Here is a 72089-nt window from a genome sequence, read left to right as displayed (position 1 = left end):
ATAAATTCCCTCATCTTTTCTGTATCTGTGAATGTTTTTATTTCTCCTTCGTATTTGAAGGATAGCTTTGATGGGTATAGTATTCGTGGCTGAAAGTTCCTCTCTTTCAGGACTTTAAATATTGGGGTCCACTCTCTTCTAGCTTGTAGAGTTTCTGCTGAGAAATCTGATGATAATCTAATGGGCCTTCCTTTATATGTTGTATTCTTCTTTTCCCTGGCTGCCTTGAGAATTTTTTTCTTTGCTGTTGGTTTGTGTCAATTTCATTATGATATGCCTTGGAGTAGGTTTGTTGGGGTTAAGAAAACTCGGAGTTCTGTTTGCTTCTTGAACTTGAGGCTTTAGTTCTTTCCACAGGCTTGGGAAGTTCTCATCTATTATTTGTTTGAGTATGTTCTCCATTCCATTTTCTCTCTCTTCTCCCTCTGATATACCTATTATTCTTATGTTATTCTTTTTGATGGAGTCAGATAATTCTTGTAGGGCTATCTCATTTTTTTAATTTTTGAGTCTCTTTCTTCTTCTCTCTGTTGTGCCTCAAGTTGCTTGTCTTCTATTTCACTAATCCTCTCTTCTATCTGACCTGTTCTATTAGCTAAGCTTGTTACTTCGTTTTTCAGCTCGTGAATTGAGTTTTTCATCTCTGTTTGATTTGTTTTTATAGTTTCAATTTCCTTGGACATATATTCTTTGTGTTCATGGAGTTGTTTTCTGAGCTCCCTATATTGCCTTTCTGTGTTTTCTTGTATATCTCGGAGGATTTTTAGGATTTCTATCTTGAATTCTCTGTCATTTAGCTCCAAGGTTTCCAATATATTAAATTTTTTCTCCATAGATTTTTCCTCATCTAGCTGTGTTACCTCTCTTTCTTTTGTGTCCATGATATTCGATTTTCTCTTCCTTAATGGCATCTGAGGGTGGTTTTGTTGATAGTATTAATGAGATTTAATAAAGAATAAAAAGTTAAAAAAAATAAAAAAATAACAAATCGAAAAGAGTTGTTTTTTTTAAAAAAAAATTAATAATGAAATAAAGAAAAATAAAATAAAATAAAATTTTTTTTAAAAAAGGAAATTATTCCCCCCCTCTTTTTTTCCTCTCCTCTCCTCTCCCCTCTTTCTTGAGAAAATCTTGTGGTGGACTGTGAGTTATAACAAACAATGCCTGTGATGGAGGGCCTGAATTGGGGAAAAGTAATAAAGGGGCAAAAAAGAGAGAAAGAAAAAAAAAAAAGAGCGTATGGACCCATAAAAAGCAAATAAGGAAAAAATTTGGGTCAAGAATAAAATGATTTGCTTTTAGGTGTTGGTTTTCTAAGAGTTATGATGAGAGGAATAAGAGGAAAATGGAAAAATGGGGGGACAAATTAAAAACTTACTATTGTATTTAGTGGAACAAGAACTAGATAATATGGAGAGCCAGGGATGGGAGCACTGCTAGTGTGTTAAAAAGGTGAAGTAAAAACCCCCCAAAATGCCACAAACATAGGTTTGAGTCCCAGATAAGATAATTTGTTTGTTATTGAGGTTTGAATGAGAGGAGATGTAAAGGAGAAAGGAAGAAACTAATATAGAGGGAGAAAAGAAAGAGAGAGAGAGAAAAAAAGAGGGAACCACTAAAAGAAGAAAAAAGAAAGGAGAGAGAGAGAGAGAGTTAAGGGTTTTGGAGTGCAACCCTCATAGAGAGAAAGGAAGAGAAGAGAAATTATAATGGGAGATGTAACACTTATGGGTAGTGTAGTTCAGGGAGAGGAGAGAGTAAGACTGGTAGAGAGTTAATCGGCCAAATTGGAGGAGGAAAAAAAAGTCTCAAGAATGAAGATAATAGAAACAAACGAACAAATATAATAAAATGGGATAGGTTATAAAGTCTGCATATTATTCTTGATTTTGAGAGGTTATCTTCTTGCTTTTTCTTTTCTCTCCCTCTTCCTGGTCAGTGACTCTGTACCCCGGGTTCTGCCCCTTTGGCACGCTCAGGTAGAGGTTTGCAGTTGATAAGTCTCTATGGCAATGTCATGTATTGTGCTTTATTCTCGTTGGGAGTCGAGGCTCATTAGCATTTATAGGCTCCGACAGTGAGAGAGTCCGTGTTCCTGGAGCCTTTCTCCTAGTCTTTCCTTCCTCAATTAGTAGCCTGATAGTCCAGGTATGGGGTTGCTGCTTCCTCTGCCTGGATAGTAAGAGGCTCAAATTGCTGGCAACTCCCCACTCTATTTCCACTCAGCACAGGGCTCTGGGTAAGGCTCAGTCAGTCAGAGCTGCTAGCATAATCAGGCGGGCTTTCCGCCCACTCGAAGACCTCTGGCTCTGCCACTCTATCCGGTAACACAAGCGGGCGCCCACTTCCGGGGCGCTTGGAGGAAACTCTCACTCACTGTCTGCAACCAGGATATCCGGCCAGCAGTCTCACGCTCTGAGTGAAACCCCCAACCGCAGGGAAAAGTTGCAGCATTGGAATTGAGTCTCGCTCCGTCCCCGTGTGCGGCTTTTGCAAGGCGCTGGGGCGGCCTGAGATTCCGCTTTGGCCCACACAAAGGCCCCTGACTCTGCCCCTCTGTGCGATAACACGGGCGCACACTGCCGAGGCACTCGGAGGAATCGCTCACTCCTTATCTGCGCGCGCAAACCAGGATATGAGGCCGGCCGCGTTTCGCTCTGAGTGAAACAGCCTCCAGCACGGAAAATCTCCACCGTTGGGATTAGTTCTCACTCCCTCCCGTGCGTGGCTTTCCCAGGGCGCTGGGGCTGCCCAGAGACTCTGCCCTCAGCCCACAGAAAGGCCTCTGACCCTGCCTCTCCGTGGGGCAACATGGGTACCCACTTCCGCGGCTTAGGAAGAAATCTCTCTTCCACTAACTGCGCACCGACCAGGAGACCGGGTAAAATGGCCGCTCCGCTTGTCTTTCTTTGTTTGGGTTTGGCGCGAGTGTTAGCTTGTATTGCCCGGGTTGCCACAGGATCAGATTTTCCTCGGCTTGGATCTCTGAGCCACAGCCTGGTTCGGCCGTTTTTGCTGCGGCGGCCTGGATCTATTCACCCCCTTTGCCCGCCTCAGTTTCTATATTCACAGTTACCAGAGAAAGCCGCCCTGTTTAGGTTAGTGAGGAAGGCGGAGCATTTCTTACTCCCTATTTCCTTCGGGGTTTGGTTATATATTTAGCCAATTTTTCACTCAATCATACCTTTGGGTGTATTGCGAAGAATCTGGAAGCTCCAAGTATAGGTTTTTCTGTTTCTGGTTGAAGATCTTGTTGAGTTTTGGGGGAGATTTATCGGTATCGCTTCCTACTCCGCCATTACTCTGACGTCATCTCCTCGCTATTGTCTCTTAATAGCTCCCTGGACTTTACTTTGAAATGGAGCAAAAAGTTTACCTTTTCTAAAATATAAGAGAACCTTATATTGGGAAGGGATCTGACAATTATGGGAGTTTAAATCACAATGGGTGTTTATAAAAGCCTAGCAATAGGATTTACTGTAAAAATTTAAGGCCTATACCATACTGTGTATTTACCCCTAAAACTCAAAAACATTGGTACGTAAAGACACATGCAGTCCCATGTTCGTCACAGCATTGTTCACAGTGGCCAAGACATGGAAACAACCAAAAAACCCTTCAATAGATAATTGGATAAAGAAGATGTGGTACATTTATACTATGGAATACTACTCAGCCATAAGAAATGATGACATTGGATCATTTACAACAACATAGATGGACCTTGATAACATTATACTGAGTGAAATAAGTAAATCAGAAAAAACTAAGAACTGTATGATTCCATACATAGGTGGGGCACAAAATTAAGACTCATGGACATGGATAAGAGTGCAGTGGTTATCAGAGGGAGGGGAGGGAGGAGAGGGAGGGGATGAAGGGAGGGGAGGGGCATAGAGAAAACCAAATAAAAGGTGATGGAGGACAATTTGACTTTGGGTGATTTGTATACAACATAATCAAATGTCAAAATGATCTGGAGATGTTTTCTCTGAATCTACATACTCTAATTGATCAATGGCACCCCGTTAAAATAAATTGTCTAAAATTTTTTTTTAAATATAAGGCCTATAAATGAATTAAAAACTTAGGTCACCAATTTTAAATCTTTACTTTGTATCCCAAGAAAATAGAGAGTCTTTTCATAACCAATTCCCAGAGGCAGATGGGCCCAGAGGCCCTCGGTCTTGGCTTTTCCTGGGAGACACTTGACCGCACAGCCTTGAAGATGTACCAAGGACACCATGTAGGACCATGCTGATTGGGCCTGTGCTACATCAGAAGAATTTATAGAGTAGACATTCCTGCAACTGAACTCCCATCTCCTGTACATTGTTACATGACTAATTGCAAAGATTTTTTCTTTTATTTTCTTTTTACCCTTACACCATTACTAAAAGCCTTTGAACCCTATAAAAACCACCAGCACCAGGAGATTTATGGATGGATGCCCTCTATCTGCTCAGGCTACCGGTTTCTCTGATTAAAAACACTCATATACCACTGAGTTCCTAGTTCGTGTTTGATTGGCTAAGTGCGACAGGCAGCTCCGACCTGGATCATTCCAGTAACATTTGCTATAGCAAAGGAATGTTAGTTTGCAGACTTCCTAGGTGAAACCTAAAACTGGCCCCGTGTACAGAGGTCAAGAAAGGCTTATCTAGTGAGGGGCAAGACCAAGACTGATTGCCATACCACCCATCAGAATCTTAAAAGTTTATGTAGCAGACTCACCTGGATTCAGTTCCGTATTCTGCCCAATCTCAACACAGGCTACATCCTTGAAAATGCCTCCAACATTCCTAGGTTAGGAGAGGGTGGGGAAGTTGTCTCCAATTGCCTGGATAGAGTTCATAGGTCAACCAGAGGTCAGTTTCCCACTGGGACTTTCTCCAACACTCCACCCCCCATGACATGCTTTTCCAATCTTACAGAACCACCTCTTCTGCCATGTGCCCAGAAGTCAGCAAGGGGGTTCACTCAGCATAGAGGTGTCTCATTTTGGTGGCTATATGGCTGCACTAGAAGCAGCTAGCACAACAGAATAGGCACATGCAAGAGAAAACACAGATCAAGATAATGCTTGCCAAAATAAGTAACCATTTCTTTCATCAAGGACTTCATGATCCAAGCCACTGATTTATCAAACCCCCTGGGTATTAAGAATTTGTTTTACCACCTGTATAGATTTCCAGTGTCCCACATGCCTAAGGAGAGCCTCCTCATTGGGCCAAGCCTCCTTGCAGGCTAGAATTATGTAATCTATAGGGAGTGAGTCCTTTAAATGCCCCACCAGTTAAGAAAAGTGCTTTTGCTCCCATATCTCACAACCATACTAACCATGCCTGGATACTTTCTTTCCCTGGTCTTTCCTTGGAACTTAGCAACAATATCAATAAACTCAGTGGGAGTATATTTTCTCATCAGGAATGTTTCCTGAACCAAGGACTGCTGCTCTGGCTGGCGTTGTAGGTACTGTGCTTTTGCTTTCTTTTGTATTAAGGGTTCAATGGCATGAGGCGTTGTGTCTGCTTCACTGACAATATTCTCCTCTTTGCCCTCCTTGATTTCCCAGTGATTCAAACCTTTTAGTGGTCCAATCAGAAGCCTATTTTCCCAGAAGTTGCTATTTTCGGTCAGATTAAAAGAAACTCTAAAAAGGCTTCTTTTTGTCTTTTGAGTATCAAATATCTCCAGCTCAAAATAATTTTCATATTGTCCTGGCCCAATAGCTCAACTGGTTAGAGCATCATCCCAAAGCACAGCGGTTGACGGTTCAATCCCTACCAGGACACATATAGGAACAGATCAATGTTCCTGTCTCTCTCTCTCCCCCTTTCTCTCTCTCTAAAAATCAACAAAATAAACATTAAAAATTTATCTTTATATCAACTCTTGAATTTCAAGTGGGTCCCCATAACATTTAGCAGGTAGCTTCCTGGACTCTTTATTATAGATAAGAGGATTCATTTCCTGGGCAGGTTGCTGCAGATGATGGTGAGTAAGAGTTGTACTTATATATATGGTCCAGCCATTGTTCATTTATATATGGTCTTGTGTGATGCCGTTTTGCAGGGAAGGAAGGACAGAACTTATTCCTCATCCCTTTCTTATGAATCCATATTGTCATGAACGTAAGCATAGGTCCCTAAAGTTTAAAGGAATTCAGAATGAATATAGAATAGTTTCAGCAGATTCTCTTTTTTTGTTTCTAGTCAATTGTGCTGCAATTAGACTGAATTTGGGGGGAAATTGCATCCCTTAGCCAATAGGCATAAAGAGAATATAATGAAAATGGACATAGGTGGAATAACTAAAAGCAAATGAAGATGACTCATCAGATGGGGCTGGTGTTATTGCATAGGGAAGGATCCTTGCAGTGACTGGTTGCTTGGTTTTAATTCAAGAAAAGTCATGGGGGATGTTTTACAAGGTGATGGAGAGAGACAGAGGCAAAGAGAAATAGGACAAATAGGAAAAGCAATGAGTCTCAATAGTTCTAATTAGTATTTAGCTTTCTTCATACACAAAGTCATTAGAATTATGTTTGTCTGCAGAAACTAGTGTCTTTCTCTTTCTTTTCCTTTGCCAACTGCTTTTTTAATACAAATCTAAAACTAACCACAAGATCTCACTTTCATTCAGATGAAGTACAGAGACTTACGTGACAAAATCAATTGACCCAAGCAAAATAATAAATTGCAAGAGAAATAAAAGATAGAAAAAAATATTACTGCCTGACCTGTGGTGGTACAGTGGATAAAGCGTCGACCTAGAATCCTGACTTTGCTGACTCAAACCATGAGCTCACCTGGTCAAGGCACATAAGAGCAGAAACTATTATGAATGGATGCTTCCTGCTCCTCCTCCCTTTCTCTCTCTCTCTCCTTCATTCTCTCTCCTCTAAAATCAATAAATTAAAAAATCTAAAGAAAAAATATTATTAATGATATCAAGAAACAAAAAAGGAAGTACAGTGAAACATTGCCCTCTTTTTACATACCATTCTCCTAACAGATATCTTTAAGTAGGCAAGAAGTTTTAAAACCTTCGAATCTTCAGTTTTTCAAAGAACAAAAATGAAATGATCCTATCAATAGGTGCATAAAAGGCATTCGACAAATACAATATTACTTTATGTTTAAAACACTAAATAGGCCTGACCTGTGGTGGTGCAGTGGATAAAGCGTTGATCTGGAATGCTGAGGATGCCTGTTAAAAGCCCTGGCCAAGGCACACATGGGAGTTGATGTTTCCTGCTCCTCCCCTTTCTCTCTCTCTCTCTCCCCCTTCTCTAAAATGAATAAGTAAAATATTTTTAAAAAAAAACTCAATACAATCAGAATAAAAGGAAAGTACCTCAACATAATAAAGGTCATATATGACAAACCATCAGCTAATATCATGCTAAATGGTGAAAAAAATAAGGCTTTTCATCTAGAACAGTGGTAGTCAACCTGGTCCCCACTGCCCACTAGTGGGCATTCCAGCTTTCATGGTGGGCGGTAGTGGAGCAACCAAAATATAAATAAAAAGATAGATTTTACTATAATAAGTTGTTTTATAAAGATTTATTCTGCCAAACAGCGAAAATTCGACATAAAGTACTTGGTAAGTAATTATTATTATATGCTTTAACTTGCTGTCACTCTGCTTTATAAATTTTATAAAGTAAAGTTACTTCCCTACTTTATAAATCACCATTACTGTAGAACCGAGGGGCGGTTAGAAAATTTTACTACTAACAGAGATACAAAAGTGGGCGGTAGGTATAAAAACGTCGACTACCCCTGCTCTAGAATCAGGAACAAGACAAGGCTGCCCATTTTCTCCATTCTTATTCAACTTAGTTTTGGAAGTTCTAGCCAGAGAAAGAAATAAGAGGTATCCAGGTTGGAAAAGAAGAAATAAAGGCATCACTTTTTGCAGATGACATAATTTTGTATATAGAAAACCCAAAGACTTTACCAAAAAAAACTATTAGGAGCAATAAACCAATACTGTAAAGTCATAGGATACAAAATCAATACACAAAAGTCTATTGCTTTCTTATACGCCAACAATGAAACTTCCAAAAATGAACTCCAAAAGATAATTTCTTTTACAATTGCGACAGAATTATAAAACACATAGGAATGGACTTAACAAATAATGTGAAGGACCTGTACACTGAAAACTACAAAATATTATTGAAAGAAATTGAAAAAGACATAAGAAAATGAAAAAGTATTCCATGTTCCTGGTTTGAAAGAGTCAACATAGTTAAAATGGCCATATTACACAAAGCAATATACAAAGATAATGAAATCCCCATCAAAATCTCTATGTCATTTTTTAAAGAAATAAAACAAAAAAATCACTAGGTTTTATGGAACCATAAAAAAACCCAAACAACCAAAGGAATACTGACAAAGAAGAATGAAGCTGGAGGTATTACACTACCTGACTTCAAATTATACTGTTGAGTCCTAATCAAATGAGCATGGTACTGGCAGAAAAACAGGCATACAGACCAATGGAACAGAATCTAGAGCCAAGAGATAAAACCACATATATATGGACAAATAATCTTCAACAAAGGAACCAAAAATACACAATGGAGAAAAGAAAGCCTCTTCAATAAATGATGATGAGAAAATTGGAAAGCCACATGTAAAAGAATGAAACTTGACTATGGTTTGTCTCCCTGCACAAAAATTAATTCAAAATGGATCAAAGACCTAATATAAGATATGAAACAATAAATTACATAGAAGAAAACATAGGTACTAAACTCATAGATCTTGATCATAGAGAACAATTTATAAATTTGACCCCAAAGGCAAGGGAAGTAAAGGCAAAAATAAATAAATGGGACTATATCAAACTAAAAGTTTCTGCACAGCAAAAGAAACTGACAATAACACAAATAGGAAGCCACCTGACCTGTTGTAGTGTGGTGGCTAAAGCATCAACTTGGAACACTGATGTTGCTGGTTTGAAACCCTGGGCTTGCCCAGTCAAGGCACATATGGAAGTTGATGCTACCCGCTCCTCCCTGCTTCTCTCTCTCTCTCTCTCTCTCTCTCTCTAATTTAAAAAAAATTTAAATAGGCAGCCAACATCTCCAATAAGAGGTTAATATCTAAAATATATAAAGAATTCAGAGCAACAAACAAGCAAACAATCCAATTAAAAATGAAGAAAGGACCTGAACAGACACTTCTCCCAAGAAGACATATAAATGGCCAACACATATATAAAAAGACACTCACCTTCACTAGCTATTCAAGAAATGTAAATCAAAACTACAATGAGATACCACCTCACACCTGTTAGATTGGCTATTATCAACAAGATAGAAAATAAGTGTTGGATAAGCTGTGGAAAAAAAGGAACCCTCCTCATTCACTGCTGATGAGAGTGCAAACTAATACAACCATTATGGAAGAAAGTATAGTGTGGTTCCTCAAAAAATTAAGAATGGAGCTACCATATGACCCAGCAATCCCTCTACTGTGTATCTAGCCTCAAAACTCAAATATATTGATATGTAAATACATATTCACCCCTGTGTTTATCACAGCATTATTCACAGCGGCCAAGACATAGAAACAGCCAAAGTGTCCCTTGATAGAGGATTGGATAAAGAAGATGTGGTACATATATACTATGGAATACTTCTCAGCCTTAAGAAATGATGACATATTGTCATTTACGACAACATGGATGGACCTTGAGAACATTATACTGAGTGAAATAAGTAAATCAATAAAAGCTGCCTGACTAGGCAGTGGTGCAGTGGATAGAGCATCAAACTGAGATGGAGAGGACCCAGGTTTGAGACCCCAAGGTTGCCAGCTTTAGCACAGGTTCATCTGGTTTGAGCAAAGCTCACCTACTTGAGCCCAAGGTCGCTGGATAGAGCAAGGGGTCACTTGGTCTGCTGTAGCCCCCCCCCCCATCAAGCCACATATGAGAAAGCAAACAATGAGAAACTATGGTGCCGCAATGAAGAATTGATGCTTCTTACTTATCTCCCTTCTGGTCTATCTGTCCATCTCTCTGTCTCTGTCACACACAAAAAAAAGAAAAAGAAAAAGAAAAGAAAAAGCTAAGAACTATGATTTCACAAATAGGTGGGATATAAAACTGAGACTTTTGGACACAGATAAAAGTAAAGTGGAGGAGGGGGAAGGGGAGTTGAATGAATGGGGAGGGAGGAGGAGGAAGGGTGCAAAGAGGGACAAATATAAGGTGACGAAAAATTATTTGACTTTGGGTGATGGGTGTACAGCATAAGTAACAGTTCAAATACACATAATATGTACCATCTGTACCAAGAGAGTGGCAAACAAATTATGACTGACTTCTCACGGGAAGAAATTGTTGAAATTTGAAGTCAATATGGAGGGTTAATGGGCATCCAATTTTAAATACTTCAGAAATTAACCTATAATGCAAACTATTAGCTCTTACTCAGAAACAGTAGAAGACAGGATGTATGCACTACACTTAAAAAAGGCAAAAGTGCCTGATCAGGCAGTGGCACAGTGGATAGAGCATCGGACTGGGATGCGGAAAACCCAGGTTCGAGACCCCGAGGTCTCCAGCTTGAGCGTGGGCTCATCTGGTTTGAGCAAAAACTCACCAGCTTGAGCCCAAAGTCACTGGCTTGAGCAAGGGGTTACTCGGTCTGCTGAAGGCCCACGGTCAAGGCACATATGAGAATGCAATCAATGAACAACTAAGGTGTTGCAACACGCAACGAAAAACTAATGATTGATGCTTCTCATCTCTCCGTTCCTGTCTGTCTGTCCTTGTCTATCCCTCTCTCTGACTCTCTCTGTCTCTGTAAAAAAAAAAAAAAAGGCAAAAGTTGGCCCTGGCCGGTTGGCTCAGCGGTAGAGCGTCGGCCTGGCGTGCGGGGGACCCGGGTTCGATTCCCGGCCAGGGCACACAGGAGAAGCGCCCATTTGCTTCTCCACCCCCCACCCCCTCCTTCCTCTCTCTCTCTTCCCCTTCCGCAGCAAAGGCTCCATTGGAGCAAAGATGGCCCAGGCGCTGGGGATGGCTCCTTGGCCTCTGCCCCAGGCGCTAGAGTGGCTCTGGTCGCGGCAGAGCGACGCCCCAGAGGGGCAGAGCATTGCCCCCTGGTGGGCAGAGCGTCGCCCCTGGTGGGCGTGCCGGGTGGATCCTGGTCGGGTGCATGCGGGAGTCTGTCTGACTGTCTCTCCCTGTTTCCAGCTTCAGAAAAAAAAAAAAGGCAAAAGTTATGTTCAATTATAATAAAAAAATTATTATAGCCCTGTAAATTATTAACTATTTAGCTTCACTTGGATTCCCAAAAAAACATTGGATTGAATCTTCACATAATCAATGCAAAAACATCAACAATGCCAAGTGTGAAAGAATGCTCAGCCCAACTCTATGAAGAGGAAATCTCATCAAATACATTTTCCTTTCTTTCTTTCTTTCTTTCTTTCTTTCTTTCTTTCTTTCTTTCTTTTTTCTTTCTTTCTTTCTTTCTTTCTTTCTTTCTTTCTTTCTCTTTTTTTTTTTTTGAGAGAGAGAGAGAGATTAGAAGCATCAACTTGTTGCTTTAGTTTAGTTGTTCATTGATTGCTTCTCACATACCTTGGGCTGGGGGGAGGGGTGATGTGGGGCGGGTGTCAAGCCAAGCCAGTGACCTCTTGCTCAAGCCAGCAACCTTGGGGTCATGTCAATGATCCTGCATTCAAGCTGGCAAGCCTGTGCTCAAGCTAGAGACCTCAAGGTTTCAAACTGGGGACCTCAGTGTCTCAGGTTAACGCTCTATCCACTGCGCCACCATGGGTCAGTTCATCAAATGCATTTTCTATTCTATGACAGTTTATCAAGATATGTAGATAAAGTGAATGCAACTGATGCAATACTGTGGACTTAAATGAGATTTAATTGTATAATATCTTAATATTTTTATCAACAAAAAAGATTTAGCATTATACAATAAGGTTTATATAAAAATTAAGGAATGTTTTATTCAAAGGGTTCAAAAGCTCAAGATTTCAACATTACAAGAGGGCCTTTCATTTCAAGGAATGCACCATTTTTTAATAATTTTTTATTATTAAATTTAATGCAGTGACATTGATAAATCAGGGTACATATGTTGAGAGAAAACTCCTCCAGATTATTTTGACATTTGATTATACTGCATACCCCTCACCCAAAGTCAAATTGTCCCCCATCACCCTCCATCTGATTTTCTTTGTGCCCCTCCTCTCCCCCCACCCCCTCTCTCTCCTTCTTCGCCCCATCCTCCCCCACCCCCCAACTCCCATTACCATCACTTTCTTGTCCATGTCTCTGAGTCTCATTTTTATGTCCCATCTATGTATGGATTCATATAGTTCTTAATTTTTTCTGATTTACTTATTTCACTCAGTATAATGTTATCAAAGTCCATCCATGTTATTGTAAGTGATTCGATGTCATCATTTCTTATGGCTGAGTAGTATTCCATAGTATATATGTACCAAAGCTTTTTAATCCACTCGTCCTCTGACAGACACTTGGGTTGTTTCCAGATCTTCGCTATTGTGAATAATGCTGCCACAAACATAGGGGTGCATTTCTCCTTTTGGAGCAGTTCTATGGTGTTCTTTGGGTATGGAATGCACCACTTACAAGCAAATTTTGGTCACCTCCCACAGCCTCCTGAATCCTCACCATGATCAGTCAGGAAAAAGTACATTTCTCCCAGCAGATGGCTGGATTTCTGCCCCTACTTGTGCCTCATTAAACATCCTTGTGCAGGACTCAGCTACAGAAGCAGGTAACCTGATTCAATTCCCTCCACTTTCTGTCTCACCCTTTTTCCAACAATACATAATAGCTTGTAACACGTTATGTAAATTATTTTGTTTTGTTTTGATCTCTTCATACTAGAATATATATGCCATGATGGCAAGGAATTTTGTCTGTTTTGTTTATTCTCATTGTCACCAGCAGTGCCTGATTGATCATGATAATGTTCAATAAATAATTGTTGAAAAACCTACAGAGAAAATGGATCAGATAAAGTGAAATAAGTGAAGACAAATAAAATTATTTTTGAAGGCAAAAATGACATCCTTGTTATCATTTCACCTGTCAATAATGTCTTCCCATGATAACCAGAGTCAAGAGATGGTCACTGGAGACTCATTGCCGTCGTTCTAAACCTGACCACCAAGATACAGCATTAAAATCTTTCCTTTTCCCTTTCCTTTTTGTCCTTCCTTCTGCTCTTCCTGAATTCACCAATAGTGGTCCCATTACTAAGGCAGTGTGACAAGAACGCCCTCTAGTGATATGCCAGTCTGCAAAAGTCTGTGAAGCCAGGGTGAACTGGGAAGACTGGGCTCATCCTTTTCCCCTGTTTAAAAGCAGCAGCGTCCTTTTCGAAGGATTTCCAGGGAACCATCACATAGCAAAAGTTACAATTAAAAAGCACTATGTTAGTTGGGGTTTGGAAAGAGAGAGGTGAAGGCTTGATTTGAAGACTATCAGAAGAGCTACAATTCAATTTTGTGCCAGTCATCCCCGAATCTAAACATACCTCTTCTTTTTTTTATTTTATTTTTTATAATTTTATTTTTTAATGGGGTGACATCAATAAATCAGGATACATATATTCAAAGAAAACATGTCCAGGTTATCTTGTCATTCAATTATGTTGCATACCCATCACCCAAAGTCAGATTGTCCTCTGTCACCTTCTATCTAGTTTTCTTTGTGCCCCTCCCCCTCCCCTTTCCCTCTCCCTCTTCCCCCTCCCCCCGTAACCACCACACTCTTATCAATGTAACATGCCTCTTCTAAAAAAGGTGTATAGCCTGACCTGTGGTGGCACAATGAATAAAGTGACGGCCTGGAATGCGGAGGTTGCTGATTTGAAACCCCGGGCTTGTCTAGTTAAGGCATGCATGAGAAGCAACTACTATCAGTTCATGCTTCCTGCTCCTCCCCGCCTTCATTTCTCTCTCTCTCTCTCCTCTCTCTAAAATCAATAAATAAAATCTTAAAAATAAAAATAAAGGTGTATGGCTCTGACCAGATGGCTCAGTTGGTTAGATAGCATTGTCTTGATACGCCAAGATGGTGGGTTTGATTCCCAGTCAGGGCACATACAGAAACAGATCAATATTTCTGACTCTCTCTCCTTTCCTCCCTCTCTAAAATCAATGAGTAATTTTTTAAAGGTGTATATTTTTTCTTTAATAAAATAGACCTTCAATTGTCTTACATCTTAAAAAAAAACAATTTCTCTGGCGTGCGGGGGACCTGGGTTCGATTCCCGGCCAGGGCACATAGGAGAAGCGCCCATTTGCTTCTCCATCCCCCCCTCCTTCCTCTCTGTCTCTCTCTTCCCCTCCCGCAGCCAGGGCTCCATTGGAGCAAGGATGGCCCGGGCGCTGGGGATGGCTCCTTGGCCTCTGCCCCAGGCGCTAGAGTGGCTCTGGTCGCGGCAGAGCGACGCCCTGGAGGGGCAGAGCATCGCCCCCTGGTGGGCAGAACATCGCCCCTGGTGGGCGTGCCGGGTGGATCCCGGTCGGGTGCATGCTGGAGTCTGTCTGACTGTCTCTCCCCGTTTCCAGCTTCAGAAAAAAAATACAAAAAAAAAAAATAATAAATAAAATAATTTCTCTTCCTTGACCTTGTATCCCTTCCAGCTACCCTAACCTCTCTTGCCTTCCTTTCATAGCCACATTTCAGGATGAAATGGTGAATCATTCTCTCGCTTTTCATAACTCCACAACTCCCTTCAGTCAGGCCTCCATCCACACACATTGTCTGCTGGTTTTCCTCCCTTCACCCCAGTGACTCTTTCTCCACTCTTTTGCTGGGTCTTTTTGCTCAGCTCTTACTTACATGGTGATCGTCTCCTCATAGTCCTCTCTTTATATAGCAATATTCATGGGTAATCATATCCATTCCTTGGAATCAGCTCACAAACCCAACCCAAGCCTCTCTGCAGAATTCCAGATTAATATCCAAAAAGTGGTCATCTCCTTCCAGATGACCCTGAGTCACATCAAAATTAAGTGTACAACGAAGTGAAATAAGTAAATCAGAAAAAAAACAGGAACTGCATTATTCCATACGTAGGGGGGACATAAAAGTGAAACTAAGAGACATTGATAAGAGTGTGGTGGTTATGGGGGGAGGGGGCAGAGGGAGAGGGAAAGGGGGAGGGGCACAAAGAAAACTAGATAGAAGGTGACAGAGGACAATCTGACTTTGGGTGATGGGTATGCAACATAATTGAACGACAAGATAACCTGGACTTCTTATCTTTGAATATATGTATCCTGATTTATTGATGTCACCCCATTAAAAAAATAAAATTATTTAAAACAAAATTAAGTGTACAATACTGAAATCTTAAACTCTAATACAAAAACTTCTCATCTTTTTCTTTCCCAAATTTCTTCTCCTCTTTTGGGCCCCCTCATCCATAAATAGTATTATGGTCCAGTAAGTTGACTCCTCTCTCAAGCCAAGCTCCACATTCAAAATGTCATGGCTACAGGTTGAAGACTCTGGAAAGCAGTCTATGAGATGGAGGTTAGTGGGCAGGAAGCTTAAGAAGTGCCTGAGGGCCTGGCCTGTCATGGTGCAATGGATAGAGCACAGACCTGGAATGCTGAGGTCACCGGTTTGAGACCCTGGTCTTGCCTGATCAAGGTGCATATGACAAGCAAGCAATGAGCAGCTAGAGTGAAGCAACTACTTCTTGTCTACCACCCTAACCCCATAAAATCTTACAGAAAAAAAAGAGGACCAGCACCTGTAGAAGAAAGAGGAATTGAGCAGAATTAAGCAGAAGTGAAGTTAAAGTTTAATAGAGGTCCAGCAACTGCCTCCATTGACTTCATGGGGTGTTCTGAAGCTAGAATGCTTTTCCAAAGTTACTTTGCCATGGGCCTAGATGACAAGGCATTTGTGCTCCCACACCAGTACCAGCTACCTGGTTTGCAGCATCCAGTGCAAACTAAAAATGTAAGACTTTTGTATAAAAACTAAGATTTCCAAGAGGATAACAATAAAGCATTAAACCAAGCATTAGGCCCTTTCTGAGCATGGGACTCTGTGTGACCACACAGGTCCCCAGACAGAAAGCTGGGCCCGTTCCTCATCAGTTGTGGATGTGAGCAAGTCTCTCGATAGTTGAGAAAATCCCCGAAGGGGCTGCCAGCTTAAGGCTGTTTGCCAAGGGCACTCCCAGCAACTGGAGCAACTGAACTTCATTCAGGAGGGATTGGGGCATGGATCGCAGTCTCTAACACGGTGACCAAGCCTGTCGATTTTACCACCTTGAAATTTCTAACATCAACTCTCTTTTCAACAGACCCTGCCAATCATACAAGTCAGCTTTTCATCATCTCTTGCCTTAACTACTGAACCAGTTCCATATGTGTTATTTTTCCATTTCTATCCTAACCTTCAAATCCTCCATGATGGCATGACATTGTAATTCCCATTCTTAAAAAAATAATTGGCTTGAAAATATCATTTCCCATTTAGTTGGCTTTCTGTTTATTTTGTTATCAGTTTCTCTTGCTGAGCAAAAACTTCTTAGTCTGATGTAGTCCCATTCATTAATTTTTGCCTTCACTTCTCTTGCCATTGGAGTCAAATTCATAAAATGCTCTTTAAAACCCAGGTCCATGAGTTGAGTACCTATGTCTTCTTCTATGTACTTAATTGTTTCAGGTCTTATGTTTAGATCTTTGATCCATTTTGAGTTAATTTTTGTACAGGGAGAGAGACTGTAGTCCAGTTTCATTCTTTTGCATGTGGCTTTCCAGTTTTCCCAGCACCATTTATTGAAGAGGCTTTCTTTTCTCCATTGTGTGTTGTTGGCCCCTTTATCAAAAATTATTTGACTATATATATGTGGTTTTATTTCTGGACTTTCTATTCTGTTCCATTGGTCTGAGTGTCTATTTTTCTGCCAATACCATGCTGTTTTGATTGTCGTGGCCCTATAATATAGTTTGAAGTCAGGTATTGTTATGCCCCCAGCTTCATTCTTTTTCTTTAGGATTGCTTTGGCTATTCGGGGTTTTTTATAGTTCCATATAAATCTGATGATTTTTTGCTCTATTTCTTTTTTTTTTTTTTTTTAATTTTATTTATTCATTTTAGAGAGGAGAGAGAGAAGGAGAGAGAGAGAGAGAGAGAGAGACAGGGGGAGGAGCAGGAAGCATCAACTCCCATATGTGCCTTGACCAGGCAAACCCAGGGTTTCGAACCAGCGACCTCAGCATTTCCAGGTCGATGCTTTATCCACTGCGCCACCACCGGTCAGGCCTGCTCTATTTCTTTAAAAAAAACGTCATTGGAATTTTGATGGGAATTGCATTAAATTTGTATATTGCTTTGGGTAATATAGCCATCTTGATTATATTTATTCTTCCTAGCCAAGAACAAGGTATATTCTTCCATCTCATTATATCTTTTTTGATTTCCCTTAACAATGGTTTATAGTTTTCATTATATAAGTCCTTTACATTCTTTGTTATGTTTATTCCTAAGTATTTTATTTTTTTTGTTGCAATCGTGAAGGGGATTATTCTTTTGAGTTCCTTCTCAGTTGTTTCATTGTTGGCATATAGAAAGGCTATTGACTTCTGTATGTTAATTTTGTATCCTGCGACCTTACTGTATTGGCTTATTGTTTCTAGTAGTCTTTTTGTGGATTCTTTGGGGTTTTCGATGTATAGGATCATATCATCTGCAAAAAGTGATACCTTTACTTCTTCTTTTCCGATATGGATGCCTTTTATTTCTTTGTCTTGTCTGATTGCTGTGGCGAGAACCTCTAGTACCACATTAAATAAGAGTGGAGAGAGTGGACAACCCTGTCTTGTTCCTGATTTAAGGGGGAAAGCCTTCAGTTTAGTGCCATTTAATATGATGTTAGCTGATGGTTTATCATATATGGCCTTTATCATGTTGAGATATTTTCCTTCTATACCCATTTTGTTGAGAGTCTTAAACATAAAATTGTGTTGTATTTTATCGAAAGCCTTTTCTGCGTCTATTGATAAGATCATGTGGTTTTTGTTCTTTGTTTTGTTGATATGGTGTATTACATTAACCGTTTTACGTATGTTGAACCATCCTTGAGATTCTGGGATGAATCCCACTTGATCATGATGTATTATTTTTTTAATATGTTGTTGTATTCGATTTGCTAGTATTTTGTTTAGTATTTTAGCATCTGTATTCATTAGAGATATTGGTCTGTAGTTTTCTTTTTTTGTGCCATCCTTGCCTGGTTTTGGGATGAGGGTTATGTTGGCCTCAGATAAGGGCCTAATATCCAAAATATACAAAGAACTCATAAAACTCAACAACAAACAAACAAACAATCCAATAAAAAAATGGGAAGAGGATATGAATAGACACTTCTCCCAGGAAGAAATACAAATGGCCAACAGATATATGAAAAGATGCTCATCTTCTTTAGCTATTAGAGAAATGCAAATCAAAACGGCAATGAGATACCACCTCACACCTGTTCGATTAGCTGTTATTAGCAAGTCAGGTAATAGCAAATGTTGGAGAGGCTGTGGAGAAAAAGGAACCCTCATACACTGTTGGTGGGAATGTAAAGTAGTACAACCATTATGGAAGAAAGTATGGTGGTTCCTCAAAAAACTGAAAATAGAACTACCTTATGACCCAGCAATCCCTCTACTGGGTATATATCCCCAAAACTCAGAAACATTGATACGTAAAGACACATGCAGCCCCATGTTTATTGCAGCATTGTTCACAGTGGCCAGGACATGGAAACAACCAAAAAGCCCATCAATAGATGACTGGATAAAGAAGATGTGGCACATATACACTATGGAATACTACTCAGCCATAAGAAATGATGACATCGGAACATTTACAGCAAAATGGTGGGATCTTGATAACATGATACGAAGCGAAATAAGTAAATCAGAAAAAAACAGGAACTGTATTATTCCATACGTAGGTGGGACATAATACTGAAACTAAGAGACATTGACAAGAGTGTGGTGGTTACGGGGGGGGGAGGGGGGAATGGGAGAGGGATAGGGGGTGGGGAGGGGCACAAAGAAAACAAGATAGAAGGTGACAGAGGACAATCTGACTTTGGGTGGTGGGTATGCAACATAATTGAACGACAAGATAACCTGGACTTGTTATCTTTGAATATATGTATCCTGATTTATTGATGTCACCCCATTAAAAAAATAAAATTATAAAAAAAAAAAAAAAAATAATAATTGGCAAGGCCCTGGACGGTTGGCTCAGTGGTAGAGCGTCGGCCTGGCGTGCAGAAGTCCTGGGTTCGATTCCAGCCAGGGCACACAGGAGAAGTGCCCATCTGTTTCTCCACCCCTCCCCCTCTCTTTCCTCTCTGTCTCTCTCTTCCCCTCCCGCAGCCAACGCTCCATTGGAGTAGAGATGGCCCGGGTACTGGGGATGGCTCCATGGCCTCTGCCTCAGGCGCTAGACTGGCTCTGGTCACAACAGAGCGACGCCCTGGATGGGCAGAGTATCGCCCCCTGGTGGGCGTGCCGGGTGGATCCCGGTCGGGCGCATGCGGGAGTCTGTCTGACTGCCTCCCCGTTTCCAGCTTCAGAAAAATACAAAAAAAAAAAAAATTGGCACCCTGATCAGGTAGCTAAGTGGACAAGACATCATCCCAGTGCACCAATGTCACGGGTGTGAAGCCCGGTCCGGGCACATAGGAGAGGCAATCAGTGAGAGTGCAATTAAAAGGAACAACTAGACTGAGGGAATGAGTATAGTTCTCTTCCTCTCTCTCTCTCAAATCAATTTTAAAAATTGCAAAGAAAAAGAAATTTTAAAAAAAGAAATGGTTTGCCATTCTTTATAAGACTAAATTCTAAACCATTTCCCAAACTGTGTTTGACAAAACACTAGGCTTCAGAGTAAAAAATGTGACGCTTTCACTAATCATCACAGAAATGCAAATTAAAACCACAGTGAGATATCACCTCACACCCCTCAGAATGGCTCTCATCAACAAATCAACACATAATAAGTGCTGGTGAGGATGTGGAGAAAAGGGAACCCTCCTGCACTGCTGGTGGGAATGCAGACTGGTGCAGCCACTGTGGAAAACAGTATGGAGATTCCTCAAAAAATTAAAAAGGGGAAACTGCCTTTTGACCCCGCTCTCCCACTATTAGAAATATATCCTAAGAGTACCAAATCACTGATTCAAAAGAAGAAATGCACCACCATGGTTATTGCAACATTGTTTACAATAGCCAAGAGCTGGAAACAGCCCAAGTGTCCATCAGTGGATGAGTGGATTAAAAACCTGTGGTACATATACACAATGGAATACTACATGGCCATGAAAAGGAAGGAAAGCTTACATTTGTGATGGCATGGGTGGACCTGGAGACTATTATGCTAAGTGAAATAAGCCAGGCAGAGAAAGACAAATATCATATGATCTCACTTATATGTGGATGCTAAGGAACAAAGTGAACGGAGGAATGAAATAGAGGCAGAGGTGGGGTCAGAGGGACCAAAAGGACAGCTGTCAGAGGGAAGGGGGATGAAGGGATGGGATCAGAGAAGGTAAAAAACTTAGTGAAAATATATATACATAACACAGAGATACAGATAACAGGACAGCAAATCCCAGAGGGAAGGGGGGTGAGAGTTGGGGGAAGGGGGGAAAAGGAGTGTAAATAGGGACATGGGGGGAGGGAGGGTGTTATATTCAGTGGGACACTTGAATCCATATTAACACAATAAATTAAAATTAATAAAAAATAACTAAATAAATAATGTGATGCTTGCAAATTTTCTTCTGAGTTATTTTTTAAATAGCTGTGTAATAAAAATACTAAATCATTTACACAAAAACATTTGTTTTTGCTTGACCAGGCAGTGGCACAGTGGATAGAGTGTCGGACTGGGATGCGGAGGACCCAGGTTCAAGACCCCGAGGTTGCCAGCTTGAGTGCAGGCTCATCTGGTTTGAGCAAAAGCTCACCAACTTGGACCCAACATCGCTGGCTTGAGCATGGGGTTACTCAGTCTGCTGTAGCCCCACAGTCAAGGCACATCTGAGAAAGCAATCAATGAATCACTAAAGCACCACAACAAAAAATTGATGATTGATGATTCTCATCTCTCTCCATTCCTGCCTGTCTGTCCCTATCTATCCCTCTCTCTGACTCTCTCTCTGTCTCTGTAAAAAAACAAAAAACAAAAATAAAACATTTGTTTTTATTATTTTGTAATAACCACTCCTAAGAGTTGGTATGTTATAAACCCAGAGCTCCAGAAGTAACAGGAAAAAAATCTCCTAATCAAAGAATGCTTTATTCCATCTGCATATTGACCCCTAATAGCATTTACTAACATACCTGCATATATATCATCTTGCTGATGATCACCAAACTATTTTACACTTTATATCTAATTTTTATAATATCTGGGATATTATTCAATGTTTTTTATTTCATACATGGATTTTATTAAATATATTTCCCCTTGGGTCTACAGATTATAAATGGAGTTAGTCTGTCACTGCTGGTCAGAATCTACTTTTATTTTTTTGTTAATAAACATTTTATTTAAGAATTACTTACAGAAGTAGTACATGCAAGAAGATGCTGACATCATTAGTATACAGCTTGATGAATTATCATAAAACAAACATCTTCACGCCACAACCACCAAAGTCAAGAAATAAAATATTAGTCTCTAATGGCCTCCCTTATGCTCTTACAGTCACTACTCCTTTTCTCCTCCCCCAAGTTAAGCACTAACCAACTTCTAACAATTTGCAATCTGCCTGAATTCAAATTTGACATTTGTGAGCCCTTGTTGATGACTCATTATTGTACCAACTAATAGTAGAGCTGGGATTAAAATTTTACTCTATTTATAATGCTTATGCTTTTGGAATGTTAATTTTTTTTAATTTATTGATTTTAGGAGAGAGGAAGGGGAGATAGAAAGAAACATAGATTTGTTTCTGTATGTGCCCTGACCTGCAATCTCTGTGTATCAGGATGACACTCTAACCAACTGCGCTATCTAGCCAGGGCTAAAATGTTCTTAATGGTTGCTTCCATTCCATTCTGATGTTGCAGAATTGCTAGGAAAAAGAAAATTGAATTATTTCTTTAAATTACAGAAGTGACCACATTACCCCTTGACAGGAAAGAAAAAATACCTGTCACAAAGCCAAGCAAAATATCTGAATGAAAATGAACACTAAATTTAATTGTTTATTAACCAATGAAGCTACTAATTCTAATGTCTTTGGATGTATATAATAACTGTATATAAATTTGTGTGTATATATGTTGTAAATACATACATTATTTATCATATGTGCATAAAATCCTGTATCTGCAATAAAAATATATATTTTTCTAAAGTTTGACACAAACTCACTTGGCAATAACACTTGCCATGACATCTATGAGGTTAAATAAACTCTGCAGTTATGTAAATATAACTTTTTATGTGAATATAACAAATATATATGTTTCTCTGATGAAATGTTAATGTGTTTGAATAAGTTGGTTCATTCCAGACCTCCTGGGTGTGTGACATAACATGGCATAGAGCAAAGAGAAAAAAAAAAAGCTTATGAAAACAGAAAACAGTGTGGTGATTGCTGGGAAGGGGGAGAAGGTAGAGGAGGGTACAGAGAGGATAAAGACCTGACTTGGGGAGGTGAACACATAATACAGTGTACAGAGATACATTGTAGAATTGGTCACCTGAAACCTGTAAAATTCTGTAAGCTAGTGTCACCCTAATAAATTCAATTCAAAAAAAGAGTTCACTTTTTTCTACTATGGACCATATTTCAAAGACAATCACAGAATTCTAAATGGTGTCTTAGTATCTCAGGCTATGAGATTTGACCCATACAGACCTACTCAACAATCTTTTCACAGTGCATAAATTACTTTTAGAAGTAACTCCCTCAAGTTAGCAGACCAGAAAGTAAATTCATTCATTAAACACACTGCTATATCATTATAATGTAAGTATTTAAAAGGTCCAGTTAGATTGCAAAAATGCTACAATAAAGAGCATTTGCCTGACCAGGCAGTGGTGCAGTGGATACGAACGTAGGACTAGGATGCAGAGGACCCAGGTTCGAGACCCCGAGGTCGCCAGTTTGAGTGCAGGCTCATCTGGCTTGAGCAAAAAGCTCACCAGCTTGAACCCAAGGTCACTGGCTCAAGCAAGGGGTTACTCAGTCTGCTGAAGGCCCGTGGTCAAGGCACATATGAGAAAGCAATCAATGAACAACTAAGGTGTCGCAACAAAAAACTAATGATTGATGCTTCTCATTTCTCCGTTCCTGTCTGTCTGTCCCTATCTATCCTTCTCTCTGACTCTCTCTCTGTCCCTGTAAAAAAAAAAAAAAAAAAAAAAAAAAGCATTTAAGCATGACCAAGCAGTGGCACAGTGGATAGAGCAATGGACTGGGACACAGATGACCCAGGTTCAAAACCTTAAGGTTGCCAGCTTGAGCATGGGATCGTTAGCTTGAGCTTGAGATCTTAGACATGATCCCATAGTCACTGGCTTGAGACCAAAGGTTACTAGTTTGAGCCCAAAGTCGCTGGCTTGAGCAAGGGGTCATGCTCCTTGGCTGTAGCCCCACCCCCGTCAGGAAGCAATCAATGAATAACAAAGAAGCTGCAGTGAAGAATTGATGCTTCTTATTTCTCTCCCTTCCTGCGTGTCTGTCCCTATCTGTCCCTCTCTCTGTCTCTATCCCTATTTTGTCACAAAAAATAAAAAAGGCATTTAATTCTGGTTCTCTCTCTTACCCCCCGTGCCGTCTTCCTTTACACATGTCTCTGCTTTCTTTCTCCTAAGCTCCAGGGGATCTTCTTTTGCCCCTGTGACTTCTTTACTGGGCCCATACAGCCTGGCTGGGTCACTTTCTAAATAAACTTCTGCTTGTAGAAAATAATAAATAAAAGCACCTAATTCTTCATCATTAGGTATTGATTACAAGCATGAAGTTGATAGATGATAGATAGATAGATGATAGATGATAGAGATAGCTATACACATTTATATTTATATGTATATTTGTATAAATATGAAGCAATAAAATATTCCCTAATTTTTGTGAGTAGTATATTTCTATGTAACATTATTACATGTGTGTTTAAATGGAAGTTATCATTCTGCAACCTTCTTTTTTATGTAATTTCTGCCTTGTTATAAAAAGAGTGCCTATTCCCATACTAATGAACATTTTGACTATTTCTAATTTTTTATTTCAAATGTGCTTTAGAATTCTTCCAAAAGGTACATTAAAATTGTTATATCCTGGTTGCCTCCAGGAAGAACAAATCATGAATAAACACATGGGTTTGGGAAGGACAATTTTCCCTGAACATCCTTTTATACTATTTGAATTTTTACACATACAGATAGCTTTAAATACAATATCAGTACTGTGGAGTCATTAACATTAAAACAAAAAAGGCAAACCTGAAATGAATTTGCCTTCTTGGACATATTTTTTGGTTGCAATGTACCAGGTACTGTGTTAAAAGCCATAGAGCCGTTCATATATTGCTTCATGTAGCCTCATTTAATCTTTCCAGTTATCTTACAAGACAGGTATTATTTTCCCCACTTTACAGATAAGGAAATTGAGTGTGAACAACTTAATTAATTTTCATGAGTCATGGAGAGAGAAAGAAAGAGAAAGACAAAACCAAGATTTAAACCAGATCTTTCCCACTCAAAAACCCTTGCTTTTTCAGCCACATCAATGTAACAACAGCTTCTTCTCCTGGAACTTCTAAGTCACCTGTCTCTGACTTGGCTACAACTTCAGGAATCATTTATAAGATTTTAGTGAACTAGGTTATCTCATATCCCTGGACGTTAGTACATTTGTCCTTTCTGTTAACACATGTTCCTTTCCTGGTTAAAATTCCTACCCACCTTTCAGTGATCAATTTTTTCAACTTTTGCAATCTTCCCTTAAACCTCCAACTGAGATGAGTGCTTTTTGTCTGCTCTTTGCAACATCCTGTGCTACCAATGTGTTCAAAAAGCTGTTAAACCATCTATGTGTCTCTCAGTAACAAGTCCTTGGGATCAGGAAATCTATTCCTCATGTGTCCCAGTGCTAGTAATATTTAGCATATATCAGACCCTTAATGACTATATGCTGAATTCAAGTTAAGGACTAATATGTATATACAAAGCATCATAGGGCCTGACCTGTGGTGGTGCAGTGGACTTGAATATAAAGCTTTGACTTGGAATTCTGAGGTCACTGGTTTGAAACCCTGGGCTTGCGTGGTCAAGGCACTTATGGAATTGATGCTTTCTGCTCCTCCCTTTCATATTCTCTCTCTCCTTCCCTATTCTCTCTAAAATGAATAAATAAAATCTAAACAAATAAATAAAAATACAAAGCAACATAGGATGTCAGAACTAATTCAAGGTTTCCAAAGCAGATTGCACACTGTAATTTCAGGAATTTTTAAAATAGATTATCAAGACTTGTCCTAGAACTAAGAAATACAGTGTTCATAATCTGTATTATTTAAAAGACTTTCCAGGTGATGCCAAGTTGGGGAATCTCTGATCTATTCTACTTGTCTCATTTTATACAATATGGAAATTAAGACTTAAAGAAGTTAAGCCCTGGCCAGGTAGCTCACTCGGTTAGAATGTCGTCCGATACACTAAAGTTGCAGGTTCAATCCCTGGTCAGGGTAAATACAAGAATCAGTCAATGAATGCATAAATAAGTAGAACAACAAATCTATTTCTCTTTCTCTCTCTCTCTCTCTCTCTTTCTCTCTCTCTCTCTCAAATCAGTAACTTTTTAAAAAAATTTAAGACTTAAAGAAGTTAAAAAAAACTGGTCACATTTACAGAAAGAGTAACATGGGAATTAAACCCTTGTCTCTTGACTTAGAGCTGTTTTACTTAATCACTCAAAAGATATTTGGTAAGAGCTTCTTATGTGGAAAGCATTATGCTAGGCACTGGAGATACAGAGACAAATAAACTAGACAGGGTACCTGTGCCAGAGTTTAAACGGTAATGGGGAAAACAGCATTAAACACATGACCATATCATTAACTCTGATTGGATTAAAGGAGTGCCTGGTGGTATATATACACAGAATTGGGGGACCTGATTTAGTTTGGGATTTTGAGGGTTTTCAAGTAAATCTTACTTAACTGAGCCTTGAGAAATATATATACAGATATAATTAGCCTTGTGTTTCCCAACCTAAAATATTCTTGGACCCATAAGGCGTCTTATAATTTCATATTTTCATTTTGATGACAGCCTTAAAAATTAACATAAACATGTTCTGAATCTTTTATGACTGAGTTCTGCTCAAAGCTTTAAAAGACCTTGTTGAACATGTGTGTTTTTTATTGAGTTGGCTACAAGTAGTATGATTCTAATTTTCTCAAGCTAATATACAAAAACCAGACCTAATTAAAATGTATTCGTTGCACTCCTGCTAAGTGAAGATCAAATACTTATTATGAACTTTGCAACAATAAAGATTTCACCACAGTTCCCATGGAGGGAGTGCTGGGTGAAGGGTGTCGAAGAATTTGAACTGTGAGTGTCGGGTGTATGCTGCAATTTCAACTTCCACTAAGCATAATATATCCCACTAAATTAATAATATGAATTGGTATTTATTAAAAATGAAGCAAATCTGCAAAAAAATAAATAAGGAATAGACTACATACCTATGGTTACATAGTTTTCCTTTGGGAAGAGCAACTGCAAGGTTAGGACACCGGGTGGGAGGAACAATTTTTCTTTTAATATACACTCTTTTGTACATTTTTTTCTAGTGGGAAGGGACAGACAGGGACAGAAAAAGAGGAAAGGAGAGAGATGAGAAGCATCAACTCATAGTTGTGTCACCTTAGTTGTTCATCAGTTGCTTTCTCACATGTGCCTTGACCGGGAGGCTCCAGCAGAGCGAGTGACCCTTTGCTCAAGCCAGCGACCTTGGGCTCAAGCCAGTGACCCTGCACTCAAGCCCACAACCTTTGGATTTTAAACCTAGGTCCTCAGCATCTCAGGCCAACATTCTATCTACTCTACCACTGCCTGGTCAGGCTCTTTTGTATATTTTTAGTGATTACATTTTTTTTCCTTTTTAGTTAATGTTTTTATTGTGAATGTGATGTTGAATATGAACTGTTAACATAAGAAGTTTTATTTTATGTCTGTACTGTTTTATATTGTAAATAAATAACTTAAATCAATATTTGGATACAAAAAGATAAATGTTTTTTTCCTTTAAAGTAACTCCTACATTACTCACTAGGCAAGGGGGGAGAGTGCGTGCATGAGGGGAGTGGGGGGCTCAATGGGAGGAAGTACCAGGGCAGAAATGAGAAGGCTCACAAAAGAAAGGTCCCATAGGAAGAAATCCCAGGTGATCCTGAGCATGGCTGGTGCAGAACCAGCAAGGGGTAGAAAAGACAAACCAGTCCCTGCACCCCACCACAGTGAGGATTTTAGTCTGTGCACTAAGAATAGGAAGCTCTTGTTCTTTATATCATATTAAGCAGTTTAGAAATCAATTTGTGTTGTAAACATTTGAAATTCTAAAGCCACATTATTTTAAATATAATGTCTCTCCAAATTTATTCAAAATATTAACATTATGTGATATCCCATCTGCTTATCCACCCCTCCCCTTCTCCTTCCTCTCTGTCTCTCTCTTCCCCTCCTGCAGCCAAGGCTCCATTGGAGCAAAGTTTGCCCGGGCTCTGAGGATGGCTCTGTGGCCTCTGCCTCAGGCGCTAGAATGGCTCTGATTGCGGCAGAGCAATGCCCCAGATGGGCAGAGCATCGCCCCCTGGTGGGCATGCCGGCTGGATCCTGGTCGGGAACGAAGTCTTCCCATTTCCAGCTTCGGAAAAAAAAAAAAAAAAAAAATATATATATATATATATATATATATATATATATATATATATATATATATAAAGAAATCAATTTGTATTGTAAGCATTTGAAATTCTAAAGCCACATTATTTTAAATATAATGTCTCTTCAAATTTATCCAAAATATTAACATTATGTGATATCCAGGCAAACAAGGAATGGTATATTTGAATAAAGTAACAATTGACAAAAGATTGATATGTAGACCTGGTTTTTTCAATAGAACAATAGCTACTAGCCACTTGTAGCTGGCTACTGGACACTTACACTGCAACTTGTCCCAGTTAAGGTCTTCTGTAAGCTTGAAAAGCACACCAAACTTCGCAGAATACCAACAAGATTATAAAATAACACATTAACATTAAGATGATTATATTAATTAAATGTTAATTATTATTCAGGATATAGTAAGGTTAAATAAAATACAATACCAACTCTTTCTCTTTTTTTAATGTTTATTTTATTGATTTTAGAGAGAGGAAGGAAGAGAGAGAGAGAGAGAGAGAAGAACATGAATCTGTTCCTGTATGTGCTCTAACCAGGGATCGAACCAGCAAACTCTGAACTTCCAGACAATGCTCTAATCAACAAGTTATCCAGCCAGGGTAACTAACTATTTCATCTGTTTCTTTTTATCTTTTTAATGTGGCTATTAGAAAATGTAATTTTTTTATTTTTTTAAATTTTTTTTTTACAGAGAGAGAGTCAGAGAGAGGGATAGATAGGGACAGACAGGAACGGAGAGATGAGAAGCATCAATCATTAGTTTTTCGTTGCGCATTGTGACACTTTAGTTGTTCATTGATTGCTTTCTCATATGTGCCTTGACCACGGGCCTTCAGCAGACTGAGTGACCCCTTGCTCGAGCCAGTGACCTTGGGTCCAAGCTGGTGAGCTTTTGCCCAAACCAGATGAGCCCATGCTCAAGGTGGCGACCTTGGGGTCTCGAACCTGGGTCCTCAGCATCCCAGTCCAACGCTCTATCCACTGCGCTACTGCCTGGTCAGGCTAGAAAATGTAATTATATTTCATATGTGGCTCACACTATATTTCTATTTGGACAGCACCGATATACAATCTTCATGCTAGTACATATATAATAATTTTTTTAAAATAATAAAATTCATGGTATGTACTTGGCTCCATTATAAGTGCTTTGACATATGTTACTGCGTTTAATCCTTACATGTGCCTACTGAGATAAGCACTGTTATTACCCCATTTTGCAGATTAATATACTGAAACATAGATGCTGCATGGAACATTTTTGGAAGGGGACACAAGAAACTGACAACAGAGGTGGTATCTTGAGAAGAAACTGGAGATTAAGGTGTTAAAATAATTTCTAGACCCTAAATAGAGCCACTGTTACCTGTGCTGCCACATGAACAACCCAAAACTTAGCTAATATTCCTTCCCCTGTGAATATTCCATTTGACCAGAAACGCAGTGTCTTCTGTCAGCCAGTTCCCAAAAGCCAAGCCAACTCCGGGCTTTACACTTCCTTGTTCCTTATTTGGGTTGTTTGTTTGTTTGTTTGTTTGTTTTTTGAGAGAGGAGAGAGAGAGAAGACTTCAGGGGGAAAAGGAGTGGGAAGCATCAACGCATAGTAGTTGCTTCTTGTATGTGCCTTGGCCAGGCAAGCCTAGAGTTTTAAACTGACAGCCTCAGTGTTCCAGGTCGACCCTTTATCCACTGTGCCACCACAGGTCAAGCTCCTCATTCTTTATTCAGTAAAAGCTTCCTGCCTTCTGCCCTATCTTGCAGTACTCTGGACCCTTGGGAACAGAAACTCCCTGCTTCGTAAAGTATTTAATAAAGTTTGTTTCACCTAAATTGTCTTCTTTAATCGTTTTTAACAAAAGTCACGGTTAAAAGGGAAACTGATTTTCATCATTTCTTTTTGTACAGATTGAATGTTGTTACAGTATGAATATGCTGTAACATCATTTTATCTTTTATCACTTCAATTTAAATATAAAAATATATTGAGACAGCCCTGGTCATGTAGCTCAGTTGATTAGAGCTGCATCCTGATTCACCAAGGTCGCAGGTTTGATCCCTGGTCAAGGCACTTACAAAAAGTAATCAATGGATGCATATATAAGTGGAACAAGAAAGCAATCTCTCTCTGTCTCTCTCAAGTCAATAAACACAAATAAAAAATATCTATATTGGGACAATCCACAAAACTTGAGCATAAGCTCAAGTATAATTAAGTACAATTGAGCCCGACTTGTGGTGGTGCAGTAGATCAAGTGTCGACCTGGAATGAGTCGGAAAACTTTTTGGCTGTGAGAGCCATGAATGCCATATATTTTAAAATGTAATTCCGTGAGAGCCATACAACGACCCATGTACGTTATGCATTATCCAATAAAAATTGGTGTTGTCCCAGAGGACAGCTGTGATTGGCTCCAGCCACTCGCAACCATGAACATGAGCGGTAGAAAATGAATGGATTGTAATACATGAGAATGTTTTATATTATTAACGTTATTATTTTTTTAATTAAAGATTTGTCTGTGAGCCAGATTCAGCCATCAAAAGAGCCACATCTGGCTCTTTTGCCAGTTCCCGACCCCTGGCTTAGGTCTTTGCTTTAAAAGCCTGGGCTTGCCTAGTCATAGCACATATAGGAGTTGATGCTTCCTGCTCCTCCCCCATTCACTTTTTCCCTTTCTCTCTCTCCCTCCTCTCTAAAATGAATAAATAAAAAAAATTATAGCCCTGGCCGGTTGGCTCAGCGGTAGAGAGTCGGCCTAGCATGCGGAGGACCAGGGTTCGATTCCCGGCCAGGGCACACAGGAGAAGTGCCCATCTGCTTCTCCACCCCTCCCCCTCTCCTTCCTCTCTTCCCCTCCCGCAGCCAAGGCTCCATTGGAGCAAAGATGGCCCGCGCGCTGGGGATGGCTCCTTGGCCTCTGCCTCAGGCGCTGGAGTGGCTCTGGTCGCAACATGGCGACGCCCGGGATGGGCAGAGCATCGCCCCCTGGTGGGCAGAGCGTTGCCCCTGGTGGGCATGCCGGGTGGATCCCGGTCAGTCGCATGCGGGAGTCTGTCTGACTGTCTCTCCCTGTTTCCAGCTTCAGAAAAATGAAAAAAAAAAAAAAGAAAAAATTATAAAAATTAAGTACAATTGCCTGATCTGTGGTGGCACAGTGGGTAAAAGAGTTGACCTGGAATGCTGAAGTCACCGGTTCAAAACCCTGGGCTTGCCTGGTCAAGGCACATATGGGAGTTGATGCTTTCTGCTCCACCCCCTTTCTCTCTCTCTCTCTCTCTCTCTTCTCTCTAAAATGAATAAATAAAATTTTTTTTAAAAGGTACAATTGAGTACTTAATTGAGAGTAATAGAGAGAAGATCAGCTAGGAGCCAAAAAATAAAAACCATGAAGAATTTGCATGTTTCAGTCTAATTACAGACGGGTTCTTCTGATTTGTTACCTGTAATCTGCCAAAATGAAGATATTTCATGAGTATTCAATTGACCTAAATGCCAAAGCTTTCACACAGAGGAGCCAAGCATAGCAACTGCTTCCAAAGATTATCGTTTTCACCAAAACAAAAGGTCTGAAAAGAGCAAAAGCATCTTGCTTCAGTTTATGCCTACAGTATTTATCATAAACTAGGTAATGTTCTTCCTTCCTATAAATGGGAGTTCAACTTCTGCAATGTATATGAATTCATTAAGGTTTTCTTAAAAACATGGCTTAGAAGTCCTGTGCAGCCAGGGTGAGGCTCACTGTGGCTGAGTAGATGATCCCTATTGTTTCAGCCACACTTCTACATTGATCAGCACTATCAGAGAAACCTAGACTGTTAAACTCTTTTAAGTAACATCTGGTACTAACGAAAACTTTACTCTCTAATTCTCTCCCTCCCTCCTATTCTCTCTCGCTCTCTTGCTCTCCACCTTTCTCTCTCTCTTTCTCCATATGTATACCTCACTGACACTCCTACTATTGACTTTCATCTTGTGAGTATGTATTTCTCTAGATGTCAGGCTCTTTTTCTAAGAGCTGAGGGAGTAGCAGTGGCCTAGACAGACAAAATGATTCTCTCTCATGGCAAATATTCATCTGGAAGTGGACAGAAAAGCCATAAGCAAATAAATAGGCAGACCAATTTCAAATGGCAATCAGTGCTATGTGGTGAGAAGGTTATGAGATACAAAAGTGAAGGGATCCTGACCAGGCCGTGGAGCAGCGGATGGAGCATTGGACTGGGATGCGAAGGACCCAGGTTCGAGACCCCAAGGTCGCCAGCTTGAGTGCAGGCTCATCTGGCTTGAGAAGAAAAAAAAAACCTCACCAGCTTGGACCCAAGGTTGCTGGCTCTAGCAAGGGGTTACTCGTCTGCTGTAGCCCCCCCCCCCCGTCAAGGCACATATGAGAAAGCAATCAGTGAACAACTAAGGTGTCACAACGAAAAACTGATGATTGATGCTTTTCATCTCTCTCCACTCCTGTCTGTCTGTCCCTATCTGTCCCTCTCTCTGTCTCTGTAAAAAAAAAAAAGAAGTGAAGAGAAGGTGGCTTACTTAAAATAGGTGATCAGGTAAGGGCTAAAGAGGTGACTTTTAAGGCCCTACCCAGTTGGCTCAGCAGTAGAGCATCTGCCCAGCATGTGGATGTCCAGGGTTCGATTCCTAGTCAAGGCACACAGAAGAAGTGACCATTTGCTTCTGTACCCCTCCCCCTCTCACCTCTCTTTCTCCCTTTATCTCTCTCTCTCTTCTCCTCTCACAGCCATGGCTCAAATGGAGCAAGTTAGCCTTGAGTGCTGAGGATGGCTTCATAGCATCTACCTCAGGTGCTAAGAAAAGCTTGGTTGCTGAGCAACAGAGCAATACCCCATTTGGGCAGAACATCACCCCCTAGTGGGCTTGCCTGGTCGATTCCGGTCAAGGTACATGCAGGAGTCTGTCTCTGCCTCCCATCCTCTCATTGAATAAAAAATAAAAAATAGAGGTGATTTAGAACTGAATGAAGAGGAGGCCAGCCATGAGGCTGTAGAGAGGGAAAACATGTTAAGCAGAAGACAGAGCAGGTACAAAAGCCTTGAAGGGAGGGATAAGTCTGACATGTTTGAGGAGCAGTAAGAGTAACTGTATCCTGGAGCAGGGTGAACCAGAGGAGAGTGGGGGGCGAGGTACCCTAAGAGAGATAGGTTAAGGTCTCTGTCACATTAAAAGATTTGTAAGCCATAGTCACACATTTAGACTCTACGTTTAATGGGATTTTCAAGATTTATATTTTAAAAAGCCTAGCACTCAAATATTGAACACTAGCTAAATGGTGAGCAGTGAAATTGTTCTGCAGAATCAGCTGGTGTCTGGGAGTTAATATTCAAGGGCTTCTAATGCTCAGTATGGTTCCCCTCATCCCTTATACCCCCAACAAGGGTAACTCTTGGAAGCTGGGTTGAAAATGCAGAACCTCAGACCCTGCCTCAGACTTACAGGATTATAGTTTGCATTTTAATAAGCTGCCCAGGAAATTGATGGCACATTAAGGTTTGAGAAGTGCTTACTAAGCCAGGGAGTCTGGATATTGACTGAATTTTGGAATCACCTTTAGAGCTATAAAAAAATGTATATATTTATACATTTATATAATTATATGTATGCCATCTGTGTCATCCCAGAGATGCTGGTGCAATTAGTCTGGGGTACAGCCATGACATTGGGAACTTTGGAAGCCCCTTACCTTCCAAAAGTTGAAAACCAATGCCCTAAAGTAGCAATGGTGACCAACAGTTGTTTTTCACACTCAGCTGATTACCCCTGGACCATTTTTCTTTGATTTTATCTCATAGCGGTTCCCAGGGACTCACCTTGTTTTCCTTTCTCTGGTCGCTAACAAAAAGCGCTTCTCTTCCTGGAATTTTCAAACCGACCACACTAAGAGAAGTAGTCTGCTGGCCCAGAGGACAGACACACTAACTTTAAATATTAAGAAGTAATATTTACTTTTTAATTCTGTTTTACATATAAAACCGAACAACACTGAACAAATTACAAAACCCATATATTCTCTCAAAAGTGATCCTACCTGACCTGTGGTGTCTCAGTGACTAAAGCATTGGCCTGGAATGCTGAGGTTGCCAGTTCAAAATCCTGGGCTTGCCCAGTCAAGGCACATATGAGAAACTACAAGTTGATGCTTCCTACTCCTGTCCCCCCGCCTCTCTCCCTCTCTCTCCTCTCTTTAAAATCAATTAATAAATAAAATATTTTAAAAAAATAGAAAGTGATCCTATCATATACTATGATGAAGTGGGATTTATTCTGAGGATGCAAGATTGGCACAAAATCCACAAACCAATAAACATTATATACCACATGAACAAAATGAAGGATAAAAATGACATCAATAGGTGGAGAAGAAACATTTGATAAAATCCAAACCCTGGCCAATTAGCTTAGTAAGTTAGAATGTCCTTCAGAAAAACCAAAATTATGAGCTTAATTAGTCAGGGCACATACAGAAGCAACCAATGAATACACAACTAGGTGCAACAAAAAATAAATACTTCCCTCCCTCTCTCCCTCTCTCTCACTTCTCTGTCTCTCTAAAAGCAGTCAATAAAAAAGAAAAAGAGCCTGACCTGTGGTGACACAGCATATGTAACATCACAGTTTGAAGCCTTGGTCTTGCCCAGTGAGGGCACATATGAGAAGCAACTATGAGCCTGACCTTGGTGGTGCAGTGAATAAAGTGTTGACCTAGAATGCTGAGGTTGTGGGTTCAAACCCTGGGCTTGCCTGGTCAAGGCACATACAAGAAGCAACTACTATGAGTTGATGCTTCCAGCTTCTCCCTACTCTTCCCCCCCCCTCTCTCTCTCTAAAAATCAATAAAATCTAAAAGAGAGAGAGAGAAGCAACCATGAGTTGATGCTTCTCACTGTTTCATCCCAACTTTCTCTCTCTCTCTCCCCTCTCTATGGAATCAATAAATAAAATCTAAAAGAAAATAAGATAAAAAGAAATCCAGCATTCGTTTATGGTAAAAACTCTCAGCAAAGTGGGAATAGAAAGAACATACTTCAAAGTAATAAAAGCCATATATGACAAACCCACAGCCAACATCATACTCAATGAACAAAAACTATAAGCATTTCCCTTAAGATTGGGAACAAGACAAGGATGTCCACTTTTACTACTCTTACTTAACATAGTACTGGAAGTCCTAGGCACAACAATCAGACAAGAAGGAGAAATAAAAGGCATTCAAATTTGAAAAGGAACATATAAAACTGTCACTGTTCACAGATGACATGGTACCATAAATAGAGAACCCTAAAGATTTCATCAAAAACTACTAGAACTGATAAATAAATTCAGTAAAGTAACAGGATAAAAAATAAATATCCAGAAATAAGTTTCATTTTTATACTCCAGTAATGAACTATCAAAAAGAAAACTAAGAAATGATATTCACAATTACTTCAAAAAGAGTAAAATTTAAAAATAAATTTAAAAATAAAAGAATAAAATACCTAGGAGTATATTTAACAAAGGATATTAAAGATCTATACTCAGGAAATTGTAAGAGACTGAAGAAAGAAATTGAATAAGATACAAACAAGTGGAAGCATATACTATGTTCATAGATAGGAAAAATTAACACTGAAATGTCCAAAGTAATCTATAGACTCAATGCAATATCTATCAAGATTCCAATGACAGAACTAGAACTAGAACAAATATTCCAAAAATTTATATGATACCACAAAAGACCCTAAATAGCCAAAGCAATCTTGAGAGAGAAGAATAAAGTTAGAGGAATCATATTACTGTATTTTTCGCTCCATAAGATGCACCTGCCCATAAGACACACCTAGGGTTTTAAGAAGAAAAATAAGAAAAAAAAATATTCTGAACCAAATGGTGTGTTGAAATATTTAATAAACCTGACCTGTGGTGGCACAGTGGATCAAGCGTCCACCTGGAACACTGAGGTCGCAGGTTCAAAACCCTGGGCTTGCCCGATCAAGGGACATATGGGAGGTGATGCTTTCTGCTCCTCCCCACCTTTTCTCTCTCTTTCTCTCTCTCTCTCTCTCTCTCTCTCCTCTAAAATAAATAAATAACTAACTAAATAATATAGATAGATAAAAATATTTAATAAAATACCACATTTTTCGCTCCATAAGATACACGAGCATTTTCCCTTCCACTTTTGGGAGACAAATAGTGTATCTCGTGGAACAAAAAATATGGCACCTGATATCAAACTGTACATCAAGGCCACAGTAATCAAACCAGCATGGTACGGGCATAAAAACAGACATATTGATCAATAGAACAGAATAGAGAGCCCAGAAATAAACCCACACCTTTATAATCAATTGATTTTTGACAAAGAAAGCAAGTACATATTTATACAATGGGGTAAAGATTGTCTACTCAATAAATGGTGTTGGGAAAATGGACAAGTGGGAAAAAAATGAAACTAGACCACCTTCATACAACTGACACAAGAGTAAACTCAAAATGGACTAAAGACTTTTTTTTAAGATCTTAGGTATTGATTTTACAAAGAGGGTTGGGGGAGCAAGAAGTATCAACTCATAAGTGCTTCACTTTTACCTGTTCTTTGCTTGCTTATTGTATGTGCCTTGACCAGGCAAGCCAAGGGTTTCAAACAGGCAACCTCAGCATTCCAGGTCGATGCTCTATCCACTGCGCCACCACCAGCCAAGCATGAACTTAAAGACTTAAATGTTAAACTCAGCATCATAAAAATCAAGAAGAAAACACAAGCAGTAAAATCTCGGGCATTTCTTGTGACGTTTTTTTTTTCTGATATATCTCCTCTGGCAAGGGAAACAAAAGGAAAAATAAACAAATAGATCTACATCAAACTAAAAACTTTGTGCACAGCAAAGAAAACCAGCAATAAAATGAAAAGACAACCCACTGAACGGGAGAATATATTCGCTAATACATCTAATAAGGGGTTAATATCCAAAATGTATAAAGAACTTATAAAACTTAACACACACAAAAAAACAAGCAATCATGGGCAAAAGGGAGGACCAGCACCTTCTTCTTGTTCCTTGGGGATGTGGCCTTGCTTCCTCTGTGCAAGGCAAGCAGCGGGCCATGTTTGAATGTATGTGTGCTCACGATGCCTGATGTGCTCGTGAGTCCATGCCAGGACTCTGTGGAGACAGAAGTAACCATGTGCGGGACCTCCGGCACCCAGCAGGTCATCTTTGAGGCAGACAGGAATAAGAGCACCACCATTGTGCAGAGCATCCGGCTTTCAGAACATGTGACTGATTGTATGAAAGAAACCTCTCCATCTGGCTCAAAGTCTCAGCAATATTCTGGTACTTATGGCACTCCGGTTCTTTTTATTTTTCAACTTTTTTACTTATCAGTTTTAAAAAAGAAAGAAAGCAGGGAAAGAGAGAGAGAAATGGTGATTTGCTGTTCCACTTACTTATGCATCCACTGGTTGATTCTTGTATGTGCCCTGACCAGGGTTCGAATTCACAGCCAGGGCCTGGTGCCTCAATTTCTGATGAAGAATTGAAAAGAAGAGAAGCTGAGGACTTAGCACTGGAGCAAGTGAAGAGAGAGTGTGAAAATCAGACATAATTAAAGCAAGGCAAAGAACTGGATCAAGAAAGGGCACCTGCCAATGAGCAGTTAACCAGAGTTATTACCCAAGAGAGGGTATCAAGTGAGTAGAACTGCACCAAGGCTTCTAAGCTTCTGGTAGAAAAATTGAGTGATAAAGGAGCAGAATGCATTCTACAAAGAGCAGCTGGCCAGACTGGAGAAGAGAAGCTCAGAATTCTACAGTCACTACTCAGCAATATCAGAAAGTTGCTGAAGAGGTGGAAGCAAAGTTCAAGCAGTATGAAGTTCACCTAGTCGTGCAGAACTGCAAACCTAAATTCTCCAGTGTTCCTGCCAGGACACCCAGCAGCCCCTCAGCTGCTCTGCTCGCGACAACCAGCACACGCGCTGTATCGATTGGGCCAAACAGAGCGTGATTGAGAAAAACTCCTTCAACATGAATTCCAAAGGTGGAACTTTTTTTTTTCCTAGTAAGAAAGTAGCATTTAAAAAGAAGACCTCTAGGCCCTGGCCGGTTGACTCAGCGGTGGAGCGTCGGCCTGGCGTGCGGGGGACCCGGGTTCGATTCCCAGCCGGGGCACACAGGAGAGGCGCCCATTTGCTTCTCCACCCCCACCCCACCCCTTCCTCTCTGTCTCTCTCTTCCCCTCCCACAGCCAAGGCTCCATTGGAGCGGGGATGGCCTGGGCGCTGGGGATGGCTCCTTGGCCTCTGCCCCAGGCGCTGGAGTGGCTCTGGTCGCGGCAGAGCGACGCCCCGGAGGGGCAGAGCATCGCCCCCTGGTGGGCAGAGCGTCGCCCCTGGTGGGCATGCCGGGTGGATCCCGGTCGGGCGCATGCGGGAGTCTGTCTGACTGTCTCTCCCCGTTTCCAGCTTCGGAGAAATACAAAAAAAAAGAAAAGAAAAAAAGAAGACCTCTAAGAAAAGCACGAGAGAGCAGATTCAACAGAAGCATATCATAGTTTGATTAAAGTGTGATTTGAAAAGCCAAGGTCTAGATCAAGGATCAGACATGAAGGTCATGCTGAAGTATTAATAAACCCTATTTGTAATGACAGAAAGTGGGCAAAAGGCCTGAATAGATATTTCTTCAAAGAGGACATACAGATGGCCAATAGACATATGAAAAAATGCTCAACATCACTAATCATCAGAAGAATGTAAACTAAACCATAAGGAGATATCTCCTCACACCTGTCAGAATGGCTATCATCAATAAATCAACAAAAAACAAGTGTTGACGAGGCTGTAGGAAAAAAGGAACCCTCCTGCACTGCTGGTGGGAATGCAGACTGGTGTAGCCACTTTGGAAAATAGTATGGAGTTACGTCAAAAAAATTAAAAATGGAACTGCCTTATAACCTAGCAATTCCACTTCCGGGAATTCATCTGAAGAAATGGGAAACAGTGTTTCAAAAGAATATATACAACCCGATGTTCATTGCAGTGCTATTCACAATAGCCAAGATTTGGAAGCAGCCCCAGTGTCTATCAGTGGACAAGTGGATAAAAAAGGTATGGTACCCTGTTAGATTAGCTATTATCAACAACACAGGTAATAGCAAATGTTGGAGAGGCTATGGAGAAAAAGGAACCCTCATACATTGTTGGTGGGAATGTAAAGTAGTACAACCATTATGGAAGAAAGTATGGTGGTTCCTCAAAAAACTGCAAATAGAACTACCTTATGACCCAGCAATCCCTCTACTGGGTATATACCCCCAAAGCTCAGAAACATTGATATGTAAAACACATGCAGCCCCATGTTCACTGCAGCATTGTTCACAGTGGCCAGGACATGGAAACAACCAAAAAGCCAAAAATTAGATGACTGGATAAAGAAGATGTGGAATACTACTCAGCCATAAGAAATGATGACATCAGATCATTTACAGCAAAATGGTGGGATCTTGATAACATTATACGAAGCGAAATAAGTAAATCAGAAAAAAACAGGAACTGCATTATTCCATACGTAGGTGGGACATAAAAGTGAGACTAAGAGACATTGATAAGAGTGTGGTGGTTACGGGAGGAGGGGGGAGAGGGAGAGGGGGAGGGGGAGGGGCACAAAGAAAACTAGATAGAAGGTGACAGAGGACAATCTGACTTTGGGTGATGGGTATGCAACATAATTGAACGACAAGATAACCTGGACTTGTTATCTTTGAATATATGTATCCTGATTTATTGATGTCGCCCCATTAAAAAAATAAAATTATTAAAATTTAAAAAAAAGGTGTGGTACATTAACACATGCATGACTTACTACTCAGCCATAAAAAAGAAAACCTTACCTTTTGCAACAGCATGTATGCAACTAGAAGGCATTATGCTAAGTGAAATAAGTCGGTTAGAGAAAGACAAGTACCATATGATTTCACTCATATGTGGAATCTAATGAACAAAATAAACTAACAAACAAAATAGAGACAGTCTCATAGATAGAGACTGACAGCTGTCAGAAGGGAGGGAGATGGGGCATCTGGGGGTGGTGGAGGGATTGAGCAAAAAGGTACAAGACAGAAAACTGGTGAACATGGAAAGAAGTGTGGTGACTGCTGGGCGAAGGCGTGGGAGGAGAGTGGAGGAAGAGGGTATAGGGGATAGATGGTGAGGGAGAGCCCTAACTTGTGGCCATGGACACACAGTACAGTGTACAGATGATGTGTTATCAAACTGGGCACCTGAAATGTGTGTAATTTTGTTAACCGGTGTCACACCAATAAATTCAATTTTTTTAAAAAGTGATCCTAAAATTTCTAATTCCCCTCAAATGGAAAGCCTACAATGAAGAACTCAACTCTCTTGTCAGCACCCAGATTTTCAACTTGTCAAGAGTTCAGAAAAGGCCTTTGTTTCAAACGTAATAATATAGCAGAAAAATAGGTAGTACTCTGCAACTAATTTGCATCTCTGAGGAGTCCCGGTCCCCCCAAATCTCACTCATCACAGAAATGAGCCCCCTGGGCATTTCCTGTACGACTTTTGACCTGGAGCAGACAATAAAGGTCGCATGATTGCTAAATTGTAGCCAAAAACCCACAACAGCTCTTAATAAAATGATTTATTTTCACATTAAACTTCTCCTGTTGAATCAAGATGCATGTAAGGCAAAAAAAAGGAAAGAGACTCCAGACTGCCACTCAAAGACTGAGTCTCATGTCTTCAACTCAGCGCTTTAAAAGTCCTAGCTTAAATCACTTCTTTAAAGATCATTATTTATTTAAGAGGAAAACTACAGAGAACAGCATCTCATTTCTCTTTATTTTATTTTTATTAATTTATTTTTAATACTAATTGGCATACCGTGTTGTATTAGTTTCAGGTGGTTCAACATTAATATACCTTACAAAGTGATCACTGCAATAAGTCAGTCACCATCTGTCAGCAGACGGAGTTATTGTGATGTTATTGACTCTGTTTCCTACTCTGTACAGTACATCACCCTACTTACTTTATAACTAGAAGTTTGTACTTCTTAATCCTGGTTGTCTTTTCAGCCCCTCCCTTCACCCCATTTCTCTCGAGTTTTCTAAACTTGGAGCCTTAACAGTTGTTATTTTAAAATCTATCTCCTGACAACATGTTAGCAAAAGTATTTAAAACTATCTTTGAAAAATCGCAGCAAAATGGTCACTTTATGAAAATGCGAACTTCACTGACAACAAATCTTAAAATAACTACATTGGGAGAGGACTGAAAATTTAAGATTTATTTTCTTTACTAATGATAAATATGAATATTTATTGACTAATAGCACAAAAAGTTAAAATATATATATATTTTTTTAGATTTTATTTATTCACTTTAGAGAGAGGAGACAGAGACAGAGACAGAGAGAGAAGGGGGGGAGAGAAGGAGGGAGGAGCAAGAAGCATCAACTCCCACATGTGCCTTGACCAGGCAAGCCCAGGGTTTTGAACTGACGACCTCAGCATTCCAGGTCGACGCTTTACCCACTGTGCCACCACAGGCCAGCCTAAAATATATTTTGTGAAATATTTTTGCTATGCAGGGCTTTAAAAAAGAGAGAAGAGTCCTGGCTGGGTAGCTCAGTTGCTTGGAGCACTGTCCCATACACCATGTTGGCAGGGTTCAATCCTGTGTTAGGGCACATATAGTAATCAACTAATGAATGCATGAATAGGTGGAACAACAAATCAATGTCTCTCTCTCTCTTTCTCTCTTTCTCTCTCTAAAATAAAAAAAAAAGTTTTAAGCAAAAAAAAACACAAATCAAAAAGAAAAAATAAAATAAAAAGGAGATAAGGGAGTCAGAGTTGTTACAAGCCATTGCTTTTTATAATGATAACACTATAGCATGCCTTCTTCCTAATGTTCACACCATGAAAAATATTCTACTCTTTGAGTCCATTTGGATGGTGTTCTTATGTTGGCTTTGAGTCTAGACCAAGAGTAATTGGAGTTAATTAAGGAATTAAGCTCCTTCATGCTGTAACATCCTGGCCTTTGTCAATCCACCTTACTTATTCTTGCAGTCACATGGCAATCACCAGCACCACTCTGGGATACTTTGAATTTAATTACCCTCCTAAAAACTAAGTTCTCTACTGCTAGTAATGTCATCTTAAGCATAACAATGCAATCAGTTAACTTCATCACATTTTCTTTGCTTTGTTCCTGATCAAGTTTATTGCTGCCCTAGGACCTTAGCACTGGATCTGCTCTCTGCCTAGAATGTTCTTGCCTCAGTGTTTTTCATTTAATTCTCAGTTCCCTCCTCAGAGAACCTTTGCCTGACCACCCAATCTAAAGTAGTCCCCCAGAGACTTCTATCAGGTTACCCTATTTATTGTCCCCCACCAATGGTCACTGCCAGAAATGATTTGGTTTCGTTTTTGTTTTTTGTCTCTCCTGACACTAAGACAGGGCTTCCTATACTTGGGCTCTGTCTACTTACAACTCTATCCCCAGCACCTAAAGTTGTAACTGAGACATGATGGCGCTCAACTATTGCTCACTACTTTTCAGAAAGAGATGTGGAATTTTTGTTATCATTTCATCCATTCGTGATAACTGAAATAAACCAACATAACTCATTACTTTTAATGCATCAGAGAGACAACAGATTTTTTTCACCTATTATTACTTTTTTGAGAACTCGAAAGTTCTTATTCTTTAATAATGAAACATCAAATGATGGAGGTAGAGTCCTGGCTGGATAGCTCGGTGGAGTAGAGCATCATTGTGAAGTGCAGAGACTGCTGGTTTGATCCCAAGTCAGGGCACATACAGGAGCAGACAGATGTTCCTGTCTCTCTTTCTCTCTCTTTCTCTTTCCCTTCTTCACTTGCTGAAATCAATAAAGTAAAAAAAAAAAATGATGGAGGTAGAATTGCAAACCTGAGTTTCTTCCCCCACTCTATCCTTCAAAATCAGAGAATAACAACAGAAAAAAGATTGTTTATTTGATGCCATTTTAATCTCTGTCACTGTGACTAAAACTCAGATCAGATTCACTGTCTCTGAAAGATATCAGTCCTGGCCGGGTAGCTCCTCGGTTGGCTGGGGTGTTGTCCTGGCATGCCAAGGTTGCAGGTTTGGGGCACGTGCCGGAATCAACCAATGGGTGCATGGATAAGTGGAACAAAAGTTGATGTCTCTCTCTCTCTCTTCCTTCCTCTCTCTAAAACCAACCAATAGCCTGACCTGGCAGTGGCGCAGTGGACAGATCATCAAACTGGGATGCGGAGGACCCAGGTTTGAGACCCCGAGATCGCTAGCTTGAGCGCAGGCTCCTCTGGTTTGAACAAAAGCTCACCAGCTTGGACCCAAGGTCGTTGGCTCAAGGACGGGGTTACTTGGTCTGCTGAAGGCCCACAGTCAAGGCACAAATAAGAAAGCAATCAATGAACAACTAAGGTGTTGCAACGAAAAACTAATGATTGATGCTTCTCATCTCTCTCCATTCCTATCTGTCCCTATCTATCCCTCTCTCTGACTCTCTCTGTCACTGTAAAAAATAATAATAATAATAATTAAAACCAACCAATAAAGAGAAATTTAAAAGATGTAAGACAATGGTGATATAGAACAGAGAGAGAGGATAAAAAAAATCTTATCGTGAAAGCCACCTTAATAATATTGATAACTCATAGAACATTTTATAAATAAATTTATCTCAGAGGAAAGTATTTTTATAGTCATAAGAGACTGTAACTTGTTACCAATATATTGTTTTGTTTCTAAAAAAATATTTATATATTGTAGACCAAAAAAAGGACCACATACTAAACCTGGCCAACTACCTGGGGCAGAAGGGGGCCGGTTCTTACAAACACAGAGACCTAAAGTAACCATTGAGTGGTCTGAAATTAAAACATTTTCACTAAAAGTGGGTCATGGCAGGTTGTCTAGTACCTTCCTTGACAAAGATCCATCCTTACCTTACCTGAGCCGGTCTGTTGTTTTTCTGCATCTACAATAACATACCTTGGGAATGTCAGCGTAATCCCTTTTTCTCCAGACCCCTCAGGGCACAATCTCCCACCAGAGCAGAAGACTGTGGAATCTCTCATTGTTATCTTGTTCCCCTGCATACCATCTCTGTGTGTTGTAAATGTTAATAGTTAACTATACTGTGCCACCAATGTAAAAGAAGTATTTGTCTCTCCAATCTCAGGAATTTTCCCACTTTGCCTTCTCTTGCCTCCTTAATCTGCCACTAATGAATTTCATGTAACCCTCTCTCCATCTCCTCCTTTGATTCTAATGTATAAAATAAACTGCAAAACTGCGTTTCTCCCAGGCATTTTCTCAGTTCATTGAGATTTTGCTTGCTGGCAATTCTCATTGGTTTAGTTCAAATAAATTCAAAACTTCTCGACAGGTTTGGACATGTCTTCCCTAGACAGCATACTTTGCCTTGTATGCACTGCTGACAATCTGATAAACACAGCAATTTGGGGATGAAGACAAATTTGATTTATTTTATACTGTAATCCACTGCCAAAGTTTATGTACCATTTAGGTTTTCTATAAAATACCTACTTCTTATATTTCTAATCGCTTTCATCCCAGCTGCAGATTCCACGTGTTTTTAAAGACATTTTATTTTTTAAACCGTATCTCTGGCTTTCACATATAACATCACTTATTACTGGCTATTATATTCCTGCAGAAGGATGAAGAGATCATTTGCTACTTGGACTTTTGTTTACCTTGTTAGGTTTTTCACTGACTCTCACGAGCCAGATGTGATCCAGTTGTCAAAACAATGCTTTCTTAACCATCTGTGTGTTCATCTCTCCATTTCCTTCTCCAGCTGTGTTGCTCTCTGCTTCCTTGTGAAAATAACAATGTTGTAATATTTCCCAAGAAAACATGCCACTTCTTAGCTTTTACTTCCTTGTCCACAAGGAACTTGAAGTCATCTGCACTTGCCCCTCCAGGATCTTCCGCGTCTCCTTCCATGGTACTAAAAGAATCGCAGTTGCAATACTGGCATCCTAGCTGTAAGGGTAAGACAGCTCTGAGGCTGATTAAATCAACTGGGGTTATAGCTTGCTTCTAAATTCAGCTAGGCACCATGAGGAGCTTTAGCAAAGATGTTTACCTCTTCTGAAGAATGCACATAGATCATTTATGCAAACTAAGAGCAAGTCATCCTATACTAGTATTAATGAATGATGAAAGTATGTTTGTTTTAAAACTATTTCCACCAGCATCAAAACCCACTGGAAATATTTTAATGCCATTAACAAATGTTATACATAAATAATCATAAGCTTATAAATCAACTATACCAGTAGAGCTCATCTCTTTAAAATTAATTTAACCAATATGCTTATATTAGTTAATATATTTCCATTACAAATGCTCAAACTTAGAGGAAAAGAAAGTAACCTCTGATTCACTAGAAGAATAGAAAAGAAAAACAATTATTTATACAATAATAACTAATCTGTATTGATAACTATGTATCAGACCCTGTGTAAAGAGATTTACATTTATTGTCTCTTCTAATCTTCATAAGGACTCTAAAGTAGACACTATTATTACGACCACTTAACAGAAAAGTAATCTGATAATTACTTTGACCAAATTCACATGGTAGATAAGTAATGCAGACAAGATTCTACATAGAATATCGAGAAAATATGTTTATACATCCTGGTCCTCAAATCATAAAGTCTATAAATAATAAACCGCTATGTTGTGCACCTAAAACTAATATTTATATAATATTGTATGTCAACAATACCTCAATAAAAAAGGAGAAAACCAGAAAAATGAAAATATTCTTTGGGTTTTTTAAACTATGATAAAGTAGTATAGATATGAAAAGCTATGGAAGCTGAATTACTTACGCCAATAGTTTTAATTATAACTTTTAAACATATATAAAGTAGAGAGAACACTATAATGCATCTTCATATACCCATTATGCAAACACTATACATATCAAACTTTTATCACTTTCTTTTGTCTGCCCCTTTTTTTTTGCAAAACTATTTTATTTATTTATTTTAGCTTATTTACTTCAGCATTCCAAACAAGGTCCACACATTGCATTTATTGATTTTTTTTTTAAAGGATGTTATTTATTCATTTTAAAGAGGAGAAAGAAGATGGGAGGAGCAGGAAGCATCAACTCCCATGTGTGCCTTGACCAGGCAAGCCCGGGGTTTCGAACCAGCAACCTCAGCATTCCAGGTAGATGTTTTATACACTGCGCCACCACAGGTCAAGCTGCAAAACTATTTTAAAGTGCACCCTACATACCATATTATTTTACATTTATATATTTCAGCTTGCAGCTCCTAAAAATGTAGCTGGATTTTTTTACTGAAGAAATATCAATATCCACCAAACAAAATTAAGAATAAATCTTTGGTGTTGGCTAATAAGGTAGGTCATGCATTTCCCTGTCTTAACTTGTTCTTGCAGTTAGCTTATTCAAACCAGGATCTAAATAAGGTTCACATATCGCATTTGCTTGTAATATCTCTTAAGTCTATCTGAATCCAGTAGGCCACTCAAACATTTTTCTCTCAGTCTTTGATTTGTCTTATAGCTAGATGTGCTTGTGTTCTTCCCCGAGCCATCACTTAATGAATTTCTTCCTCCAGTGATTTTTGTAAATGGAAGTGAGCCCCAGAGACTTCATTAGATTGAGGATCACAGTTCTTAGCAAGAACACCTAGTATGTGGCGTTTTTTCACCTTGTGTCACATCAAGCACCACAATGTCTGATTGTTTCTCTATATTTATGTTCAAATTGATCAGAGGATTTATATAGTAAATGCTGAATCCCTCCCCCATTCTAAATATCACCATCAGCCTTTCATCTACTGATTTTATCCACTGATGATAGTTTCCTTTTTTTTTTTTTTTTTTTCTGTCTAGGCAGGAAATGGCACTTTAGTGGCTGTGGCTAGGGTGACAGGACCAGGATGGTGCTACAACTGAAGCAGACAAAAGGCCCGACTGCCTGGCCCAGTCAGGAAGCCCCCTTTTCTTGTGGGGATAGGGTCCTGCTGTAGCGCTCTCCTTCCTCCATGGACCCCACTCCTGCTAGGGGACAGTGTGCCAGTGAGGTTGGCAGTGGAGCCATCCAGAGGCCACACAAGTGACAGGGCTAGGAACAGGAACGACACCTTCACCTGCTGTCATTTCTTCACTAGAAGGTCCTGGGAAGGTGGCTGGGCACAGGCTGAGCTCAGAGCCTTTGGTTAGGATTAGGAGTTGGGGGCAGGTAGGCACTCACATGTGGCATGAACTTCATCAAAGTAGAAGCCAGTGGCCAGAGAGCCAGAGGCCCTGGCAGGGCAAGTGAGGTCCAGGAAGAGACTGAGCCCTCTGCTCCTGGGATGGGCATTCTTCTTGGCCAAAAGTCTGACTAGCTCCACACCCTGCCCAATCCCTTGGCTGCCCACTATGTCCTCCACAGATGAATCTAACCCTTTTTTATTACAATAAATTGTGTTTGCTCCTCCTCATAACCCCCACCTTCCCACCCTCACCAACGGTCAACAACCTCTGCTTCCCCATCCTCTGGTAGTGGCAGGGGCCCCTCTCAAGCAGTGCCACCTCCTCTCAGCAGCCAGCTGTCCTGGCACTGGCCTGAGGGGAGGGCAGCACTGTTTCTCCAAGTACCTATCTTCTGTGGGGCTCCCCACAAGTTCCGTCAAGGCCTTGGTGTATTCTTCAGGCCCAAAGACATGCATGACAGGCAAACTGCTGGTGGGTGGATGCTTAATGATAAACACAAAGTACTTGTTCTTCGGATGGTATCCATAGTACAAGGTTTTGTTTTGTTTTGACAGAGACAGAGACAGAGAGAGTCAGAGAGAGGGTCAGATAGGGACAGACAGGAAGGGAGACAGATGAGAAGCATCAATTCTTTATTGTGGCACCTTAGTTGTTCACTGATTGCTTTCTCATATGTGCGTTGACCGGGGGGCTACAGCAGAGCGAGTGACCCCTTGCTCAAGCCAGCGACCTTGGACTTAAGCCATTGACCTTGGACTTCAAACCAACGACCTTTAGACTCAAGCTAGCTACCACGGGGTCATGTCTATGATACCACCACGCTGGAGCCAGCGACCCCACGCTCAAACCGGCGACCTCGGACCTGCGTCCTCTATGTCTCAGTCCGATGCTCTACCCACTGCGCCACCGTCTGGTCAGGCAAGATGTTTTTTAACTGGAAAAAGTGGCTACATTTATTCTCCTTGACCTCCTGGGAGTCACCAGCCTTGAGGTCTATCTTCACACTCCTCACTGCTGACCTCTAGGTGGCAGTAGAGGCCGGTCTAAAGAGCACCCTGAGCGAAGGGTGGTGGCAATTTTTACCTAAGGCAGCACAGAGAATGTCATTGTCTTCATGGTAGGGAACCAGGACTGAGCCCAAGAACTTCACCCGAAACTCATCCACCCAGTCGCTGTTTTTGGTCAGGGCTGCCATATATTCAGGGTCCTTGGTGACCCTGATGGCAGAGCAGGCAGGAAAGATGACCTGGATACATATTGTAGGCCTCATATCAGTAGTCCTCAACCTGCAGTTTCACCAGCACAGGGTCACCCATTTCCAGTTCAAGTTCGTCTTAATGTCTCGGCCCAAGTCTGAATGTGGCCCAGTGTGTCTGCTCCTGCTCCTCCCGGTTGATGACACAGAAGAATACATTGGACTCTGCACTAGAGGAGCGTGAGCGGCCACTCAAGGAGGCATTCAGGCTCACCAGCTCCAACTGCGCGTGCACATCCACCATCAGTGTGGATTTTGGCCGAGTCCTAGGACAGCGCGCTGGTGTCTGAACTCAACGAGGCCCATGGAGGCGGTGGCGGCTCCCGTAGGTTCCCCCGCCACCTTCCACCTTGAGGCTCAGCCCGCTCTGGGGGTGGGTGACAAGAAGCCCTCATCCTCTGCACTGAAGGAGCGGTGCGGGCGCCCTGCCTTTGTGGGGCAGGCTCGCAGGGTCTGGATCCGAGCCACCGACTGCCAGCTCTCAGCTGGCAGCAGAGGCGGTGGGCTCTGCGGGACGTGGGGGCCAATGCACCAGTGTCAGGTAGATCTCAGTGGCCTCACGCATGTCGCCCTGGTAGTGTATGCGGTCTCCCTGCGAGTGGCCCAGGCCACGAGGGGGCAGCCTGAGGGCCGCTGGGAGGCGCCATCTGGGCGGCAGCTCTGTGGCGGCGCGGCTGTGGGTGGGGCGGCCTGGGTGCGTGGTGGGGCCGGGCTGCTCGGCGGTGGCAGATCTTCGCTCCGGCAGACGTGTTCACGTGGGGTGTCTGCTCGCCTTCCTCCAGGGGAGAGGGTGACCGAGACACCCTAGCCTGCCAGCTGTGCTTCTGGCCCAGAGAATTGTTCAGCGTGCCCTGCGACAGGCACCTGCGGGAGAGGTTGAGAGAGGTTGAGCGCGGTGGGCCGCTCGGGCCCGGAGGAGTCCCCACCGCCCTGGCCCTGGCCGCGGGCCGCCAGCTCCTGGCAAAGCTCGGCCTCCGACGGTCCTGTACCCCGAGCTGCGCCCTGTACTCGTCCTGATCTTTACCTCGTCCTTGGCGCGAGGAGTGTGCACCACCGCGTCTCCCGGGTCCCTCTGCAGCATCTCTGCCTTCAGCCCCCCGCGCAGTCGGCACCGCCGGCCCCCACCTCCTCTCCCAGGCCAACAGCTGCGCTGCGCAGACAGAGGGGCGTGAAAGAGGACTAATTCTTTCTATTTAATTATATAAAGTTTAGATTAAAAGTTGATGAATTAGCCTGACCAGGAGGTGGCGCAATAGAGCGTTGGCCTGGGATTCATAGGACCCAGGTTCGAAACCCCGAGGTCGCCAGCTTGAACGTGGGATCATCTGGTTTGAGCACAGCTCACCAGCTTGAGCCCAAGGTCGCTGGCCTGAGCAAGGGGTCACTCGCTCTGCTGTAGCCCTTTCCCCCCAGTCAAGGCACATATGAGAAAGCAGTCGAACAACAAAGGTGCTACAACAAAGAATTGATGCTTCTCATCTCCCTTCCAGTCTCTCTCTCTCCTGTTTCTGTCACACACACACACACACACACACACACACACACACACAGAATGTACTAACAAAATAAGCTTATAAAAAGATTCCTGCGAAACGTTAAATCCAGTTGTTGCTCTCTAACTATGATCAAATTAGTAAGCAAACTATGCCAAACTAGTAAGTTTGGCAATTACAGTTATGTATTCAGTAACAAATCAAAGGTACATCATCAACCATGCTTTCACCTCTGGCCAAACTCGCATTATAATTAAAGAGCACGTTCCTCTCTGGCTGACGCACATCAAGGGTTAACATTTGAGCAAGAACTTCTCCTCCCTCTCACTATGCTAGGCTTGCCCTTCTGATTCTTGCTTGTTCAAGGCCAAAGAGGACAGCTTGACTGGGAGAATCTGTGGAAACTTATTACATGAAACAGAAATCCTAATTTATGTTACTTGCTAGTTTTAGTTCTTGTAACAACCGAACAGACTCTGACCTTCAGATGGGCCAGCTCCGAGAGATAAGGGCACTTCATCCACTTATCTGAACAAACTGTGCTAAATCCCCTCAGCCAAGAACCCTCGCCCCCTCCTTTTGATTCCTTTATTCTAGTTTTGAGTATCCCCTCCCCTTCTGCCTCCTTATAAAACCCCTTGCCTGCACCATAAGGGTCAGATGAGTTTTGGAGGACATGAGTCCCCGTATCTTCTCAGGTGGCTAGCACTTGAATAAACCTCTTTCCTTCTTACCAGCACCTGTGTCATGTAATTGGTTCTCATGGCTACAGGCCACTGGATTTGCATGACAATTGTCATTTTTCTGGTTTCATCCTGACCAGGGATTGAACCCACAATCTTGGTATATAAGGATGATGCTTTACCAACTGACCTACCCAGCCAGGGCCAGCTAATCCATTTCTTTTTTCACAGTTTTCTTTTTTTTTTTAAAAAACGATTTTTTTTATTTTATTTATTTATTTATTTATTTTTACAGAGACAGAGAGTGAGTCAGAGAGAGGGATAGACAGGGACAGACAGACAGGAACGGAGAGAGATGAGAAGCATCAATCATTAGCTTTTCATTGCATGTTGCAACACCTTAGTTGTTCATTGATTGCCCTCTCATATGTGCCTTGACCGTGGGCCTTCAGCAGACTGAGTAACCCCTTGCTTGAGCCAGCGACCTTGGATCCAAGCTGGTGAGCTTTGCTCAAACCAGATGAGTCTGCACTCAAGCTGGCGACCTCGGGGTCTCGAACCTGGGTCCTTCCGCATCCCAGTCCGACGCTCTATCCACTGCGCCATCTCCTGGTCAGGCTAAACGATTTTTTTATAGTTCATTTTTTTTTATTCATTTTTAGAGAGGAGAGAGAGACAGAGAGGGAAGAGAGAGGAGAGAGAGACAGAGAGAGAGAGAAAGGGGGAGGAGCTGGAAGCATCAACTCCCATATGTGCCTTGACTGGGCAAGCCCAGGGTTTTAAACCGGCGACCTCAGCATTTCCAGGTCAACGCTTTATCCACTGCGCCACCACAGGTCAGGCCTAATCCATTTCTTAGTGATTGGTGCAATTCTTTAAGAATTGTGTTTCCCCAAAATGGTGGTAGATCTAAGAATTCCTAAATCATAATCTCCACACACACTCCATCTATTAATCCACCAAATATAGACTATATCTTGTTCAGGATGAATTATCTCAATACTGGGTTTATACCTAATTAGAATTCAGCAATGTTGCCTTCAATTACACTAGAAAAGAAAGATGTCTCAAACACTTTATATAAACCTTAAGTGGTAAACCTTTTCTGGTTGTTGTCTGGGAGCCAGGGTAAAAACTGATCAGTCAAAGCCCCACTCCGCAGCCTCCAATATTGACCTCCCAGATGATCTAGACCAGTGGTCTCCAACCCCCGGGCTGTGGACCGTTATACCAGTCCATGGGCCATTTGGTACTGGTTCGCAGAGAAAGAATAAATAACTTACATCATTTCCATTTTCATTATATTTATATTTAAGTCTGAACAATGTTTTATTTTTTTAAAAATGACCAGGTTCCCTCTGTTACATCCGTCTAAGACTCACTCTTGACGCTAGTCTTGGTCACGTGATACATTTATCCATCCCACTAAAGGCCGGTCCGTGAAAATATTTTCTGACATTAAACCGGTCCATGGCCCAAAAAAGGTTGGGGACCACTGCTCTAGACACTTGCTTTCCCCTTGGTACTTTCAGAATCGCTCCACACCTACATTTCCTTCTCTGCTCCGAGCTGCCGTGTACTTGCTTCCTATGTCCAACGTTTATTTATACTGTGAGTAGACTATCGCTTCTACCAGTGTAAGAATCATCTTTTCTTCATCATTTTAAGGCAAGCAATGAGAGGTAAGAAAGCAAAACAAAATAAAGGAACAAAGCAGACTGTAATCTGACAAAGGAAAGTTTGAATCCCAACAGTCACTGGTTCTTAACAGAGGAGATTTCTTCACTTATCTCTAATCCCTGACAGTTCGGCAGTGAGGAGTGGTCTGAAAAGAAGGCAGTTTTCAAACTATTTAAAAGGGGTGGAGCAGTAGGATCAAATCAGTCTGAACTAGACTTGACTTCTGGTTCTCATTTATTGTTACCAATATAGTGCAAGATACCAATATAGTACAAGATACCAATACAGGATAAGATACCAATACAGTGTTCCACATATGTTGTCATCTATAAATTGGAAAACAATAAAATAATGGCTGTGAATTTTTAGACCTGGAATTTGGTAAATAACAAATACTCAATGAACTTTAAAAACTCTTATTAGCTCGGGCCAAATAGCTCAGTTGGTTAGAGCATCATGCTGGTTGCTAGCTCAATCCCCGGTCAGGACACATACAGGAACAAATCAATGTTACTGCCTCTCTCTCCTTCTCTCCCTTTCTCTCTATACAATCAATAAAATAGCCTGACCTGTAATGGCACAGTGGATAAAGTGCTGACCTGGAATGCTGAAGTTGCTGGTTCGAAACTCTGGGCTTGCCCAGTCAAGACATATACTGGCCTGATCAGGCGGTGGCACAGTGGATAGAGTGTCGAACTGGCATGCGGAGGACTCAGGGTCGAGACTCCAAGGTCGCCAGCTTGAGAGCAGGCTCATCCGGTTTGAGCAAAGCTCACCAGTTTGGATCCAAGGTTGCTGGCTTGAGCAAGGGGTTACTCGGTCTGCTGTAGCCCCACGGTCAAGGCACATATGAGAAAGCAATCAATGAACAACTAAGGTGTTGCAACAAAAAACTGATGATTGATGCTTCTCATCTCTCTCCATTCCTGTCTGTCTGTTCCTGTCTATCTCTCTCTCTGACTCTTTCTCTGTCTCTGTAAAAACCAAACAAACAACAAAAAAACATATACTGTACAAGAAACAACTATTATTTGGTGCTTCCCACTCCTCCCCCCTGCCTTTCTATCTCTCTATCTTATCTCTAAAATAAATTAAATTTTTTTAATTCTATTAAAATCAATAAAATAAATATTTTAAAATTTTAATTTAATTTTTAAAAATCTTACTATTATTGGTCGTTGACAGATGGGAAGGTGCCAGTTAATAGCAGTACAGATGGAAAGCTGGAGTTTTAATTGGTTGAGTGACATACTTAAAAAATAAAATGCTATGTGGTATCAGTTTAGCTTTCTTCAAGCCACTGGTCTGGCCAGCCCTGGAATGCTACTGTTTCCCTGAGTTTCAGCATTAAATACCTCCACTCACATGGTTCAGAAGTCTCCAGCAACATTTGCTTTCCCTTGGAATTTTTCTGAAGTTTTCAACTTCCCAAGGTCTCCTGAGCCACACCTTATGTAATTATGTTAAAAAGCTCACACACACAAAAAGGCCAGGCATGGTATTAATTCAGTCATATAATAGTCCCCGCAGGATAAAAATGTACACACATTTAGCATTCACAAATTGTGGGGGAGGGGATAAAAAGGAGGAGGAGAAAAAGATGCTTTTGGTTGGCAGGAAGTGGGAGGAGACTTTTTCAAAAGCAGTCTTGGGGCCGGAGGTCATTTCAGAAGTAAGAAGATCTCCTTATCAACCTCCACCTCTTTTCTGGATATGGAAAATGCAAAAGGCAAAAAGGTAAATACTCTTCATAGTTTTTTGTTTCTGTCTTTGTGCATTTTCAAAAGCATAGTGTTCCTACTTTCGAAAGCAAAAGTGTGCCTTAGAGTTTTCTTCTCTAGATTCTTTCTTGAAAGAAGTGAAGTCCTAGATATGATTACAGCCTGGTATGTTAGAGTGAGGAAACAATAAGAATAGGTTGTTCGTTTTGGTTTCGAAGAGATGCTTTATTCTGTCAGAAGAATCAAGTATCAGAGCTAAGAGGAAATGGTAACAGGAGAAAGTGGGAGGTAAGGAAATGACTTTAGGTAGAGGCAGTTGACTAAGCTGGGGGGGGGAGGAGAAATGAGATCCTTTCACTTGGTGTCCACTAACACAGGTCCTAAACTAAAGGTGCGGGCTCTGAGCTCGCCTTTTTCCCCCAGGATTGTTAGAGCCAAGGAATGATTAGAAGCCACACATCCTGATGAGCACTGCCGACGGAAACTAAAGATGTAGAGGCTTAGTGCTGTGGGGGTTAAAAAAAGATGAATACTTTTCCTCCCACCTCCCGAGTTCTGGCTAGGCTAATAATCAAATTGACAGAGATTAAGAGGAGAAAATAAAGCTTTAATATGTGTGCATGACGAATTCGTATGAGCATGAAAATTTCCAATGGCCGGGAGGCAACATTGACATTTTGGACCAAATAGATAAGGGAGAGAGATGGGGTCTTGATTTCAGAAGTGAGAGTGGGCAATTATCAGGAAGTTGAGAAAGCGCTGAACTTTTATGGCAGGAAAATGCTTGCTAGGTGATGACTCAGACTGGGACACGAGGGTGTCTAGCCACCAGATCCCTGCCTGAAGCCCTCTTACTTATACTTAATTCAAATTAGGCTAAGGTGAACATCATAAAATCTTCTACCTGAAGCAGCAGGTTTTTTTCATCTGAATCTCTTGGGAAGGAAAGGAGGGTGGGTTAAAAGTTCTTTCTGATGCCTTGTTTCTTAATAAACAGCTTAAAATCAATATTCCAAAAAGGCAGTTTCAGGGTGGCAAAAGTTTGGTTTATTCCAGTACAGAAGAATTGAACTACTCCAACAAAGAAACCTGACCACTCGCAGTCTCTTTCCTGGAACCGGTTCCATTTTGCCCTCTCAACTTTAAGACTTCTGAGAGGCTCAAAAGTATTTTGTGAAAGCAGCTTTGCAAATGTAAAATTTCAATACGAATGTTAAACTGCTACAGAGTTGTAAAAATGCAATGCAAATGTTCAATTATCCTGTACAATCAAATGGAGGAACAGGCCTTGGTCAAATCACAAGCAAATGTAAAACAGCAACCAAGTGGGGGCAGGGATGAGAAAGCATGAGGTCGAGTTGATGCAGTCTGTAGAGACTTGAAAAGGGCTTGCCCGATGAACTGACACTGGAAGTGAGAGTCTAAAAGAGTAAGATTTTTAAATGGAAATAGAAGTGGGTGGAGGTGGAGTCGAGGAATATCCCTTCAGGTCAAAGTAACTGGGTTGGGAAGGCAAGGAATGCAGTGACTGAAACATGGGGCAATGGGGAGGAAGAGGGGCAGGAGGAACAGAGGGAGGAGGAGGAGGAAGAGCAGGAGGAACTGGAGGAGCTGGAACGGAAGGTACTGGCTGCTAGCCTGCATTAAGAACACTGGATTGTTTTCATTTTTCCCTGTTAAGAGCAATAAAACATTGAGTGGATGTATAACATCTCTCTGAGAAATATTTGGGAGAGGGCAAGAATAAGAAAATGGGAGCCTGACCAGGTGGTGGCGCAGTGGATAGAGTGCCGGACTGGGATGCAGAGGACCCAGGTTCGAGACTCAGAGGTCACCAGCTTGAGCGCGGGCTCATCTGTTTTGAGCACAGCCCACCAGCTTGAACCCAAGGTCACTGGCTTGAGCAAGGGGTCACTTGGTCTGCTGAAGGCCCGCGGTCAAGGCACATATGAGAAAGCAGTCAATGAACAACCAAGGTGTCGTAATGAAAAACTGATGATTAGCCTGACCTGTGGTGGCGCAGTGGATAAAGCGTCAACCTGGAAATGCTGAGGTTGCTGGTTCGAAACCCTGGGCTTGCCTGGTCAAGGCACATATGGGAGTTGATGCTTCCAGCTCCTCCCCCCCTTCTCTCTCTCTGTCTCTCTCTCCTCTCTCTCCCTCTCTGTCTCTCTCCCTCTCTCTCCTCTCTAAAAATAAATAAATAAAATAAAATTAAAAAAAAAGAAAAACTGATGATTGATGCTTCTCATCTCTCTCCGTTCCTGTCTGTCTGTCCCTATCTATCCCTCTCTCTGACTCTCTCTCTGTCTCTGTAAAAAAAAAAAAAAAAAAAAGAAGAAGAAAAGAAAATGGGAAAAAAATCTTGCAGGTGAGGTGAGAGTTAAGCATAATGTGGGTGGATAGAAGAGCGTCCTTCAAAGCAGAGCACAGTTTCCTCTATTTTATTTGTATCCATATTTTCTATCTTTTTCTCATACACTCAAATTGGCCTTCTCCCATTTCTCTATCATTGATTTGCTATCTTATTAATAAACCTGGGCTTTAAGATGGTACCCAATATACATTGCCACCAGAGTCCAGTGACTGGCTGTCTTGGTATCTTGAGTGGGGGCTACCTAACGTGATGTGGTGGATTGCACACTAGAGGAATATCTGACCGGCCCCTCTATCCCCAGTGGAACTCCACAAAGAAGGCAAAGGCTTGCAAATCCCAACCAGTAGAAGCTGACGGAAAACATCAGGCCGCTGGGAAGGCAAGTACAGGAAAAACATCAGGGAAGGAGATCAAACGGAAAAGACCTATGGGAGATGACAAAGGTAAGAGGTGTACAAGCCCTCAAATCTCATTTCCTTGGATTTAAGAAGCATGAGGGCCTGACCAAGCGGTGGCACAGAGGATAGAGTGTCGGACTGGGATGTCGAGGACCCAGGTTCGAGACCCTGAGGTTGCCAGCTTAAGCGTGGGCTCATCTGGTTTGAGCAAAGGGTCACTAGGTCTGCTGTAGCCCCACGGTCAAGGCACATATGAGAAAGCAATCAATGAACAACTAAGGTGCCGCAATGCACAATGAGAAACTAATGATTGATGCTTCTCATCTCTCCGTTCCTGTCTGTCTGTCCCTGTCTATCCCTCTCTCTGACTCTGTAAAAAAAAAAGAAGCATGAGGAATTTTTCTGGGGTAGAAAAGGAATTTTTGTTCTCTAGTCTGCAAGTCCTACACTTCCTTTGAAACTTAGCTTACATTCACCTTCCTGAAGCCGCCTTTCAGTTCCCTCTGTTAAAATGTATTACATCCCGTCTCCAAATTCCCACAATATATTTTGTTCTAACTTTCCTTTTGCTTTCACTCTGAGAAGGAGGAAGTTCTGAAGTGGCCAGAGAGTGAGAGAAAGAACCATTAGCAGCTAAGAAAGGGCTGCTCACATTCTTCCTATGTTGGAGCTTGGATTAAATTCCTGGGGGTTGTTTCTATAGATTATTTTAACCAGATACCATCGAACTCCAGGAAGCCCTGCCTTATCTTTACATGTGGGCTTTGTGACTCTGCGCTTATCCCAGTCCTCGCCCCATTTCACTTTCTACCCCTTTGCTGATAGCTAATGTACATTCTTTCAGGCGTCTGACATCTTTCTTCCCTTTCCCTTCTACTGAATGTATAAAAACACTTATAAACTCCCAAATCACTGGGCATACATATTTTTTCCACCTTGCCAAGCTGCTAGTGATTTGGATTTTATGCCCTAAGACCTGTCTTCTTTTCATCTAACTTTTTTTCTTTTCTTTTTTTTTATAAGTGGGAGACAGACAGATGGGAAGGGAGAGAGATGAGAAGCATCAACTCATAATTGCAACACCTTAGTTGTTCATTGATTGCTTCTCATATGTGCCTTGACCAGAGGGCTCCAGCTGAACCAGGGACCCCTTGTTCAAGCCAGTGACCTTGGGGTCATGCCATATGATCCCACGCTCAAGCTGGCAACCTTAGGGTTTCAAACCTGGGTCCCCAGGGTCCCAGGTTGATGCTCTATCCACTGTGCTGCTGCCTGGTCAGGATTAGCTAGCATTTTTTGATTCATTAAAACCATTTTTTTTTCTTTTTTTTCTTTTTCTGAAGCTGGAAACGGAGAGACAAGTCAGACAGACTCCCGCATGTGCCTGACCGGGATGCACCCGGCACGCCCACCAGAGGGCAACGCTCTGCTCACCAGGAAGCGATGCTCTGCCCCTCCGAGGCGTCGCTCTGTTGCGACCAGAGCCACTCTAGCACCTGGGGCAGAGGCCAAGGAGCCATCCCCAGTGCCCGGGCCATCTTTGCTCCAATGGAGCCTCGCTGCGGGAGGGGAAGGGAGAGACAGAGAGGAAGGAGAGGGGGAGGGGTGGAGAAGCAGATGGGTGCTTCTCCTGTGTGCCTTGGCCAGGAATCGAACCCGGGACTTCTGCACGCCAGGCCGACGCTCTACCACTGAGCCAACCTGCCAGGGCAAAACCATTTTTTAAAAAAGACTCTCAGCATGCCAAGATTTTTGTTTTAACACTCTGCTTGCAGTTAATTACCTCTATGTGCAATGATTTGGGGACAGACCAATGTAAGTTTGAAATCACATTCTTTAAACTACACTTCCTATTTTATTTTTTATTTTTATCTTTTTAAGATTTTTTTTTAAAGATTTATTCATTTTAGAGGAGAGAGAGAGAGAAAAGGGGGCGGGCGGGAAGCATCAACTCCCATTAGTGCCTTGACCCAGCAAGCCCAAGGTTTCGAACCGGCAACCTCAGCATTCCAGGTTAATGCTTTATCTACTGTGCTGTTAGGCTTCTTTTTTTTTTTTTTTTTTTAAGTGAGGTGAGGAGAGATAAAGAGACAAACTCTCTCATGACCATCTACCCACCCAGTAACCCCCGCCTGGGGCCGACGCTCAAACCAGCCATGTGATAGGGGAAGAGAGAAGAGGGAGAGGAGGGAGAAGAAAAGCAGATGGTCACTTTTCATGTGTGCCCTTGACTGGGGATTGAACCCAGGATGTCTGCACGCGGGGCCAAGGCCATTTTTAAAGATTTTATTTGTTCATTTTAGAGAGAGAAGGGAGAGAAATGGGTGGAGGGAGAGGAGCAGGAAGCATCAATTGATGCTTCTCATATGTACCTTGACTGGGCAAGCCTGGGGTTTCAAACCACTGACCTCAGCATTCCAGGTCAATGCTATGCAGTGCGCCACCACAGGTGAGGGTATAGTTCCATATATATATATATATATACACACACACACACACACACACACACTTCCTATTTTAGAAAGTGAGAGTCGGTTGTAATTTACACAAAATGATTAGGAAAAATGCCTAAACTGTACCAGGCTAGTAATGTGGACTCGGTAAATGCTAGCAATTATTAGTGTCAATGTAATTGTGTTTGTTCTGGAGCTGTGTTCCGTCCTTTCCTGAATGGCGTGTGTAAGGTGCCGCAGGAGGCCTGTGTGCAGTGAGAACAGTGCTGCCCTGATGGGGTGGGCTGGCAGGTTTATGGGCAATCGTGGTTGTGATTGTAACCTGGCTGACAGGTTTATCTCTTTTGTGAGAGAACGAGGCATCACTTGGCATTTATGATCTCAGGTCTAAAAGTTGTAGTATTTCCCTGGATTGGAAGTACAATCTCTAGGCAAACTCTTTGGAGTCATGGGTTAAGGAGCTCACAATCATGTGAGAGTAGTGGGGAGTTTTAGGAGGTTAAACTGTGGAACTCAGAGATTATTAAGTCCTAGAGTTGAAGTTTTGTGGTCTTAGGTCTTTCTGAAGTTTTCAACTTCCCAAATTAGCTGTACAATGAGGACTATACGATGATGTATTTTTGACATTTTAAAAGGTTACACAAAAATTAACTTTATTTATTTATTTTTTACAGAGACAGAGTGAGTCACAGAGGGATAGACAGGGACAGACAGACAGGAACGGAGAGAGATGAGAAGCATCAATCATTAGTTTTTCATTGTGTGTTGCAACACCTTAGTTGTTCATTGATTGCTTTCTCATATGTGCCTTGACCGCAGGACTATAGCAGACCGAGTAACCCCTCGCTGGAGCCAGCGACCCTGGGTTCAAGCTGGTGGACTTTTGCTCAAACCAGATGAGCCCGCGCTCAAGCTGGCAACCTCGGGGTCTCGAATCTAGGTCCTCTGCATCCCAGTCCAACGCTCCATCATCCACTGCGCCACCACCTGGTCAGGCAGGTTACACAAAAATTAATCATTGCTAATTTTATCTCGTTCTCCTTCAGCTTCCTCTGCACAAGAAGAGACACAAGACAATAAAAGAGTGAGAATTCGGAAGAAGATAACAATTCCTCCACTGCCTTCTGTATTGCCACCAGTTAACCTGCTTCACCGAGACATCGTGAGGGCTTGGTGTCAGCAATTAAAGCTGGGCTCCAAGGGCTTGGTGAGGGCCCAGAGTGTTAGACAGAGCCGCTGGAAGGAAGAGGAGAGACCTTGTTTCATTGTTAACTCATTTTTTTTCTTGTCTTAGAAATGGGAAGCATATAAGAGGCTGTGTGAAAATGCTTACCCTAATCAAAAGGTGAGTAATCTGTAGGCAATTTGGTAGAGTGGAAGGTTTTGTTATGCTAATTACCTATTTTAGTATGAAAAAGTGAGTAGAGGAATTATCCTAAGCTCCTCCTTCTCCCTCCACTCCTTCGAAGAATGCACAACACAGCCCAGCGTCACTTTCACCAACTTGCAAAGAGGAATAAAAATGAGGCCTAGGCCTGACCTGTGGTGGCGCAGTGGATAAAGCGTTGACCTGGAAATGCTGAGGTCGCCGGTTCGAAACTCTGGGCACATATGGGAGTTGATGCTTCCTGCTCCTCCCCCACTTCTCTCTCTCTCTCTCTCTCTCTCTCTCTCTCTCTCTCCCCCCCTCTCTCACTCCTTTCTAAAATGAATAATAAAAAATTAAAAAAAAATAAAATAAAAATGAGGCCGCACTTCTGATAGCACTTAAATCTCTTCACCCCTATTTGTAGGCTATTCCTGTCACATCAAAGGATGCCAGGATGTTGTCGGAACCACGAAGAAAACTGGAGTTAGAAAAGGGGAACATAACTCTGGAAGGTTTCGATCTTCCTGGCGTGACGGCTTCCTCTGAGCAGGGGGCGACTGCTCTCCTCGAGGGAATGGACAGTGTTGTCGTGACAACGTCCACCCCAGATGCTGTGTTTGCCTCCTGGAGCAGAATTGCATCCAGGAGTGCGCAGGTGGAGACGGTGAAGTCACCACAAGAGGCCTCTGGTAAGCCCAATATCGAGCTGGTTCTGGTTCAGCTGGGGAAAGAAGTGTAATTGATATTTATCTCGACTCAACTTGACTGTACCGAAATCACCTGAAGGGCGGGTGATTCTGCTGCCACATTCACACAGTTTCTGATTCAGGTCTGCAACAGGACCCGAGCACATGCATTTCTAACAATCTCCCAGGCACTGCTGATGATACTGGTCGGGGGACCTTCACTCTTGGAGAAGCAGTGCCCTGAATTACTGATGTTATCACAAAGGGAAAGCGATCGGTTCGAATTCATTTCTCTCCTCTTCACACAATTAAAAGTAAGGGCAAGCTCTGAAATCAACTGGCTGAGCTGAAGCCTTGGACCTTCTAACGTTTATTAAGTGAGTGACATTAACAGATTGTTTAAACTAGTTCCCAGATTCCTCACCGGTAAAATAGGTTAATTATACCTATAACGCCTATTTTATAATGTTGTAAGGATTACTGAAGATCTAATTAAGGAAGATCCTAAAGTGGTGAGCTCAATAGCCTTCTTGTTAAAGACTTGACACCCCTGAACTAATAGTATTTCAGGAAGGCCATTCTAGATGACTCTTTCTATTGAAGGAAACCAGAATAAGTCATCTGCACATATACCTCTTTGCCATAAAGTTTTTCTAAGGTGAAGGCAATTAAACAAACTAAACAACTCTCCCTTTTCTGCCTAAAGGCAGGATATAAATTCTCCTTTTGCTTGAGACAGTTATCGACTGAGAGATGGCATCAGAGGAGCCTGCGAGCAAACCTCACCCCGTTGGTCTCCTTCCATATATATTTACCTCCCCACATTGAATGCCTTGGGGGGCCTAAAACTGCTTTCCTTTGTCCTGTCATTTCTCTACAAATGTATTGTTCTCTGTAGATGCTATATATTAAGATGAATTCTAAGCTACCATTTTGAGTTAGTTTTTGTTGTGTTCTCCTTTATTAATTTGTCTCTTTGTTCAAGAGTCCCTGCTGAAAAGTCTAAGATGGGTAGAGGTCAAGTTTTGCCTCCCAAACACCACTATCTACCCATCTGCAAGCTATCCCATTTCCAATGATAGGTTTTATTTCTTTTTAAAGTTGTAATAAGATGCCTGACCAGGTGGTGGTGCAGTGGATAGAGCATCGGACTGGGATGCGGAGGACCCAGATTCGAGACCCCGAGGTCGCCAGCTTGAGCGCGGGCTCATCTGGCTTGAGCAAAAAAGTTCACCAGCTTGGACCCAAGGTTGCTGGCTTGAGCAAGGGGTTACTCGGTCTGCTGTAGCCCCACGGTCAAGGCACATATGAGAAAACAACTAAGGTGTTGCAATGAAAAACCGATGATTGATGCTTCTCATCTCTCTTCGTTCCTGTCTGTCTGTCCCTATCTATCCCTCTCTCTGATTCTCTCTCTGTCTCTATAAAATAAAATAAAATAAAATAGCCTGACCAGGTGGTGGCGCAGTGGATAGAGCGTCGGACTGGGATGCGGGAAGACCCAGGTTCGAGACCCCAAGGTCGCCAGTTTGAGCGCGGGCTCATCTGGCTTGAGCAAAGAGCTCACCAGCTTAGACCCAAGGTCGCTGGCTCCAGCAGGGGGTTACTCAGTCTGCTAAAGGCCCACAGTCAAGGCACATGTGAGAAAGCAATCAATGAACAACTAAGAAGTTGCAACGAGAAACTTGATCATTGATGCTTCTCATCTCTCTCCGTTCCTGTCTGTCTGTCTCTGTCTATCTCTGCCTCTGTAAAAAAATAAATAAATAAAATAAAATAAAAACAGTTGTAATAAGAACTGTCCTGCATTACTTTCTAAAGGGAGCAGGATAGAGCCAGTCAGGGTAGAATTCCAGGGTTGATATCTGGAGAGCTAGCATATCTTGAGAAAGAACCGAAGACCATGATGCAGTTTTGAACATGACAGTTTAGTCTTGCTCTGTTCATACCTGCCTCTCTTTCCTTCCCCAGGTGTCAACTGGTGTGTGGTCCATGGGCAGAGTCTCCCTGCAGACACAGAGGGCTGGGCGCGGCTACAGTTTTATGCCGGGCAAGCCTGGGTTCCTGACAAACCAGGGCGAGTGTGCGCACTCTTCCTGCTCCCTGCCTGCAACTTTCCACCCCCGCACCTGGAGGACAACATGCTGTGCCCCAAATGTATTCATAGGTAATTACCTAGTGCTTTTCTATGACCTAAAAGTGGGCACCAGCATTTTAGTTGAGGGAGCGGGGAAATGTGTGTTTATCTTAATTAGCCCTGTCTTTCAAGCATAAGTTATCACTATAAAGTTTCAAGAAAATTATTACCCATTAGTAGTATATTCCTAGGGAAAAAACAAAACAAAACATTTATGACTACCATGACACTCACAATTTTAGAAAAACATTTATAATTACTATATTCCAAGTATATGCACTGCACAGAAATAATGACTGGCAAAGAAAAAAAAAAAACTTCTTTTAAGTAGACTACAACCTGATCTGGATGACTGGTTTATAAACAGCTATTTATAAACCATGTGGTGACCAAGGAAGGGAAGCACTGACTTAGATGGAAAGGGGTAACGTTATTTCTCAGTGTAGGGACCGGATACAAGGCTGTGAAAGAAGCGAGGACAACACAGACATGGCAGAGTAGTTCAGTGTGACAGAATATGGTGGGAAATAAACCTCCGTTTTCTCACAAAATGGGCACAATCATGCCTATCTAAAGATGGAGAAATTAGGTGAGTAAGAAGAAAAATGTACATCTGCAACATTTTGCAAAGGATTTCTAGCAGTCGGGGGACAAACAAGGAGTCAAGGCAGGCAGCTCGGCCCCTGGGAGATGGGCCACTGAAGGGGGTTTTTTTTGTTTGTTTGTTTTGTATTTTTCTGAAGCTGGAAACGGGGAGAGATAGTCAGACAGACTCCCGCATGCGCCCGACCGGGACCAACCCGGCACGCCCACCAGGGGCGATGTTCTGCCCCTCCGGGGCGTCGCTCTGCCGCCAGAGCCACTCTAGCGCCTGGGGCAGAGGCCAAGGAGCCATCCCAGCACCCGGGCCATCTTTGCTCCAATGGAGCCTTGGCTGCGGGAGGGGAAGAGAGACAGAGGGAGAGAGGGGGTGGAGAAGCAAATGGACGCTTCTCCTATGTGCCCTGGCCGGGAATCGAACCTGGGTCCCCTGCACGCCAGGCCGACGCTCTACTGCTGAGCCAACCGGCCAAGGCCCACTGAAGGGTTTTAAGAAAGTAAACAGACTGAGGCTAATGTTGCCAAGGAGGGAAGGGTGTGAGCGTCATAGAAAACTCTTGTTGGGCAATTCAGTTTTTCATATGTTTCGCAGGCCTGGTACCTTTTATAGATGCCCCCCTCCCTAAATCTGGCTTCTCTATAGCTATTTGGTGGCTTTTAAAATATTGGTAAAGGTAATAGTTGCAGTGGGACTGAGGACAGCTTCAAGGAACAGCACTATTCCATGGGGACATGTTAAAGGAGGCTGAAAAGAAATGAGGAGAAAAGCCATAACTTGAAGCTAATAGGGAGAGCTTGCCTGGGGAAATTTTCTTAATTTGAAGTGAAGCGTGAAGAAGGTACAAATATACTTACTTCCTCAGATGATATAAGAGATTCCAAGCAGTGACGGATACAGAAAATTTGGTCTTGGTTGAAGACGGGGAAGAGAGAAGAGGAGACTATAGTCGGAAGTATTTTCTGGAAGGCAGTGGAGAATTAGAGCAATAGGATGCTTAAAGAAAATGTTCACTACAAAGAAGCAAGATGGGAAGAAAAGAATCCCCTAAATAGGCCCTGGCTGGTTGGCTCAGCGGTAGAGCGTCTGCCTGGCGTGCGGGGGACCCGGGTTCAATTCCCAGCCAGGGCACATAGGAGAGGTGCCCATTTGCTTCTCCACCCCCCCTCCTTCCTCTCTGTCTCTCTCTTCCCCTCCCGCAGCCAAGGCTCCATTGGAGCAAAGATGGCCCAGATGCTGGGGATGGCTTCTTGGCCTCTGCCCCAGGCGCTGGAGTGGCTCTGGTCGTGGCAGAGCGACGCCCCGGAGGGGCAGAGCGACGCCCCTGGTGGGCGTGCCAGGTGGATCCCGGTCAGGCGCATATCGGGAGTCTGTCTGACTGTCTCCCCGTTTCCAGCTTCAGAAAAATACAAAAAAAAAAAAAAAAAAGAATCCCCTAAATAGAGGGACATAGTGCAGCCCAGTCTCAGCTCCTAGGGATCCTGTCCCCACCCCTCAGTTTTGAGGAACCATCCTGGGCTCCGTCTCCAGCTTCTTCGCTGTCCCGTGGTGCTGCCACCCCCCACCCCCTTGGTTCAGGGTTATTGAACAGCACACATTAGCATAGCTGTTAGAGGAGAGCAGTCTGAAGTGGCTGGGCCCTGGCACAGTGAGCAGACTTGTGTTTTCCCTTTTTTGTCCTGCTTCCTGCCACAGTTCTATGCCAAGTAAGTTACAAATAAGGTCACTTCGCATAACTCTTTAATGACATACTAATGCCGCTGGGCAAATGTTAAAGGAATCATTCTAGAGCATCTCTTGCCTGCAGAGATGCCCACAGCAGGCTGGAAATGCCGTTCCTAGAGAACTCAGTCACATGCTTTTTACTCCACTATCCTAAAGTTTAAAGGCAATTTTATTGGCATTCCAGCAGTGGGTTTCTTGGAGGGGAGACAGAGAGACGGACTTCTGCATGTGCCCAAACAGGGATCCACTGGACGACCCACTCTGGGTCGATGCTCTGCTGGTCTGGGGCCCTGTTCGCAATCAAGCTAGTTTTAGTGCCTGCAGTGAGGCTCAAGAGCACCATCCTCAGGAGCTTCTGTGCTCCAATCAGTTGAGCTATAGCTTCAGGAGGGAGAGAGAGGGAGGGGAGGAGGAATGAATGTTTGCCTCTCCTCTGTGCCCTGACAGGGAATCAAACCCAGAATTTCCACACGGGGGGTCAGTGCTCTATACTGCTGAGCCAACCAACCAACCAAGGCCCTTTTTCTGTTTGTTTGTTTGTTTGTTTGTTTCTGGTTTTCTTGTGTTTTTTTGGGGGGGGGGGAGCAGAGAAGTAGCAAGCATCAACTCCTAGTAGTTACTTCTTGTATATGCCTTGACCAGGCAAGCCCAGGGTTTCGAAGCAGCGACCTCAGTGTTCCAGGTCAACGCTTTATCCACTGTGCCACCACAGGTCAGGCTCTTGTTTGGTTTTAAAAGATGACAATCATTTCATTTCCTTTATAGGAATAAGGTATTAATGAAAAGCCTCCAGTGAGATTATAATGCCAAGAAACAGTTACAGCTATGATTGTAATTAACGGCCGAAAGGTGACTACAGTCAAGTCCGCGGTGCCTCTGACAGCTGGACTCCAGGCTGCTTCACACCCTCCATGCTTCCTGCTTAGGGGGCTGCAGGCTGGTGGGAAGCACACGCTACCCCCCCCCCGACTCCCCAACAATGCCTGCTGCTTTGTCTGGTTGGATACAGACGTTTATGTTTTCAAATGGAAAAGTATCTCACAGATTACATTCATCGCAGTCAATACGATGAGAAAATTACCGTCAAACGGTTACCCTTCTGAAAGAGCTGTGACCTCAACAGCGCTTTTGTGTAGGAACCTGAAGTGAGCACCGAAGGGAGTGAGGAGACCACAGCGCTCCGAGCTGGGTCCCTGCCCTGCCAGAGAGTTCCGGCTCCTTCAGGAAGCTGCCGCCTTCTACTTCTAAGTTTAATAACTTACAATCTGAAGACTATCTTAAGCCAAAGGAAAACCTGTTCTCTCTTCTCTACTCCCTCCCAACAAACATTTCTAGTATACAAAATACTTTCTAAAGTTTTTGTAACCTGAGATATCTATGATGTGTCTCTGGGATAAAAACAAAGGTCATTTTGCCAGTATTATTTCTAGTATTAATTAACTTTTGTGAATTTTTGTTGTTTAAAAAATTTTCAAGGTAAAAAAGACTTCAAGTTTACTTCTGAGTCATAAGTACATAATATATTTAAAATGCATATGTAAAATAGTTCATCTACTGTTTTTAAGAGGCATGCAAATCATTGTTCTTAACTCAGTAAGATTAAGCCAAAAGATTATTAGTGATTATTTTTTAGTGTAATAAATATTTTATTCATTATTGTTGTATGTATACTATTTTAATTTTGTTTTCTTTAACTTCCCTTTTATTATGGGATTACTCAAGTTGCTATTTTATTTCCTCCCTCTTTTTATTAATTTGGGAATTTTACTTCACTTTCCAATTCTGCTTATAAATAGCTCTCTGTTCCTAACACATTAAAGTAAACTTAAAATTCTCTCTGTATAAAATAAGTCCTATTCTACTACAAAGATTGTTTATTTACTTTTCTTTACTGCTCCTGGCAAAATAAAATCTCTGAAGTCACATTTCCCCACCTCTCTCTAAAATCCACAAACCTCCCCCCAAATTACTATTAAGTTTTAAATACCTTAGTCACTGTCTCTATCCCATGTTCTCAGAATACAATTTTAAGAAACAGACAATTTGGAGCTGCATGCTCTGTTCCTCCATTGAATCCCACTACAGAGGAGCCATTTTTCTCATCTGGAAATTAAAGTTAACAGTTGTAAAGATATGTCTGTTCCCATAAGCACATGAGTGTTTGTGACTGCACAGGATGTGAGGTGCAATAGGAATGTAATTGCAGTGGTGGGATTCAGCCGGTTCGCACTGGTTCTGCAGAACTGATACCTATTTTTTTGTTGAGTTTGGCGAACTAGTTGTTAAAGTGGCACTTTTAATCAGAGTTCTCTCTAAAGTGGTCACCTAGGCAGCTGCCCAATGTGGAAATCACAAATTTACATTCCTTATCGGGTTTTTTTGTTTGTTTTTTTGTGGACAGATAGGGACAAACAGGAAGGGAGAGAGATGAGAAGCATCAGTTCTTTGTTGCGGCTCCTTAGTTCATTGATTGCTTCCTCATGTGTGCCTTGATGGGAGGAGGCTACAGCAGAGTGAGTGACTCTTTGCTCAAGCCAGCGACTTTGGGCTCAATCTGGTGAGCTTTGCTCAAACCTGATGAACCCTCATTCAAGCTGGGGTCTCGAACCTGGGTCCTCCATCTCCCAGTCCAGTACTCTATTCACTGCGCCACCGCCCGTTGAAGTTCCTTACCATTTTTGAACTTTCATCTGCACAACAGCATATTCTAAGCGCCCATAGTAATGTTCATTCCATCCATAGGTGAAAAAAAAATTTCAAGTGAGGATGACAATACAGAAACAATATGGAAATATCTTAGGTAATAAATAGTTTTATTTTTTGTCAGGTATGAATATTTTTTCATTAATATTTTAAAATATAACAATCTAGTTTTGTTTTGTGTATACCTCTTTTACTCTTATTTAAGTATCAAATGCATGAAATAATAAACGACCTTATCGATATATCTTTTTTATACTTAAAACAGTCAGAGAACCAACCAGTTAAATTGAATCACACCACTGGTAATATGAGAAATCTGGGGCCAGCCCTCCTTGGCTCCAAAGGGACGTAGAAACTCTAACAGTTAGTGCTGAAGTAACAGCTCTGTAGTCATGGGTCCTGCCAAGACTTTGCTGACTGAGGCAAATGAATCTGCCCAAAGAAAGTCTGAACTCGCTTGACAGGAAGGAAACTGGAAGTGGCCACATCTTCAAATTTCCCTAAGGAGCAGAGATGGGAAGGAGAAGAGAAATGGGTTATTTTGAAATACTAATTCATTAAATTGGATTAATTTACCTGGAAGTGCATCATGTAAATTTATGCATTTGACATATATATTTTTTTTAATTTTATTTATTTTTAGAGAGGAGAGAGAGACAGAGAGAGAGAAGGGGGGAGGAGCTGGAAGCATCAACTCCCATATGTGCCTTGACCAGGCAAGCCCAGGGTTTCGAACCGGCGACCTCAGCATTTCCAGGTTGACGCTTTATCCACTGCGCCACCACAGGTCAACATTTGACATATAGATGGGGCATATAGACAAAAATTGATTATGTCCACCTTAGCCAAGTATTCACACTTATCGCCAGAAATGGTACAAGCACAAATGTGGAAGGGGTATAGTATATGACTGATAATATTCTTGTCAAAAAAATCTAACAGAAATCTAAAGAAAGCAAAAAGTTCTGATTATACTTATTTTATCATAATTAAATGAATTACTTGTTTTTTGTGGTAATTACTTAGATATATCCATATGGTAAAAATCTGCAGAGCTATGTACCTAAGATGTGTATATTTTACTGTATATAGGTTATATATTACTTTTTTAATTGCCTGCATTTGAATGATACAGTATAATTATTGAGTAAATTTTCATATAAAATGAATATTAGATGATAATACAATGTTAAATGTTTTTGTTGTAATAGCTATATTATGATTATAAAAGATTATATACATGTGTATATAATCTTCAACATTGGTTTATGATTATTGAGTATTATAAATGAATACATATAAAATATATGGAAATGGCCTGACCTGTGGCGGCGCAGTGGGTAAAGCGTCGACCTGGAAATGCTGAGGTCGCCAGTTCAAAACCCTGGGCTTGCCTGGTCAAGGCACATATGGGAGTTGATTCTTCCTGCTCCTCCCCCCCTTCTCTTTCTGTCTCTCTCCTCCCTCCCTCTCTCTCTCTCTCTCCCCCTCTCTCTCCTTTCTAAAATGAATAAATAAAAAATAAAAATAAATAAATAAATAAATTGCTTTAAAAAATAAAAATATATATGGAAAGAATATTGCATTAGTCATCGATAATCTGTTAATGAGATATAGAGTATATGGGTGTTGTACCAACTTTTATGCTTAAGATTTTTTTTTTAATTCTTTTTCACAGAGAAAGAGTCAGAGAGAGGGATAGACAGGGACCGACAGACGGGAACGGAGAGAGATGAGAAGCATCAATCATCAGTTTTTTGTTGCAACACCTTAGTTGTTCATTGATTGCTTTCTCATATGTGCCTTGACCGCGGGCCTTCAGCAAAGTGAGTAACCCCTTGCTCGAGCCAGCGACCTAGATCCAAGCTGGTGAGCCTCACTCAAACCAGATGAGGTTGCGCTCAAGCTGGCGACCTTGGGGTCTTGAACCTGGGTCTTCCGCATCCCGGTCCAACACTCTATCCACTGTGCCACCGCCTGGTCAGGCTGAAAATTTTTATTTTGTAAAGAAAATTTTTAATTAAAACTTTTTTAGAGAGAGAGGGGAAAGGGGAGAAGAGAGAGAGAGATAAGAATACAGATCTCTTCCAGTATGTACACTGACTGTGGATCAAACTGGCAACTTCTGTGTTTCCGAACGACACTAGCCAACTGAGCTATCCAGCCAGGGTTGTTTGACAATTTTTAAATAAAAACTTCTATTTTAAAATAAAATACCCAGTTTACTTTTCAAAAAGGTGACCTCCTATTTAAAATCACAAGCCTGACCTGTGGTGGCGCAGTGGGATAAAGCATCGACCTGGAACACTGAGGTTGCCGGTTCGAAACCTTGGGCTTGCCTGGTCAAGGCACATATGGGAATTGATGCTTCCTGCTCCTCCCCTTTCTCTCTCTCTCTCTCCCCCCCCCTCTAAAAATCAATAAATAAAAATAAATAAATAAATAAAATTAAAATCACAAGCTATTTCTCAAGCCCTATCAGCATCACTTATCTTTCACACTGCTCTAGCTTTCTATATGAATCATAAATGAAAATAACGAGAATTACAAAAGGAAATGGACTGCAAGTTACTTAGGAATTAATATTTTAAAAATCAGTCTTTGTCCTCTCTGTCTCTCTAATGTATTACTACATGGTTAATAGAAGACAGCTACAATCTGATACAGTGACCTGACCTGTAAGTGGGGGCTACAAAACATGGCAAGCATGTATATTGGGTGAGATGTTAACGATCTGCAAAGATTAAAGGTGCATGAAGTCCAAGACTAGGTTTCAGGACCAGTCATGCTATTTTAGTTGTTGATTGATTTGGAGTATGTGTTGCCTGTGTGGCAATAATCATAACATTTATTTCACAGGGCTGTAAAAATTATTTTTTAAAAATTTTTTTTAAATATTTTATTTATTGATTTTTTAGAAAGAGAGGAGTGAGAGAGAGAGACAGAGAGAGAGAGAGAAGGGGGAGGAGCAGGAAGCATCAACTCCCATATGTGCCTTGACCAGGCAAGCCCAAGGTTTCGAACCAGGGACCTCAGTGTTCCAGGTCGACGCTTTATCCCACTGCGCCACCACAGGTCAGGCAGGGCTGTAAAAATTTTTTTTTTTTTTTTTGCATTTTTCTGAAGCTGGAAACAGGGAGAGACAGTCAGACAGACTCCCGCATGCGCCCGACCGGGATCCACCCGGCACGCCCACCAGGGGCGACGCTCTGCCCACCAGGGGGCGATGCTCTGCCCATCCTGGGCGTCGCCATGTTGCGACCCTCCTGGGTGTCGCCATGTTGCGACCAGAGCCACTCTAGCGCCTGGGGCAGAGGCCACAGAGCCATCCCCAGCGCCCGGGCCATCTTTGCTCCAATGGAGCCTTGGCTGCGGGAGGGGAAGAGAGAGACAGAGAGGAAGGCACGGCGGAGGGGTGGAGAAGCAAATGGGCGCTTCTCCTATGTGCCCTGGCCGGGAATCGAACCCGGGTCCTCCGCACGCTAGGC

General features: G+C 41.7%; 1 protein-coding gene and 2 pseudogenes across 1 annotated transcript; 2 read left to right on the top strand and 1 right to left on the bottom strand.

Moving 5' to 3' along the window:
- The first annotated feature begins 37178 nt into the window (after positions 1-37178).
- Positions 37179-44809, top strand: LOC136311673 (MICOS complex subunit MIC19 pseudogene; annotated as a pseudogene).
- A 24-nt stretch (positions 44810-44833) lies between these two features.
- On the bottom strand, positions 44834-50871 carry LOC136311672 (C-Jun-amino-terminal kinase-interacting protein 1-like; annotated as a pseudogene).
- Positions 50872-54100: 3229 nt separating this feature from the next.
- Positions 54101-67417, top strand: DPPA4 (developmental pluripotency associated 4). The gene is made up of 7 exons (XM_066241306.1): positions 54101-54171; positions 56834-56975; positions 60430-60590; positions 60678-60728; positions 61177-61441; positions 63410-63605; positions 66664-67417. Exons 1-7 carry the CDS (start codon positions 54148-54150, stop codon positions 66692-66694), a joined length of 870 nt encoding a protein of 289 aa, XP_066097403.1. The 5' UTR covers positions 54101-54147; the 3' UTR covers positions 66695-67417.
- Positions 67418-72089: the final 4672 nt, after the last annotated feature.

This window comes from Saccopteryx bilineata, chromosome 8 (genome assembly GCF_036850765.1).
Source record: "Saccopteryx bilineata isolate mSacBil1 chromosome 8, mSacBil1_pri_phased_curated, whole genome shotgun sequence".
Classification (NCBI taxonomy): domain Eukaryota; kingdom Metazoa; phylum Chordata; class Mammalia; order Chiroptera; family Emballonuridae; genus Saccopteryx; species Saccopteryx bilineata.
Note: the sequence above shows the minus strand (reverse complement) of the source record. Positions and strands in the feature narration are given on the sequence as shown.

Coding starts and splice junctions, on each gene's coding strand:
- DPPA4 (XM_066241306.1), top strand. CDS start 54,148: ATGGAAAATGCAAAAGGCAAAAAG. Junction 54,172..56,833: donor AAAATGCAAAAGGCAAAAAG/GTAAATACTCTT, acceptor CTCTATCCCCAG/TGGAACTCCACAAAGAAGGC. Junction 60,729..61,176: donor ATGCTTACCCTAATCAAAAG/GTGAGTAATCTG, acceptor CCCTATTTGTAG/GCTATTCCTGTCACATCAAA.